This window comes from Cricetulus griseus (genome assembly GCF_003668045.3).
Source record: "Cricetulus griseus strain 17A/GY chromosome 1 unlocalized genomic scaffold, alternate assembly CriGri-PICRH-1.0 chr1_0, whole genome shotgun sequence".
Lineage (NCBI taxonomy): Eukaryota > Metazoa > Chordata > Mammalia > Rodentia > Cricetidae > Cricetulus > Cricetulus griseus.
Window position 1 is genome coordinate 8,991,849 of NW_023276806.1, and position 72,089 is coordinate 9,063,937.

At 37.7% G+C, this 72,089-nt stretch overlaps 2 long non-coding RNA genes across 2 annotated transcripts; both read right to left on the reverse strand.

Moving 5' to 3' along the window:
- Nucleotides 1-28,645: 28,645 nt before the first annotated feature.
- Nucleotides 28,646-29,979, reverse strand: LOC118239563. The gene is made up of 2 exons (XR_004772041.1): nucleotides 29,841-29,979; nucleotides 28,646-29,147 (listed from the first exon to the last, which is right to left on the reverse strand). It is a non-coding gene; the product is annotated as an uncharacterized LOC118239563 (long non-coding RNA).
- A 7-nt stretch (nucleotides 29,980-29,986) lies between these two features.
- LOC103162516 lies at nucleotides 29,987-57,135 on the reverse strand. The gene is made up of 6 exons (XR_004772040.1): nucleotides 57,095-57,135; nucleotides 55,594-55,687; nucleotides 52,174-52,347; nucleotides 41,997-42,059; nucleotides 41,019-41,223; nucleotides 29,987-30,888 (listed from the first exon to the last, which is right to left on the reverse strand). It is a non-coding gene; the product is annotated as an uncharacterized LOC103162516 (long non-coding RNA).
- Nucleotides 57,136-72,089: the final 14,954 nt, after the last annotated feature.

Below are 72,089 nucleotides of genomic sequence, written 5' to 3' on the forward strand. Positions count from 1 at the left end.
AAGAACACAATAGACACAACTGAAGCTATCCTGTTTCTTTGAAAATGGTGCTTACTGTTTAATCAAAAGTTAATTGTAACATCATATTCACTACAAAAAATGTTTCTTTCAACAGGACTATAGATCCTTAGCAGGAGGTAGGTCATTTGAATTTTATTATTTAATTTATGCATTTATTCATTTTCCAATATAGGGTTTCTTGTGTTCCAGGATGGTCTTGAATTCCCTAGCCAAGGATTACTTACAACTCCTAAGAGCACTCTGTCTTTACCTCCAAGTTTAGGGATTACAGATGTTGACAACCACACTTGGTTCATATGGTTCTGGAGATGTTGTCCAAATCCTGCCCATAAGCAAAGCATGCTTCTAACTGAGTTGCATCCCAATCTCATTTCAGATCATATAGAGTTACAGACAACTTCTTCCAAGATAAGTATGTAGCATACATGTTTTGTTATGACAAAAAGTGCTAGTAGGGAGGTGGAGATATGGCTCAGAGGTTAAGAGCACTGGCTGCTCTTCCAGAGGTCCTGAGTTCAATTCCCAGTAACCACATGATGGCTCACAACCATCCATAATGAGATTTGTTGCCCTCTTTTTGCCTGCAGGGATACATGCAAACAGGACACTGTATACATAATAAATAAATAAATCTTTTTTTAAAAGTGCTGGTATGCACAGAATTTCTCATTAACATTTAGTGGTCATTTGTTCCCTAGAAATCAATGCTTAGAATGATTGTACAATCCATAAGGGTCATCCAGCTAATGACTACCATAAAGAACTAGACCAGTTTCACATGTTCTGCAGTGGATTTTCATTCACATTGAATACAGCACACATGGACATGAGCACTTTCAGTTAATCATGGCCTCCATAGTAGGTTTGGGTTTATTCCCCACTGTGTAAGTCCTCACAAAAATCCCTCTAGAATCCTTCTTTGATGATTTATATTCTAGGCTGTCTCTGAGTTCTGTTTACTCACTTTTTCAGTCCTAAAGTTTGAGTTAATAAACCGACACAGGCAGAACCACAAAATGTTCTCCTAAAATGGGCTGATGCATCCAACCTCATAGAGCAGCAGGTTCAGCAGGACATGGAGAAAGGGTCAAGAGTGAAAAGGAATTTTTATTTCAAATAAATAAATGAAAAATTGACATTTAAAAACAATTAAGTGAAGTGAAGGAAAATGGGTTGCTCTACTTGTAGCAATGTTGGTATCAAAAGAAATCATAACATAGACACTGAGTCCACTGAAGGTTGGTGGTAGAATACTATAGGGGGATATTTCATTCATATGAAGGAGAAATAGTACTTGAGTGACATTTTTTCCAACAAGTGATTACAAAGTACCTTACAATATCCTGTGGTACACAAAGTCCAAACTAAATTAAAAGGAATATATATGTTTGAAATGTTTACCCTCATTGAATGTAGGACTACTTTATAAATCTCACTGCTGTTTTGCTTGATGGTTTGTCTAGATTGGAATGCTGTCTTATTTATTGGTTCTCAATTATTTAATGGTGTTGTAGTTAAACTCTCATTTTATAAAAATGGTATAATATTTATCCAAGCAGGCAATCTATGTTTAAATCTCTGAGACAAAAGGAGTCCTTGTAAATCTTCAAATTGATTTACGGGGATTTCATCAAGTAAAACGCTTGTTATTTTCAGGGGTGATGGTGAGGATAGTGGGTGGGGAGCAACAATGAACTGAGAATGTCATTCCTGGTCTTTGTTTTTCTGGTCATCTAATTTAGGGAGGCCATCACAGTTGGACTCCCTACTCTGTAAAGCAGAGGGGAGTAAGTTGTCTGGCCATAAACTAGAGGAGAAAGGAGCTGTAAAGTAGAGAGAAAATACATTCCCATGACCACTCTAATTGCCCTTCAGAGTTAAGAACAATTATAGCTAGCAAACAGTACATCAGACTTTGCCATTGAAAGCATCACTTCAAAAATTACTTTTTTTGTTTAATCAATATACCACAATACAAATGTGATTATGCTATTGCAGACAGGTGATGTAAGTCATGGTCATTTGGCTACATAATTAAGGTTATTTTGTAAGTGAATAAAACCCTTTACTACACACTACATAATGAAACAGCAACTATGTGTTTTTCTTTGTCTGTTGTGTGAGTTTAGATTGATTTTTTTTCCATTTGCTACTTTGGTTACTAAAAAAATGGATACATATCCAAAAGCCTACCTCTTGTCTATGACGAGCTTAAGTAATTTGAAATGCAAAAGGAAACAAATAAGAAACAAACAACAACAAATCCAGCAACATAGCATATACTGCCTCTAAAAACAAGCATATTTTACTGTGCTTTTTAAAATCATCATTTCAATTTTGTACACTTAAACTATGCAATGGTTGATATTTCATGGTTGGGAAGAAACGAGATAATATCTAAAAATATGAATTTGCTTATGGAAGACTTCACAGGAGCAATTGACATATGAAAGCATTCTGTAGTATTTTAACTTAACTGCCAGTAAAAATAAAGAAGAATTTGACTGGGCAGCAAATGTAGAATTCTAACTCCTTTTTCTGTATTAGCAGCATTTTGGCTAAGTTGAATGGTGTGTTTGTTGCCTGGGTTTTCATGCCCCGGAACTCAGTACTTCCTGGCACAGTGCTCTTCATATGTGATACATTTCAGGAGCTCAAACATCACAATTCAAACCAACACGCCTCTCCACAGAACGATGTCGTTCATTTTGTTACAGACATCTATATCACCACACTCTGAAAGACAAGAAATACATTTCCAATCAAAAACTTGTAACTATAGGCAATTTGAGGTTGCTGGGAGTGTCTCATAATCATCAGCAGTATAGAAACTGGCATACTCCCTTGGCTCTACCGAAGCCACATACAAGCTACTATTTAAATGCTCTGGAGCATATAGAGGGGCCCTAGAGAAGAAAAAGGAATCTGGTGTCAGGAGGTAGGAGATCAAAGAGGATAATGAAAAGACTTTGATCAAAGAATATTTCGTGTGTGTGTGTGTGTGTGTGTGTGTGTGTGTGTGTGTGTGTGTCTGTGTGTGTGTGTGTGTGTGTGTGTGTGTGTGTGTGTGTGTGTGTAATGGTGAACATAAATAAATTAAAAATAAAAAATAATAAATATTTTAACAAATCCTGTATGCACCAGCTTTTAATAAGATGCTTTTCCAATGAGATATTGGCTTCTGTGGAAATACTTAACATTTGTATGCCATATGTTTCCAAAGAATAAAATGTTCAATATTTAAAACCAAAACCATCTCTTCTAGCTGAAATTTTCATTAGTTGGAATGATGTATTAAGCTTTCCTTGGTGGAGGATAATTCAGGGCAAAGACATGCTTCTCCCACTCAGATCCCACTTTTCTCGTGCAGGCTAAAGGTAATTTTTATAACACTCTATTAATGGGAAGATCTAAGCAAGATTAAGAGGGCTCTCCAGTTCCCTCCCACAGCCCAGCATGCACGGAAGTGCTTTATAGAACTGTTTGCAGTGGAATTCTCCCATGCATTAGTCCTCCTATCTTAAACATCTTTGAAACCCATCTGCTTCCGCGTTCCTTTTCTAATGAAAAGGGAAAGGAGCAGTCATAGCTGTCTATGATGCAGAGGTCATTCTCTGCGTTTCAAATTTGTTGTATCACAGAAGAGGGCTTTCAGAGAATTATTTTCATTTGTAAGAAAATGAATCCATTGAAAAATATTTAAATAATAATGTCAAACATTTAAAATTAGAAGTATATCACAATTGAGTTGCCATGCCCCATCACTTTAGAACTTCATTCTACAAGGTAGAATACATTTATCTTGTAGCTCATTGACAAATAATGTAATTTTAAATAAAGTGCCAAATAATATTTTGACTGGCAAATGAACTTAACTAAAATTTTTAAACACCTATTCTTGAAATTAATAACATTAAAAAGAAAATAAAACTTCAGAAAATCATGTGACAAATATAGCCTTCATATATAAAGATATTGATATAATTGCTGCCTATACAAACAAAACATAGTCTCCTTTGCTATCCTTTCAATATTCAAGACATTTTAGTTTCACAAGAATAGGAAGTAGACTTTGTAGCTACTCTGTTCATCACCTACTGTCTCGTAAGACTTTGGAGTAGTTAATATTGTCTTTGAGTCTTCATTTAACTTGGATCAAAATCTGTGAGACTGAAGCACCTCTGTCAAAAGTGTTGTAAAGAATTTTAAACAATGCATCACTACTGTGCCATCAATGTTATCAATTACAGTAATATATCCTGCACCAAGTTTTTCACTATAGTTTTTTTGGCTATAAATACTTGAATATGTTTTACTTCATCAGAAGGTTCCATCATGATTGGGGAATGATTTCATCTCATGTATTAAATACTAAAGGTTATTCATATTCCAGAAAATTATTGAGAGAAATATAACACTGAGCAACCCAATAAACATTTATCAGATATTTCTTTTGTAATCATGAAAACACGGATTTAGGAAGATCATCGAGAGAAGATAAAGAAGTTGATGATAGATGAGCATTCTAAAGAATGTCTAAGGGAGAAGCACTAAGAAATCATGACTACGGTAATCATTAGGCCTGGAAAAGGACCAGGATTCTTTTGGGAGGAGAGCCAACAATCAATCCTGACTTGTGGCTAACCAGATGCATCTTCTCCCAAAGTAGTTCACAGTGACTTAGGGGCTGCAAATGGGTGGATGTCAAGTGTCTTCATGTTAGACTACTTGAAGGTATCTCACCTGTCAGTTAAGCTCATACCAATTTAAGTTTCTTGTTTCTTAAAAGTCAATTTGTCTTCCTCAAGGTAATTAATGAAGTCCTTTCTCAATTGTCTTCCAGTCTACTGATTCTATGATAACCTATACTTAATTGACTCCTAAATTATTTTCTCACATAAACTTATTTTTTTAAACTGAAAAATCCAATTTTATCTTACTATATGTTATTCTCTCCTTTTTATATGTTCATATGTGTGGGAGTATGTGTACCAAGGTGCACATGTGGAAGTCACAGAACAACTGGCAAAAGTTGCATTTTTTTCTTTCACAATATGGGTTACAGCTAGCTCAGGTTGTCAGGCTTAGTGGCAAGCACTTTTATTTGCTGAGCCACCTGGGTAGCAATATATAAATGTGTATGTGTTTGTGTGTGGTATGTGTGTGTGTATTCCTATACAGTGATACGTTCTAAAGAAACCCTTTTCTATTTCTAGCTTAAATACTCAGACAAGAATTTCAGTTTTCCATTGCCTACTTTCTGAGAGATGGGGAAGCAGGCTGGAATTAATTCTTGGGTTTAGTTCTTCAAAAAGCACCATCACTTTCTTTTTCCTTTATGAAGTATCTCCTACTTAGTCAGCATGAGCTTCCTTATAATTGTGTGTATGTGTGATTATTGATTCCTGGAATCAATATCCCTCTAAACCTAGTTAAAATTCTTATGCATATTATGAATCCACTCAAAATTCATATTGTATAATTCTCATACTCTAGGTTTTGAGTGATTCCCCAGTTTACATAATAGTTTTATTACTGAGCTGTCATCACTGATAAAAATAATTTTAATGTAACAATAATTGTCAAGCTCTTTGGATATTATCCAATTTTGTATTTTTTCTTTTAACTGTATTGGGTACACACACACACACACACACACACACACACACACACACACACACACGTAGTGTGTTTTTCTGGAGTTGGTTCTCGCCTTCCATTTTACTTTGAAGCAGGTTCTCTCTTGTTTCTGATGATGCATGTGTACTTCAGGTTAGTTGACCCACTAGTTTTCAGACAATTCTACTACTTTGTGACTTGCTATTCTTGTTTTGTAACAATGGTTTATTTGTTTTTACATGCATATCCCTTCTAAGGATTGTAACTGATAGTAGTTAACAAGAACCAAGGCTAATTAGCTATAGCTTCACATTTAATTTCTATCACAATTTTTCTTATTATTATTATTTCTCTTGCTTTAGAATGGAGAAAACAAAAGCTGTGAAGGATGCAGATGTTAAGGTGTAGAACTCAAAATTTTTGCTTCCTCATTTCAACATGTTCTACTAATAAACTCTGTTTTCCTCCCATCACAGAGTCAAGGTACCCATTGACACAGTCTGAAGCACTGGAGGACATCTCTGACATCAGAATCTGTGACTAATACTTTTTAGATTAAATCTGTGAGTGACTGAATAACCATGTTGTGGAGCTCAGACAAAATGTTACCATGGATCTGATGCAGCATTTATCTAGGTTGCAAACATTGTGTGTAATACACAAAATGCCTGTGCCTCTATGTGACCCTTAATTCCCTGCATGCTATTAACCAGAAGCAACCAGCCTTCTAATCACTAGTATACTAAATCTACCTTGTTTGCAATGACCAATACGTCTTTTCAGATTTACTATGTACAGAGAAGAACTTTAAAATGACCCCGGAGAAGAAGGAGATTCCCACAGATGTCAATAAAGGCATTCTACTAGTAGTAGTATGTATGACTGTGGCCGCTCCTGAGAACTTGTCATAACAAGGTCATAATCTAGAAACTTGGGCCTCAGAATAAACGTCATAGAGCAAGTCTAACTTCTTGCTCCAAAGTATTGTCTTTCTACAAATACAATTTGATTTCTTTACTAGCCTGCTGCTAATTCCATAGCACATCTCACCTCACTTCCTACCCAAAGTTCAGCATTCTTAAGCATCCTCATGGACACAGCATGGACTGGGGCTTAGGCATCAGTCACAGGACTGATAGCAAGCTGGCTGTTTAATTCAACATCCCCTTGGGAGCAGAGTTGGTGGTGTAAGTGTCTCCAGTGCACCAACTCCCTTAATAGACTCAGAAGAAAGCTGAGTCTCTGAGGAAACCCTATGAATGCTTGCCATAAATTAGCTGAGCATGCAAGATATAATTTACTTCTCGATGGGTATTTCTCCCAGCTAGGCTGTGCTAGATACTACACAGACATACATACAAAGAGTGAAAAGGATAAAGTCAAGAGTTATAATTACATTCACATGTTGGCTAATTGGGCCCTTTGGGGCCTTCTTTCTAATTATAAGAGGGCATAGAAAGAAGAAATCTCACTAACAGCCAAGACGCACAGAATGAATATGAGTTTAAATGGGTTGTACTGGCTACATAAAAGCTGTAAAACTTGATAAGAAAGGGATGATATCACTTGCCAAACATCTCTTACACATTAGAAATAAAATCAGACACATAGCAATGTCATCCACAGAATACAAGATGAGGGGAAATAGATTAGATTTAAAGTGGATCCAGTAAGACAAAGGGACTTTCTAGTATGCACCTTATGTGGATATGCTTATTCTATATGCTTTATATGCTTTAGAAAAGCAGGGATATTGTGGAGTTATTGTACTATTTTAAATAAAAATAAACTGCTATGGAGCTCATTTAAAACATGTGTGACTTTTGTAAGCCTGAGGGGAAAATTATATAAAGCATATAGAAATAATCTCAAAAATAGCCAGAGATGGTTTTTAACATGTGACATGTACATTTTGATTTTAATTTTGTGATGAAAGTAAAGGAGATTTTGGTTTCTGCCTTTGCAAGTCTACATAGTAATGCTCTGATAACTCTTACACTGTGATTTACAATCACCTACCTTCTGGGGATTTCAGATACTAGAAAGAGTGTCCCCACATTAGAGCAAATCATGGAATTTTACAAGGTTGTAATTCATTTTACTTCACATGGAGTAGTACCCTTCTGACATGACTATAAAATCTTAATGTTTATAGTGCATGTGTATATAATATCACATTACACCTCTTAACCCAGATAAACTGACAAAAACGATGAAGCTCAGAGCGCAAAGATTGCCTTTATCTCTTAAAACTGTCATTTTAATTTTCCACACCACACAATGCTATAGATGCAGGATGACTTAAGTTCCTGCTGGCTGTAAGACCACAATCTTGTAATGTTTCTAATTTAGTACCTAATCAAATTGCTGTGTGTTTAGTATTCTTATCTTGATTTATGTGAATCGGAATACATGGCTTTCTTTAGTACACCCAAAGGAACAGTGTATTTTACAGCATTCTAAATGCAAATCCTGTCTCTAGACTTGTACTGTGGACAAAGCAATCACACCAATCAAAAATAACTTAAGATGAAATCCGGAAAAATTAAATGACAATTGTCATGTGAAGCCAGGCGACGCTGACCTTGATGCTCTGCAGGCTGCAGTGACACTTCTCAGAGGGCTGGAGCCGCAGACAATACTCAGCCTGCAATTTCAAACTTACTTTCTGTGGTGTTGGAATTAAATGCCCAGTTAATACAAAGGAAACTTTCCCTAGCACAGAATCTAATCAAATGTAATATGTCTATATTATAAGCACCATTTTTGTGACTATTATAGTTCAAGTTTCTAATTACGAGTTCAGTTCATAAAAAGAAAATTGGCTTTCACATGAGCAGCATTTTCAGTCAGAAATGGGAAGCACACATTTAAGTACACAGGTTTCAAGCCATTATTCTCTTTATTTCTATGCCCTTATGGTCCCAGGTCAACCCTCACATGCTGATATTCAACGCCCTGTGCGCTCAGACTTATGGAGGTTTCCTGGGCTCAGCATAAATTTGAAAAATAGGAAAATGATTCTGGGGGGATGGGGTCAAGTATTTATGTGGTAGGTTTGAAAGAGATTCTCTGAAGAAAGTCTAAACAAAGGATTAAACATGTCAACTAAGTACAGCAGAAAAACTAATCTCTGCTTTCCACAAAGTGCTGTAGACTTTCCCCCACACAGGCAGCTGCTCTGGCCCCAGTTAGCTCAAGGCCAGTTGAACTTACTACTATTTTGCGTGGTCTGTATGCTACCCAACATTTTATAAAATCATGATAACTGTTGCTTATGAAAGATACTTAAAATATTCAATTATAAAATTATAAAAATTAAAAGCTACTTATTATAGTTTTGTGTCTTTTAAAAGTAGTATGCATGTATGTGTGTAGTGTGGGTATAGTGTGTATGTGTGTAGTGTGTGTGTGTGTGTGTGTGTTTTTGTGTGTGTGTGTGTGTGTGTGTGTGTGTGTGTGTGTGTGTGTGTGTGTGTGTGGCCTACAGGCACAAAGTGTGTTTCAATTTTTAGCCATTTAGTTACGAGAGAGCTCTCATCACTGCATGCACTATGAATCCTGAGTAGCTTTGAACACACATTCTCCCTGATAACACACCAGAGCAATGATTTTTAACTGGAGTTGAGAAGAACCGAGTGCCCAACTAACATCAGCTCAGCAGTAATGAAAGGGAAACTGCTTTATGACAAAAGTGGCCTTCCTCTGAGACAGAGGGCCTGACGGAAAATATGCACAACCTGCTTTGGGTCCCTAGAAAGTATCAAGAGTAAATCTTTGAAAACTTAATAGGGAAGTGAAAGAAGAGGGTACAACAAGGGAAGGTACAGTAGGCTGTGACAGCATATAAAGGTCATCTTTCTATTTGCAATGAAGGAATTTAAGGTTGCTGGGCTGTTGAAAGTCAAGTGTAGACCCTAATAATTTGTTTCTGTCTCAATAGAATGAACTTTCCCATGAAATAGATACATGAATGAAGGAACTATGTTCAACTCACTAACCTTTCTGTTCACAATATCCAGGACAAAATTAGGCTTCATTAAGTAATTTTAGAATTAATTTACACATGAAAAGGTGCTATTCTTGCACTTATTTTTCCCCTCAGGCTTCAGAAAATACACTGTCATAATTTTTCATAATATGCAAATAAGGATGTTTGTTGAATGGAATCAAGAAAAAATAAATTTAATAACATGTTCACATGTAATGTGTTAAGTGCAGAGTACTATGCCTTGGTCAGTGTTTAGACATTGGATACACAGAACAACTTGATAGTTATGATTCAGTGAGAGAAAACAGCACAAGGAAACACTGCAAGAATTTGAGGTCTTTTTGAAGCAATGATCAATCCAGTTGGAAAAGAATATTATGCAGACTAAGAAAGCATTTATTCTATGTTTCCCTGAGTCCTAACTTGATATCAAGTTGATACTCACATTCCTCAGAAATTACATAATCGTTCCAATTTATTTCCAGTGTCACCACTGTTCCACAGCACAGAGGCCTACTTACAGGTTGTAGAATTCTCAGAGCCAAAGTAAAGTGCTCCCAGGAAAGGGAAAGGGACATGAAAGGACAAGACATTTGGGAAACAAATGAAGCCAGTGCAGTCATGTACCTTAGAGAAAAGAAAGTGGGCAAAGGTAACACATTGTCTCGGTGATAATCTCTGGAAGTTACAAGGGTTCTTATTTAGTGTTAACAGCAGGACAGAATTGAGAATAATGAAAAGTTATTGAGCTCACTGACACATTGGGGTGGGGAAGGATTGGTTGAGATGAAGCAGATGCAGGGGTGGGAGAGAAGTAACTGAACTCAATCAGATATGGGGGTTGAAGATGGGACAGTTGAGGTCACTAAGACATGGGGGTGGGGGAGGTGTAACTGAGCTCCCTGAGACATTGGGGTGGGGGAGGTGTAACTGAGCTCCCTGAGACATGGGGATTGGGGAGGTGTAACTGAGCTCCCTGAGACATGGGGATGGGGGAGGTGTAACTGAGCTCCCTGAGACATTGGGGTGGGGGAGGTGTAGCAATTAAGCAATAGAGACAATGTAACACTAAATTAGGGTGCCACTCCGTCAGGAAACCCACAGGCCACAGTGCCCCTCATGCTGCAGGTCACACACATTTTGATCTGGATCCAGTGCACAGTGAAAGGAATTCAAAGAACCAGGGTTAAGGAAGCTGCAATGTTGCAAAAGAGCGGATAAATTGAGATATTTTTTTCTAAAGACCAGAGTAGTGAAGGTGGTAGTTGTTAACTTGCAAAGTTGACATCAAAATGCCCAGTTCTACCTTGTACCACTTGTATATAAATCTCCTCTGGAGACCCCGAGCAGCATCAGAAGAAGCCCTGAGCTTCAGAACTGGGAGCAGTGTCAAAGGAAGGCCTAGCCTCAGGCCTAGGAGTGAGGAGTGAGCCCTCGGTGAGATGACAGCAGCAGTTTCAAACATGGCTTCCAGAAACTATCACAAGAATTTCCTCTGAGAAAGATCACTTGTGTCCCAGTCAGCATCCATTGCCATTTCTCAGTTGGAGATACCCGACTACTACATTGACCACTGGACTCTCAGCCCCACTTACACCTCCAATGGGAGGAGTATTCAACGAGAGCTTTAGCTGCACATCAAGGAGTGACCACATGAGCACTGGGCCTGCTTCCACCAGGGGAACATTCACCAGAAGCTCTACTTGCACTATCAATGGATCCACAGGCCCCATCTATACCAATTGGAGAAAGAGAGGCCCATTGAAGCACATGCTCCACCTAGAGCGATTACAGGAAGAGATGCCTAGAAAACAAGAACACATTCAACAAAATAAAGAGCAGTGGTGCCACAACAACAAACCCTGAACACTCCAACACAGATAAAGTAGAAGAAAAATCCTAAAATAACTTAATGAGGATGGTTGAAGCCCTTAAGGAGGAAATGAAAAACTTCCTTAAAGAAATGGAGGAAAAGACAAATAAAAAATTGGGAGAGAGCAACAAATCCCTTTTAAAAAACCAAGACAAAGCAATCAAACAAGCGAACAAAATGATTTAAGACATGAAATCTGAAATAGAGGCAATAAAGACAACACAAACAGAGGGAATTCTGAAAGTGGAAAATCTATGTAAATGATCAGGAACTACAAATGTAAGCATAAACAACAGAATACAAGAGAAATAAGAGATAATTTCAGGCATTGAAGATATGTTAGAGGAAATAGATTCAGCAGTCAAAGAAAAATTTAAATCCAATAAATCTTTAACACAAAGTATGGAGGAAATCTTGTACACCATGGAAAGGCTGAACCTAAGAATAATAGGGATAGAAGGAGAAGTCCAATTCAAAGGCACAGAAAATATATTCAACAAAATCATAAACGAAAACTTTCAAAAGCTAAAGAGTGATATACCTTTTAAAATACAAGAGCCTTACAGAACACCAAATAGACTGGGCCAAAAAAAAGTCCCCTAGCCACATAATAATCAAAATAATAAACGTACAGAATAAAAAATATTATTAGCTGCAAAGGAGAAAGGGCAGGCAACATATGAACTCAGTCAGACCTATCAGAATTACACCTGACTTCTCAATGGAAACAATGAAAATCAGAAGGTCCTAGAAAGATGTTATGCAGACACTAAGAGACCATGGATGCCAGCCCAGACTACTACACCAGCAAAGCTTTCAATAACCATTGATGAAGAAAAGATAGTCCATGATAAAACCAAATATAACCAATACCTACCTACAAAACCAGCCCTACAGAAAGTACTAGAAGAAAAACACCAACCCAAGGAAATCACCTGCATCCACAAGAACAAAGGAAATAGATGGGCTTACTGCAGTAAATCCCAATGAAGGGAATGGAACACACAATGCCATCACAAAAAACAAAAATAAAAATAACAGGAACTAGCAATCACTGCTCATTAATATCCATTAATATAAATGGTCTCAATTCACCTATAAAATCATAGGCTAACAAATTGGATGTGAAAGCCGAATCCATCCTTCTGTTGCAGACTAGAAACAGACCTCCACTTCACAGACAGACAGACCTCCACTTCACAGACAGACAGACCTCCACTTCACAGACAGACAGACCTCCACTTCACAGACAGACCTCCACTTCACAGACAGACCTCTGAGTAAAACTTTTCACCTCAGAGTAAAAACTTGGGAAAATTTTTCCAATCAAATGGACCTAAGAAACAAGCTGGTGTAGCTATCCTAATATCTAACAAAATAGACTTCAAGCAAATATCAGTCAAAACAGATAAAGAAGGGCATTTCATATTCATCACAGGAGAAATCCATCAAGAGGAAATCTCAATTCTGAATATCTATGCCCCAAACACAAGGGCTCCTGCATTTGTAAAAGAAACACCATTAAAGCTTAAATCACAAATCAAGCACCCCACACTAACTGTGGTAGACTTCAACACCTGACTCTCACCCCTTGACAGGACTACCAGACAGAAGCTTAAGGGACATAAGGGAAATGACAGAAATTATGACTCAAATGTACCTAAGAAAAATCTATCAATCATTCCATCCAAACACAAAATAATATAGTTTCTTTTCAGCACCTCAGGAAACCTTCTCAAAAATAGACCACATACTCAGTAACAAAGCCAACCTCCATAGATAAAAAAAAAAATGGAATGAACTCCTGTACCCTCTCAGATCACCACAACTTAAAATTAGAATTCAAAATCAACATTAATTTCAGAAACCCCACAAACACATGGAAATTGAATAACAATCAACTGACCCAGAACTGATTCAAGAAAGAAATAAAGAAAGAAATAAAAGACTTCCAAAAATTTAATGAAAATGACCACATAACATAACCAAACTTATGGGATACAAAGAAAGCAGTGTTAACAGTAAAGTTCATACCACTAAATGCCTACATAGAGAAACTGCAAAAATCCCAAACCAGCGAATTAACAGAAGAACTGAAAGTTCTAGAACACAAAGAAGCAAACTCACCCAAGAGGCATAGATGGCAAAAAATAGTCAAATTGATGGATGAAATCAATAAATAGAAATAAAGAAAACAATGCAAAGAATCAATGAGACACAGAGTTTGTTCTTTGAGAAATTCAACAAAATAGGAAAACCTTTATCTAAACTAACCAAAGGCAGAGAGACAATATTCAAGTTAACAAATCAGAAATGAAAAGGGGGACATAACAACAGACAGTGAGAGAATCCAGAGAAACATCGGGAATATTTAAAAAAACTATACTACACAAAATTGGAAAAATTTAAGGAGATGGACAATTTTCTAGATAATTGCCACATGCCAAAATTAAATCAATAACAGATAAACAACTTAAATATACTTATAACCCCTAAGGAAAAAGGAACAGTTATCAATAGTCTCCCAACCAAAAACACCGCAGGCACAGATGGATTCAATGCAGAATTCTACCAGATATTCAAAGAAGATCTAATATCAATAGTTCTCAAATTGTTCAACAGCAAAGAAACAGAAGGAACATTGCTAAACACTTTTGATGAAGCTACAGTTACACTAATGCCCAAACCACACAAAGACACAAATAAGAAAGAGAATTACAGAGCAATTTCCCTCATGAACACAGATGCAAAAATACTCAATAAGACACTGGCAAAGGGAATCCAAGAACACATCAGAAAAAGCATCTACCATGACCAAGTAGGCTTCATACCAGGGATGTAGGGGTGGTTCAACATGTAAAAATCTTTCAAAGTCTACCATTAAAAACAAAACTGGATGCTGAATATGCCTTGCACAAAATTTAACACCCCTTCATGGTAAAGGTTTGGAGAGAAAAGGGATACAATGAACATACATAAACATAATAAAGGTGACATACAGTAACCCAATAGCCAACATCAAACTAAATGGAGAGGAACTCAAAGCAATCCCACTGAAACCAGAAACAAGAAAAGGCTGGCCACTCTCTCCATATGTATTATTATCTTGCATAATACTCAATGTTCTGGCTAGAGCAATAAGACAACAAAAGGAGATTAAATGGATACAAATTGGAAAAGAAGAAATCAAACTCTCACTAATTACAGATGGTGTGATAGTTCACATCAGTGATCCCAGAAATTCTGTGAGAGAACTCTGACAACTGAAAAACCCCTTTGGTAATGTAGGAGGGTACAAGATTACCACCCCCAATAATCAGTAAGCCATGCAGAAGATTGTTACAATAAATCTTTCTGACAAATGGGACAATGACAGCCTTGTGGGGTCCTGAGGGAAGAAAATGTTAAAGTAGTGACAGTCTTAAGTGGATTACATCCAGTCCATGTTTGGTGGGAGATGCTTGACTGAAGGTCTAGGTTGAAGTCCTTATCTTGATTGAAGTTCTTATGTTTCTTGGAGTCAGTACGAAAAGTTCTGGCCTGAGTGTCAGTTGAAAGGAAGCAAGTTGGATCTAGTAGACTCGATGAAGTGTGGACCATTTTCTTTCTGGAGAGTTCAAGGATTGCTGTCAGGCACTTCTTCATTGCTGTGTGGAACTCAAACATAAATGTTAGAACAGAAATTTTTACTTGTATATGTATGCATACCAGGAAAGGCAACAATGGTAAAATAACAATTAAGAGAGAAGGTATAATTTGAGAGAAAGAGCCAAGAAAAGACAAAATGACAGTCCCTAATTTTTCTCTTATTCTATATTACATCAATTGGCTTCTTGATATAATACAGAAACTCTTAATTTTATTTTAACAACATGTTTGGATTTAGAGGAGGAAAGCCAAAACCAACTCTAAAAGCCAACATTGGTTTAATTGAATAGGGACTAGGCATCTAAGAGAAATAGATATATAGTTTACCATATAGCACATTCCTTTTGTTTGATGGTTCTATTTGGATAGCTACCTTGTCTTCTTTAAGTATACACCCATGCAGTGTCTTGGGCTTTCTGGAGATGAGTTTCCTGTGAAAATAAAAACTAAACACTTCCCTATCCTTTGTGAGGTTTCTATACAGTTTATGAGACACACCTGTCATTTCTCCTCACCAAGAGTTAAAGTGGGAAATTACCAATACAGAGCCAAGTAGAAATATAAGGGTATTTGATAGGGAAAAACCTTACCTACAGAGCGACCTAGCCAGCCAGCTTGCCAGCAGTCTGTACAGCAAGCCTAAAGCGAAACCGAAAGTGAAATCCAGCCACCTGAAACTCGCAATCTACATCACCCTGACCACACCCTCAGAAGTGTGGTCAGACACAACCCTAAGTGGGCAGCTTCTCCTACAATTCCCCTTTTATTCTAAAAGAGGATTAAAACTTAACAGGATAAAGTATCCAAAATTAACACTCATAAAGTGAAATATAAGAAGATACAACAATCTGCTTATGTCACATCCTAACTATCTATTTTAACTAAACCCTAAAGTCATCTGAAAGAGGTGTCCAAGCCTGAACACCTCCTTCCAATCCCAACCATAAACAATAGGAAGTTATCCCTAACTAGTTATATACACTATCCTAAATGACAACAACGGGGAAAGGGGGCATAGCATGCTCCAAGTTACTTCCTGCTGAAATGGGACGATGATAGTCTTGTGGGGTCCTGTAGGAAGAAAATGTTAGTATAGTGAAAGTCTTGAATGAATTGTATCCAGTCCATGTTAGATGGGATTCGCTTGATTGAAGATCTCGCTTGAAATCCTCAACTTGATTGAAGTCAGTTGCCGAAACTCTGGCAGGAGTGTCAGTTGAAATGAAGCAAGTGAATCCAGTGCATTTGAGGAGGTGTGGATGTCCTGGTTTCCATACAGAGGTTAGTACATCTGTACATCTTTGAAGTATACCGGCTGATTCAGTTCAGAAATTTGCTCCATAGTCCAGTGTCTTTCTGCAGCTGTTTGTCCTTTTTCATTGGCATTAAGAAAGTTTAGGGTTAATAAAGCATTATGCAACCTATGTTTGGGGGGGTTAGACTTACCAGCTTGCCTATGGAGTATCTCCTTAAGTGTCCTATTAGACCTCTCAACCACTGCTTGTCCTGTAGGATTGTGTGGTATACCTGTGACATGCTTTATGTTATAATATTTGAAGAAGTGTTGCATTTTTGTGGAGACATATGCTGGAGCATGTTACCAAAAGCCGCCTCAGCCCCACTGCCAAATGTGCGCTTTACGCCAGCCACCTGTCTGAGTTGGGGCCAAATGAATACACAGAAACTTGTATTAGGTACAATGCTTCTTGGCCAATGACTAGGATTCTCATCTGTTAGCTCAGTCTTAACTATTATAAACCTAAATATTTTATAAGACTTATCTTACCGGATACCTTATTGGCGTCCCTCCTTGCTGGTGGATCACATAGTGCCACTGGAGCAGGGGGGGAGGGGAAAAGAGGGACCCTTCCTGTTTCTCCTTCTTTAAATCTGAGTCTCCTTGCTATGTAAGTTCCTGCCTGGATCATCACTTATCTACTACATTTCCCAGAATCCTCTTTGACTCATAGCCCTGCCTAACTTACCATTTCATTGGCCAAACAGTATTTTATTTAACAATCAAAGATAAATATACACAGAAGTACTTCCCCCATCAGGAGCATTGTCAGTTTTTATCTGTGCAGGTATGCCCATAACTGCCATCACCTCTATTAGGTGTGTAATAATGGAATCAGCTTTTTCAGAGTTGATAGCAGTAGCCCATTGGAACCCTGAGAATGTGTCTATAGTATGATGCATATATTTCAACTGTGCAAAGTGAAAGACATCCATCTGCCAAACCTCGTTTCTCTGAATGCCCTTAGGATTACAACCTGCTGGCAATGGAGTTTGATTATAAAAGGAACACGTAGGATAGTTTCTTACTATCTCCTTGGCTTGTTGCCAAGTGATGGAGAAGTCCTTTTTCAAACTTTCGCTATTTACATGATGTTTCTTATGAAATTCTGAGGCTTCTAGCACACTTCCAATTAATAAACGAACAATCTCATCATTGCCTTGTGCTAGTGGGCCTGGCAGACCTGTATGGTATCTGATATATGTAAAGTATATAGGATTACTTCTGTTTCTGAATGTTTCCTGTAATTGTAAAAACAGAGTAGTTAATTCTGTATTATCAGGAACGAATGCTGCAGTCTCAATGTGTAACATGACTCTCACTGCATATTGGGAATCAGTAACTATATTAAGAGGTTCTATAAAATCCCTTAGTACCATGATTATGGCATATAATTCTGCCTTCTGTACAGATGTATATGGACTTTGAACTACTTTACTTACCTCACCTGCTTTATAACTTGTCTTACCTGATTTGTTGGCATCAATGTAGTAGGTTAGAACTCCAGAAATGGGAGTTTGTCTTACAATATGTGGAAGAATCCAGACTGTTTTTTTTTATGAATTTAATTCTGTCAGTTTTGGGATAGTTGGTGCTAATTGTTCCCAAAACGTCAGTAAGAGCTATTTGCCAATATTCATTATCCTTCCACAAGGAGGAAATTTCTTCAATAGTTAAAGGTACTATAATTTCTGCTGGATCTGTCAGCATTCTCCACTTACCTGACTTCTTTTTTATAACAAATACAGGAGAATTCCAAGGACTGGTAGATTCCTCTATATGTCCAGAATCTACCTGTTCCTATACTAACTTTTCTAAAGCCTCTAGCTTCTCAGAGGTCATAGGCCATTGTGCTACCCAAACTGGTTCATCTGTAAGCCACTTCAATGGCAGGGCCTTTGGCTCCTCTGAATGTCCATCATGTGTACCTAGTACAGCATGGATGATTGGTAAACGTTTTCCATAGCGTCTTACCAGATCTTTTCTACTATCTAAAGATTGTACATAATTTGTATCTGACATTGGAGGAATATTAATCTGAGTATTCCATTGCTGTAAGAGATCTTGACCCCAGAGATTTATAGCTATATCTGCCACGTATGGTTTCTGTATCCATTTCTGTCCTTCCGGTCCAATGCAGATCACTGAGTTAACACTCTGTTGAACTCTAGGTAGCGTCCCAATTCCTAAAAATTGTACATTTGCCTCTCTAAGAGGCCATTTCTGAGGCCAAGACTTTTGGGTAATAATAGTTACATCTGCCCCAGTGTCTACTAAGCCAGAAATAATTTTATCATTAATTCATTAATTTTCACTTTCTTCTATTTTTCTTTTCTTTTCTTTTCTTTTTGGTTTTTCGAGACAGGGTTTCTCTATGTAGCTTCGGAGCCTATCCTAGCACTCACTCTGGAGACCAATCTGGCCTCGAACTCACAGAGATCCACCTGCCTCTGCCTCCCGAGTGCTGAGATTAAAGTGTGTGCCCCCAATGCCCAGCAAATTTTCACTTTCAACTGAGGCCTTTTATCATTAATAGAAGTTTGCTAAAATATGCGTTTCTCATTATGTCCAGTCACATTTGATTCTTTATCACTATTCAAACTACCATCTAGAACAGTATCATTTTTCAAAATAGGCAAAGAACTATTTGCCCTGTGAGAGATAGTCTCCCACAGCTACTGGGAATGACCGGACCTTTCTTGAATTGGGGGACTTCTTGAGTGCCCCCTCGAGGTTTCCCAGCCTTAACGGGATTCCGTGCATGTCCCTGGTCGATCTACATTCATTAGTCCAGTGTCTGCCCTTACCACATCTTCTACACAATCCAGAAGGCAGTGGCCTTCTGTATGAGGCATTGTAAGAATTCATTTGTCTACAATTTCTCTTAGTATATCCCATTTTACCACAGTTGAAACATCTGGTTTCCTGGTGCCTTCGTGGTCATCAGGGGAAGACTCTTCCTACCCAAGGTTCTGTTTCATAGTAGTAGTAACCTCTAGCCTCTTGGTACCTATGTTGACCTCTGTAAGGTGCTTCTCCTTCCCAAGCCCTTACATCCTCACCTCTAAAACTTTTAATCTCCTGTTGCCTTTTTAAACCTTTCGAAATGGCTTCTCCTACCCAAGCTCCAGTATCTTGCACATTATAGTCAATGTTGGCTGCATGCAAAACCCATTCTTCTAGTGGAGCTGATCTGATCTTTAAAGGCAAATGTATTATTTTGCATATTGGGTTTGCATTTTCATAAGCTACTGTATATATAATTGATTGCCTTGTTTCTGCTCTGTGACCTGTAATTCTACAGCCCTCGTTAACCTTTGTAAGAAGTCCTGGAACTGTTCTGTAGGTCCCTGTTCTCTTCTGGTATAAGTTGCTAGGCGTTCTCCTGGCTCACGAACTTTATCCCAGGCATTTAATGCTGCTTTCCTGCATAGGGACAGTATATCGTCATCATATTCAGCCTGACCAAGAAGCTTATCTAGAGGGGCTTCAAAACCTTCCTTTATGCACTGAAGTGCAAGGAGCTTTGACTCTTCCCTTACTAATACCTTCCACTGGATTTGGCATGAATTCTCAAGTACAGCTGTGATCAATTGTTTCCAATCTGTGGGTGTCACCCTGTTGAAGGTTGCCCATGAAATTAATAGCTGTTTTATTTTTTGGGCTATGGAGACCATGTGAGACAACTGATTCTTTAATATTCTTAAGATCCTTCAGCTGTATAGGTTGCCATTCATAAGCAATCCGTCAATGAGGGTGTTTCTTAGAAGCTGGCTTTTTTACCATGGTAACTGGGTACACTAATAGTGTACGAGTAACAACCTTAGAGGAATAGTCATGATACCTGGGTGGAGTAGGTCCCTCAGATTTGAGTGATTCTGCCTCTGAGGCATCCCAAGGATCTTTAAGCCTAGTAATGATATCCTTATGAAAATTTTCAATCTCCTTAATCATAAAAGATTCCAAGCATGTTAGTGAATTGCTCTAACTGCTCCTCTACATGTTTTTCAAGGTCTTTAATACAGTAGTCCTTAGGCAGCATCTGGATGGCATGGAAACTGCCTTCTAGGTATTGGAGTCTAGATTCCAAATCATGATTTGCTGATTTTGAGTCCTCATCAATTGACCATATGGACCAATGTAATCTGTCAGCCCTATACTGTAAATTATTTTCCAAACATTCGAATCTAGACTCAAATTTGTGATCTTCTACCTTGGATGCTTCAATAATTGTTTGAATGGCATTGTCCAATTCTTCAACCCTATCCTGGGTATCTTGCACCTTTGCATCTAGTTTATGGGTAACATTGCCTATCTGAGTTTCTAACTATCTACAGATAATCTTTAGCTTATTATGGTCTTCTGACAGCCTAGCCTCTAAGGCCTCAGACATGGTGGATCTCTCTGTGTTTATCTTATCATAAATACACTGCATCTCATCTTGGGAAACAGACAACTTTGTCTTTAGCATATTGGACACAGAGCCAAGCTTATCATCCGATTTCTGTTCCACTTGCTGCACAATTGTGGTCTGACATAATCTGTTCTCTAAAACCTCATTGGGTAAAGCTGTTATTTCCTGCAAGCAGGTGGTGAAGTTATCTCTGTCCCTGTTCCTGAGTCCTCTGGTTAGTAATATTATTTGTGCCAGCAAGCTAACTGCGATTACCACATATAGGCCAGTAACTGGCAAATTAGCATCCTCCTCAAACATTGAATTCACGTAATAAGCAAAAATATTACTAATTTTAGCAAATGAGAACTATTACACCATAATTTTACCTGATTTCTACTCCAGATGTAGTAACTATCTTTGACCAGCATGTGGCACAGGTGTTCAGCTACTCGGTGCAGCATTTGGCAGCAGTGGAGAGAGGTCACAAAGCAGCTGCATTTATCTTAGAGAGTATACGGCCTTGCGGCTGCAACCACTGAATGAGGTGTGACTTTAAGGTCACTGCATGGACCCTGCTGAAAGCAAAGACCTACTCCAGAGGCCTACTCAGTTCAAGGGCTGGAGGCCTCTGGGTGCAGGTAGTCCCCAGTCCCAGATGATCCCGAGTGCACGGTTGTAAAACCGTAGGAGGAGGTCTGTGTGAGTCTCCAAGCTGGGCGGATAGTTCTGAGCAGCTCAGCGGCATCGGGAATGCACTTGTGTGGTGCAGCGGGTTGGCTGGGAGCCTGGAGCACCTGTGGAGAGAGGGCGCTTTCCTGGCCTAGGCCGCAGGCCCGGTGGAACCCACAGCCTATCCCAAATGGGTTGTAGGTTTCCAATATCCCACTACTGACAACCAGATATGGTGGGAAATTACCAATACAGAGCCAAGTAGAAATATAAGGGTAATTAATAGGGAAAAGCTTTACTTACAGAGCGACCTAGCCAGCTGGTGTGGCAACAGTCTGTACAGCAAGCCAAAAATCGAAACAGAAAATGAAACCCAGCCACCTTAAACTCTCACTCTACATCTCACTCCACACCTTGGAGGTATTCCCCTAAGAGGGCAGCTTACCCTACAAAGAGGTTTTTCTTTTTCGACTCAAATCTTGATCAATTTTGATGGTATCCACAGTTTTACATCTCCTTTGGAAATGAAAGACTCCCGGTGGCTCAGGACCCCAGGATCTTGGGTGAGGACTTCGGTGACCCCAATCACCAGCTGGAGTGAAAACTGGCTGCAAACACCAGGAGGCCTTATTTCAGTTGTTTAAGGAGCTAACCCCATGTTGTCTTGGGCCTTTCATCCACCTACCATGGTGGATGGCAGGGGAAAGACCCTGAGAAGCCACAGGATAGAGTTCATATAGCGCAGCATAAGGGGAGTATACAGGGGTACACACAGGCTCAGGATTGGTGTGCCTCCAGGCTTGGAGGACTTTCCCTGTATTGATTGGTCAACTGTTGTTATGGCCCCTAGGCCCTCCAAGGGCAGTTGCTATGCTTTGCACATCATTCCTGAGCACTTGTCCATAAAGCACACCAAGAGCTGTAAAGCATAGCACCACCAGCTAACTTCTGATTGGTCCCTTGCCACAAGGCAGGCATCTGACCTCCTAGTGACCAAGACAAGGTCAGGCAAGTACGTGTTATACTGTCATGGCTGACGAAATGGGGAGCTGGTCCCTTCAGAAACAAAGGTGAATCCCGTTCCCCAATGTAACACAAGTCCTGGTTTCCATACAGAGGTTAGTACATCTTTGAAGTATACCAGCTGATTCAGTTCAACAGTTTTCTCCATAGTCTAGTGTCTTTCTGCAGCTGCTTGTCCTTTCTAATTAGCATTAAGGAAGATTAGTGTTAATAAAGCATTATGTCGCCTATGTGTGTGGGTTTTTGTTTCCCCAGCCTGTTTATAGAACATTTCTTTCAGTGTTCTATTAGAACTCTCTACCACTGCTTGTCTTGTAGGATTATGTGGTTTACAGTTATATGCTTTATGTTATAATATTTGAAAAACTGTTGCAATTTAATGGATACATATGCTGGAGCATTGTCAGTTTTTATTTGTGCATGTATACCCATAACGGCCTTCGCCTCTAACAGGTGTGTTATAACAGAATCGGCCTTTTCAGGGCTAAGGGCAGTAGCCCATTGAAACCCTGAAAATGTGTCCATAGTAAGATACACATATTTTAAATTTAGAAATTCTTCAAAGTGAAAGACATCCAGCTGCCAAACGTCATTTCTCCAAATGTTATTAGGGTTACAGACTGCTGACAATGGAGCATAGTTATAGAAGGAACAGGTAGGACAGTTTCTTACTATCTCCTAAGCTTGTTTCCAGGTGATGGAGAAGTCCTTTTTCAAACCTTTGGTATTTACATGGCATTTCTTATGGAATTCTAAGGCTTCTAGCACACTTCCCATTAATAAACAATCCATCTCATCATTGCTTTGTGCTAGTGGGCCTGGCAGACCCATATGGGATCTGATATGTGATATCTGATATATCAGATATCACATATCAGTATAACATATATATATATATGTTATACTATTAATTCTATTAATTAATTCTATTAATTAATTCTATTCCTGATTGTGTCCTGGAATTGCATAAAGAGTGAAGTTAATTCTGTATTGTTAGGAACTAATCTGCAGTATCAATGTGTAAAACAACACTCTCTGCATATTGAGAATCAATAACTATATTGAGAGGTTCTCTAAAATGCATAAGTACCATAATAATTGTGTATAATTCTGCCTTCTGTACAGAGGTATATGGATTTTGAACTACTTTACTTATCTCTCCTGATTTATATAATGCCTTACCTGATTTGTTGGCATCAGTGTAGAAGGTAAGAACTCAAGAAATGGGAGTTTGTCTTACAATACCTGGAAGGATACAGATTGTCTTTTTTATGTATATAGTTCTATCAATTTTGGGATAATTGTTGCTAATTTTTCCAAAAATTCAGTAAAAGCTATCTTCCAGTATTCATTGTCCTTCCATAAGGAAGAAATTTCCTCATTAATTAAAGGTACTATCATTTCTGCCGGTTATTTTCCAGTCAGTTGACAAAGTCTTAATTTTCCTTTCAGAATCAAATCTGAAATCTCGTCTACGTACATCTTTAGCTTTTTATTCTGTTTATGTGGCAGAAATATCCATTCTAATATAGCATCTTCCCCCTGCATCAGAATTTGTGAAGTGTATTCTCTGGATGGTAAGATAACCAGAGTGCAGTCTAAATTAGGGTCCACACAGTCTACATGTGCATCCAGTATTCTGCTTTCCACCCATTGTAATTATTTTGCTGCTTCAGTGGATAATATTCGTGGACTGTTTAAGTCCTTGTCCTCTTAAGGGCCGTTTTTAAATTCTTTAAGTCATGTCCTTACACTCCAATAATTGTATTTGAGAAATTTCCCCTAGCATGGTCTGATGACTATTAAGAGTTTGACAATGATACCTTATAATTTGTACTTTTTGAGGCGTGATTCTTTGTAAGTCTATCTTGTAACCTAAATAATTAATAGAATCTCCTTTTTGTAGCTTTTCTGGGGCAATCTGTAATCACCAATGTGGTATAACTTCTTTCACTGTTTCAAACATTTGTTCTAATGTTTCCTGATAATAAAATATCATCCATATAATGATAAAGAATGGATTGTGGCATTTCTTACGAAACTCTAGAGGTTTTTATATGAAGTACTGGCACAAGGTAGGACTATTTAGCATTCCTTTTGGAAAAACCTTCCACTGAAATCTCTTAACTGGCTGTGAATTATTAAGTGTTGGTACAGTAAATGCAAATTTCTCTCTATCACTTTCTTGTAATGGTATAGTGAAAAACAATCTTTCAGATCAACGACTATGATCGGCCATGGCTTAGGAATCAAGGAAGGGAACCGCATTCCAGGCTGTAGAGAGCCCATAGGCTGAATTACTCTATTGATGGCTCTCAGATCTATAATCATTCTCCACTTACCTGACTTTTTTGATAAAAAATACAGGAGAATTCCAAGAATGTGGGGTCCTTCAAGAGTCCCCTCAAGGAGTTTCCCAATTGCAATGGGTTTCCTTGTATGTCTCCGGTCGATTTGCATTCATTGGTCCAGTGTCTGAATTTGCCACATCTACACAAGCCAGAAGGCAGAGGCCTTCTATATGAGACATTGTTATAATTTCCATGACTGCAATTCCTCATAGTATGTACTATTCTGCCATATTTGCATTGTCTAGGTTACTGGTGCCTTCTTGGCCCTCTGGGGATTGGCCTTCTTACTGTTCCATTACAGTGATAGCATGTCGCCTCTTGGTGCCTATTTTGACCTCTGGAAATTACTTCTCCCTCCCAAGCTCATGAGTCATTACCTTGAGAACATTTAACCAGTTGGTGTCTTTTTAGACCTTTTGAGATTGCCTCTCCTATCCAAGCTCCTGTCTCTTGTACATTATAGTTGAGATTAGATGTATACAAAACCCATTCTACCAGAGATGCTGATCTGATTTTTAAAGACAAAGTATTATTTTGCATATTGGGTTTGCATTTTCATATGCTAGAGAGTATATGATCATTTTTCTAGGTTCTGGATCTGCTACCTGTAACTCTACTGCCCTGGATAGTCTTTGCAAAAAGTAATGAAACTGTTCTGTAGGGTCCTGTTCTATCTTCATGCAGGTTTCTATGCTTTTTCCAGGTTCACAAATATTGTCCCAGGTATTTAATCCTGATATCCTGCATAAGGACAATATATGCTCATCATATCCAGCCTGTGGGTTAGCATAAAGACCCTTACCAAGAATCTTATCTAGGGGAGCTTCATAACCTTTCTTCATGCCTTGAAGTTCTAGGGCTTTTGCCTCCTCCCTCCACAGAGCTCTCCACCATATCTGAGATGAATTTTCAAGAACAGCTTGTAGTAGGCATTCACAATATGTGGATGTCACTCTAATGAAGGTTGTCCATGAATTTAATAATTCATTCACATAAGGGCTATGGAGACCACATGAGACAACTGACCCCGTGATTCCTTTAAGGTCTTTTAATTGTATGGGTTCCCATTGATATGCCATCTGACCATGTGGATTCTTTTTGGACTGTGATATTTCTGACATAGTTGCTGGGATCACTATTGGTGTATGCATAACAACCTTAGGAAAGTTTTCCTGATGTTTGAACAAAGTAGGTGCATCAGATTGGGAGTACTCTCTGCCATCTAAAGCGTGTAGCCTGGCAACCGTAGTCTCATGTAGAAATTAAATCTCATGAGTCATGTGAGATTTTAAGAGTTTCATAGAATCAGTAAGTTTCCTTATTTCTTTATCTACATGTGCTTCTAAAACTTTATAACCTCATCCTTAGATAGTATCTGAATGGCATGTAAATTGCCTTCTAAATATCCAGTCCTAGACTCCAGCTTTTGGTCTGTGGCTGTAGATTCCTCAGACGTGAAGTGATCTACCCTTTGGTAGATCGCCAATCCTGTCTCAGTTTTTAGCTATTTTTAGATTCAAAGCATCAGACATGGAACAAAATTTGGTTTCTATTTGGCCATGAGTTTTTTCTACCTGTGTTAATAATGTAGTATGGCCAGACTTAGTATTCTCAAGTTCTTTACGTAAATGTTCCATATCTTCCATTTTAGAAAGCAAATTTTCCTGGCTGGCTTTTATATCCTGTATCCAATTTGCTAAGATGCCCTTTGCCCTGTGTCTCAATCCTCTGCTTAGAGATATCCTATGTAGTATAAAGCTGATTGCTAACACAGTATATAGGTACATCACTGGCAAGTCATAAGCCTCCTCTAACATTGAATTCACATAAGTAGCAAGAATATCCCCAATTTTCTGCATTGTTTATCTGTACCAGTTACTGTCCAGCTGCAGTGACTGTGTTTGACCAGCAGATGGTGCAGGTAGCTGGTTGTGATAGCTCAGTGTTCAGCTGTGGAGGTGAAGTCTATCTCCAGACTACCTGAAATGGGAACATGAGTACCTCTGGGAGCCATGATCCTAAAACATGTAGTTGGTTGAGACTCCATGGGAGACAAGGATGACATTGGAATGAACTCTCAGAAAAATATCTGAATGCTTTCTGGACTGAGTTAGAAGGAACGGAAGGGATTGGCTATTTTTATGAGAAAAGGCTTTGGAAAACCTGCAGGGCCATAGCCTTTTGTGACACCAAGCAGTATAGGTTCTGGGTACTGAGTAGTATCCAGAACTACTCAGCTGTGTGCTGTGCAGTGCCTATGGTGGCTGCTATGAGAAACACAGAAGGGGAGGAGCCTTGGGTAGAGAAACCTGTGGAGGACACAGAGCAGAAACCAAGCTTGCGCCGGGAAACTGACCTGGGAGGAATGAAACTCCCAGACAGCTTCCTAGCAGTTTGAGTGGATGGTGTCAGAAAAACTCTGTGGTGAGTGGTGCTCCCAGGCATATCTTGGCAAGGAGGGGTGGGAGGGAAAGGGGAAAGCTTTCACGGGTGCCGGTGCTGCAGGGGAATAAATCTCGCCAAATGTTACGACAGATCCATGGGTTTAGATTCAAAACTCCTGACCCCAGGTAATGCCAAATGCAATGTAGAGTCATGACTAGATTGATAACTTAATAGAGAAAATACTCACACAATGGAGCCAGTGTCCATGTTTACACTCGTTACCTGCTCGTCAGATCAGCCAGACGTTGGAGGGGAAAGCAGGCTGTGTGCATGCCTCTCTGATATTTAAACCCTTACTATGTCACCCTGACCATGCCAAAATGGGTGCGGTCAGCGGCACCTATGCCAGCCCCCAAGTGGGCATGGTCAGCATTTCCCCCTACAATAGGGTACTTAAGTCAATACTTGAAATTTTAAGTTACGTTGCTGTTCATATCAATCTGCATCTTGATGGTCTCAAAGCTATACAGAGTTCATGCACATATCTTTAAGCTTGTGGGTGTCCACTCTGTGATGAGAAATTGAGAAGTGTATCTCCACCAAATAACATGGGTAATGTTTTCTTTCAAAGCAAATCTCTCAGGTAAAATAAGAATGTGAATACCACTGAGAGTTCATTCCAATGTCATCCTTGTTTCCCATGGAGTCTCAACCAGCTACAAGTTTCAGGATCATGGCTTCCAGAGGTAATCATGTTCCCATTCTCCTGAGTTGTATTTCCACAAGTCTCTGTCACAATAATTTTCTTTTTAGAGACTATCAAGTTAAAGGCTCATATGCCTCAAAGGCAAAGCCATAATGGTTGAAGTTTGGCTATTTATGTTTAACCAAAAACAAAAAACCCTGTAAGATAAGAGTGAAACATTGTGGTGATCTAATTGGGAGTTCATAGAATATCATGAGAGATTCTACTTGGGAAAGATGTCAAGAACATTATCAGAGTATAAATTAATGTTGAGGAATTAACAAATACACAATCATATACTTAAGAGAAATTTTGTAGAAATTATGTAAAGAAGAAATTTAGGACGACATAAATAGGACTATGGTTTTTCTTTCTCCACCAAATATAGCAGCATAGTCCCCAAATATGTTGATTTATGACGAACACTCAAGAACCTTAAAAATACATCATTTAGTGACTGTGAAGAGCAACATTAGGAAGTTAGAAGATTATACTACTTCAGGTTGCCAAAATGTAGGGAGAGATGGTAACCTACAAACAGTGGAGTTTGTAATAACTCACTCCATCTTTCCTCTTAAATACATATATAGGTAAACAAGGAAATAAGTCAAAATTGAAAACCAACTATTCCATTCTTAGTCCTCCATCTAAAAATTTAATATAAACATGGGTATCAAATGTACTAATGGTGAGGGCTCCAAGCCAGTTGTATCTGACACAAACCTTGAGTCACCCTTAAGAAAATGCAAATCATCATGTAGATTTCTCATTGAGATATGAACTTCAGCAGTCCCTTGAGACCTCAAAAGGAAGAAGGAGATGCACTGTTAAAAAACCAGAGATTTCCATGTGGGGGGTGGGGGACACACAGTTCAGCAGTAAGGGCTTTCTATGAAAGCATGGGGACTTGGGTTCAGAGCAACAGCACCAAGGAAATATCTGTGTGTAGCCACGTTTATCTGTAACCTCAAAGCTGAGAGTAAAGGGAGACAATGGCAGAGCTTCTCCAGATGACATTTTAGCAGAAACTGTGGTCTCCATGTTCAGTGAGACACACTGCATCATAAAATAAGATGGGGAGTGATGGAGCACAACATCCTGACATCAACCAGTCTCTCCAGAAAATTTGCTGCAAAAATGTAAAAACATGAGTTAGGGTTCCAGTATCCACCCAAGTGAGAAGGTGGGTGTGACCACATGTGTGCCTATACTCCCTATGTCCTGGAGTCATGGAGAGAGGGGAATCACTAGGTCTTGGTGGTTTCCAGTTCATTATAATATCCACTGAAAGACCCTATCTCAAGAAAATAGGCAAAGGGTGATATAACAGGATGCCCAACCTCCTTCTCTAGCCTCCATATGTGTGCAAAGGTGTGTACCTGTGTATATATTTATTCATATATCACATATGTAAAGGACATGTCCATATATGCGTGAATGCACACATAAATAAGTAAAATAATTTCAACATAGAAATATTTTAACAAATATGCATTATCTAGTGTACTGCTGAAAACACATTAATGCAATATTTTTATGACTCAACTATGTGGTGAATCCTTGAAACAGAAAATGGATGCATTAGAAGTAGAACCATAATTTGTACTTGATATTTGTATTTGATATTTGGATACATGAAATATCTAAACATTGAATTCATTTATTAATGAAAATGGCTAAGTTAATTCAAGATTTTAAAGAACTTCTATAATAGAACAAGTTCTAAGATGGATGCTAATATTCCAGATTCCAAACAGCTTCTGGCAGCCATGAAAATTATGACACTTCAGAAAGACATCAAAATAACAAAGTCCAATCTTACCCCACTGAAAATTAGCAAAGTGCAATTCCACTTTTATTATTCATTGTCTTCTCAAAAACTTCTTTTCATAGAAATTTCCCTGGTAATGTATAAGCATTAATATTAGGGGAAGCACAACACAGAATACTTCATTTGTAAGGAGACAAGATATTTTAAAACTTTGGTTTAGACATGAACTAAGTTACTGTACTCAGTTTGCCTGTTACACACATGCACCCCTGTGAATGCATACACACACACACACACACACACACACACACACACACACACACACACACAATTTTTTTTATTCTAAGGGAAAATGGCATTTTTAATTCTCTCTATACATTAAGTAGCTACAATCTGAAATACTGAAAATTATTCAGTATTTAATGAGCATGAGACCAGTGTATGGATCACAGTTGTAGTAACTTAGATGTTCTTTTTCTACTTCTATGTTGGTTTGACACTAGTATAGCCATTAATGATATTGGTAAGGAGGAATAACAGCCACTGGAGAGATGGTTCATAATCCAAGATTCTTTCTAATTTTTAAGTCTTGAAGGAAACATTACAAAGAGGACATTCTGACCAAATCAAAGTTCAAATTGACTGTAACACTCATAATGTGGAGAAAATTCAGAGTTGGAAACACTGCAATGAATTTATAGTATTGTTGCACAGTTCACGTGAAACCTCGTGTTCAAGATTCAGTGCTAATAACATACTTCAAAAATATATTAAGATGGAAAGAAGGAAGTTGTGCATGGTTATGAGGGTAAAGGAGCTTTCCACCAAGCTTGAGGATCTGAGTTTAATCCATGGGAACAACATCATAGAAGAAAAGAGAAAAGTAATAAAACCACAGATTCAGTCTATATTATAATCTGTAGCCTAAGAAGTGGACTCCTGCATTTGTTTAGTTCAGCCACAGGTAGAAAATGGAAACTACCTTAACAGGTGTCCTGAAATTTGACATTGAAACTTACAAGGGTATCAGAAGACCATGCAATTTCAAACTTCTCAGAAACAACATCCTTTCCTCTTCTCTCTGTCAGTCGGCAGACTGCTGAGAGCAAATGTCAACTCAGGTTAGTCTGCATGATTTATACAGAAGTCTACATGTTGAGAGGCAAAGCATGAATTACACAGAAAAAATGAATCTGTTTCCTTAATATGTGGTCATACACTGTTCTTGCAAAGCCTTGACTCAGCACTTGTGCTCATTGGTAATGAAAAGACAGATAAAAACAATATTTTTGCCTTCACTCTGTCCCTATCACCTTTAGTAATCGCTGCTTTTTTGAGTGCCCTGTACCAGAGTTTTCAAAAACATCTGAATGTCTGTAGTCATTGCTCCAAACAACAGGTACCTTGAATCCAAAGTACATCAGGCTTCTTTAATAAACATCTTGCTGACAACAGACTACTACTAAACCAGTACAAACATTGGTGTCAGGCCACCACTAAATGCGAGCAAACATCTGTGATGGGAAAGACAAAACATGGAGCTGACGAATTCACCTTATGGATAAGAAATTAAACATCCTTTAATAAGGACTACTTTAGTACAATTTATGTATAGAATTGAGACAATGATCTACATTATACCTTGACCAAAACTGTTTAGTTTAAGAACCTCTGGTCCCTTCTCATGATTCTTGAACCTAAGCTCATGTACAAGCTCCAAAAACATTTTGAGGGGCATTGAATTCTTTTATTTATTTCCCCATGTGATTGAATTGGTTAAATCTACTTTCCCAAATTTGATCATCACTTTTAATTGATACATTAGAGTGGGTGGCCAAACCTAACTAGTTAGAACTCTGAGGAGCTGAGGTAACAGATTTCCATTAGAAACTTTCAATAAGATCTGAGATGGGAAGTGAAACCAGTGCAATACCCTGAGTAACATATAAGCCCCAACTACCCAAATACCAGATAACTTCTAGGATTCTGGGAGTTGTGGTTTAAAAACAATGAAAACAAAACCTTGTAACAATAACTCTCCACCAGCTGCCTGAGTTCTGCCACCATGTTAGGACCCCCAAATGACACACAGAAATTAATATTAGTTACAATGCTGCTGGACAATGACTAGGATTACTTATTTGCTAGCTCTGTCTTAAGTATCTACCATAACCATTAATCTATATATTTTATAAAGAATTATCTTAACAAGGACATCAGCAGCATGCACACTCTCTTCCAGGGATCACATGGCAACCACCTCTTTTTCCTACATTTCCCAGAATCCTCCTTCTCTCCTAGTCTGTCCTAACTTACTTCCCTATTGGCCAACAGTGCTTTATTTATTAACCAATAAGACAAACATATACACAGAAGGACTTCCCCCATCAAAGCCTTATGGCAAAATACAGCAGCCTGTGAGTGTTGTCTTTATAATCCCCTATAGCACATGTTCTGGGGCTTTTCACCTGTAAGTTACAGAGAGTCTTCCTGATCATAGCTCATTTTGGTCTGTGTTTAGTATTTAAATAAAGCTTACTTCAAATTTGGCCAAAAGTGGTAGAACTTTTTTTTGTTTGCTTGTGTTTTTCTCTCTGACAAATCTCAGGATTAACATAAGCTTTGAGTGGATTTTCAGGTATTAAATATTTCTATTAAATCCCCAATGAAAAATCTTATAAAATTACAGATCCTAAGAACAGAAACATTTGTATTTCTTGAATGCATCATTTCCCAATATGACTATAGGGACTTTAGTCAGCTACCATGTAGCAATGTATGTTTAAGGAGTATTGCAGCATTGATCTGAAAGACACAATGGATAGAAGGGCTTATTCTGAACCAGTTTGAGAATGCATTCCATTATGAGCGAGAGAACATGAAGCAAATGGCCACATTGTACTCTGTAATCATCAGAGATGAATATTGGTGCTCAATTATGTACCTTGCATTCTTCTCTTTATTCATTCTCTCACCAAAGTCACAGGAATGGTGATGCTCACATTCATAATATATATTCTTTCCCCAGTAGAACTTTGCCTTATGTTTCCTTCCTGATTCCAAATCCAGTCTAGAGGACATTGATGATTAATCATCATACCTAGTTCATTCCAGTCATAACTCCCATAAGTATGTTTTCGATTTCATGCAGTCATTTTGAAATAGATATGATATACAATACTTTTGTAAAAACTATATATGTGGTTTTAAAAAGGTTTAACATATTATGTGCTATTAAAGGTAATGACTGCACAATTCTCAGTGTATTTTCTCTAAGTGTAAAATTGGTAAAAATTTTACTAATTGTATCTTCCCAGAGATACTTTGTAAAAGAAAGTGGTGTCTTAATTTCTATCGCTACTTTTGCTTAAAAATATGTTCATCTTGGGGTTGGAGAGAAGACTCAGTGGTTAAATAGTACTTGCTGCTCTAGCAGAGGACCCAGGTTCTGACCCCAGAACCAGTGTCGTAGCTCACAAACCAGGAATTCCAGTTCTCAGGAGATCCAGTATCCTCTCTGCACTTCATGGTCACCATTATGGCATGTATGGCATACTTACAGATATGTAGGCAAAAAATGAAACACACAAAAAACAACACAAATCCGTGTAAAGTTTATTTAGACCAAACTAATATACTTCTATCTGTGTCTTCCTTCCTAACCCTTCATTTCCTTTCCCTTCCTTTGTTCATCACTCTTCTCTGCTCCCTTACTGCCTGCCCTTCTTCCTCTGCCTCTCTTTCATGTTTCATTTCTTTTCATTATTTCAGTTGAGTTTTAGTTGTCATTCTTGCTTTAGTTTAAATTTTCCCTCTGTTTGAATAGCTGTCATATTCTACTATAGCTGTGTTACTGAATCCCGAAGAGTTGCATTTTAATATATTATAGGACTTCCCTCATTGGCATAATTGGTAATTTCTTTCTATTTCTTTGGTATGTACTTATGTTTTCCTAACATTTTAGTATCAATATCTGATATTTATTTATTTTAGTTAAACTTTATTTATTATCATAATAGTTACACATTTAATGACACATTTGTTAGTTTTTGAGATATTTCTATGCCTCACTGGCTTGTTTTTCTCTTGAATAAATTAGGATGTTCATAGTTTTGTTTGCTTAGTGTTTTATTTAGTTTTATGCGTCAGTCAGTTTACGATATTGTGGCTTGGCTAGTCTTTTTTATTTTTTTTTTGGTTTTTCGAGACAGGGTTTCTCTGTGGCTTTGGAGGCTGTCCTGGAACTAGCTCTTGTAGACTAGGCTGGTCTTGAACTCACAGAGATCTGCCTGCCTCTGCCTCCGAGTACTGGGATTAAAGGCGTGCGCCACCACTGCCCGGCCGACTTGGCTAGTCTAAAACCCAGTTTGGATGTTGCTGTGGCAGTACTTGCAAAGATTAATAACTGTTCACTTGACCTACAGCAGATCAGCACTAATATAATGCTGTTTCTTCTCAAACCCTTTAAGCACCTTAGGAGAAGGACTGAGTTTTTTCTAAAATTAAAACAATTCAGCCTCAACATTGAAACTTAAGGACACTGCCTGAGCTCTGAAGAAGCTTGAATTAATTTTTCTATATTTCTGTCCCAGTCTCCATCCCCTCCATCCCCAGCATGATATATGATGATAAGTTCTGTTTTCTACACAACAACAATTCATCTCCTTGAATATTTTTACTAGTTGCAAATCTAACGTTTTCTAACTTCTCCCAGTTGGAGTAGAAACAATGAGCTCTAGAGCACCATTTTAAACAAACACAAGCATAAATAAAATGAATCATCTTAAGCTTTCAATAGCACTGGGTACCTGCACACCTATTTTTAGTTGAAAGTATCATGTTGGAAACCATTTAATCTACTCAGTGTCATTGTTTAGCTTCATTGATTCTACCATTCTCAGGCCACTTACCAGTAGCCTACAGTCAGGTATATGAACAAACACAATGCAGGAAAAAGTGCTGAATAAACTTGGTAACTTAGAAAACACCTGTATCCTAAGAGTCCTACCAAGCTAATCACCTGTAGACCATCAGTCATAAACTAATGATCACACGTGTGAATGTGAGCTCTGTAGCTCACTGCCACAGGCCAGCATCATGAGCAGATATTTACAGCAGAGTTGTTGCAGGAAATTCAAATTTCAACAAAAGGAACGGAAAAGAAACCTATCATTGTGTAAGTGTCAGTACAAGATACTGCCGCTGCCTCCCTTAAGAGTCTAGCAACTTCATCTCCTAAACACTGTGGGAAAGACTGTGTCTTTCAGAGCCAAGTCTCGTTCAAGTATTCGCAGGATAGCAGGTGCACATGCCACCCACATGAACAGCCCATAAGAATTCGTGAAGCACAGGAGGAGGTTATCTTCCCAACCGTAATCTAGTAGAGCAAGCAGAAAATTGCCTATATACTTTTATTCCCCCACAAATGAGGTCAAATTAAAAGCTAAAGTTGTGACTGTATTCTCAGGTGTGGAAATAAAATTTAGGTGATTTTTGCAACTTTCTTTTTTAGTATTTTGCTTTAGACTTGAGTGAAAATGCTTATTTTGTGCCTTTAGTCTACTCTTTCAATTTTTTAACTTTAAATATTTTAAGATCATACACTCAAAGGTATTGAACACATATCTAATTGTTTTGTTTCCAAGAACAAATAGGTTCTTGATGAACATGAATTAGAGCTCAGTCAATTTATCTGTAAAGGGTGACTTGGATGACAAATGAGACCCAACCAGAACAGATTTGCTCGTTGTTCATTTGTAAGGAGGATGTCTGAGCTTTTTGTGAAAACATACAAACAGGCACACACAGACACACAGACACACACACACACAGACACACAGACACACAGACACACAGACACACACACACACACACACACACACACACACACACACACTCAAGCATGTAGTTATTGCATGTACACATATGCAGGGACACACACAAGCTTAATTTTTATCAATGGGATCCCAAGGAATTTGCCTTCACTCATATTTAACCAGAAGGCGAAAAGCAACCTTGGACGTTCATTAACTCTACTCAACTTATCAGAGCTGTTTTCTAACCTGGTGAAGCAGTGCTGGCTGCTCAGTCTAATAGATGCTGACAGGTTATTCCTTTGAAAATAGAAGATAATCGCACTGTTCTAAAACCCCATTAAGAAAATGAGTTATTAAGCGATTGAAAAATATTTAAAGAGCAGCTAATGACAATTTAATTTCATTTATCTCTTACTTACTTTGTGTTTGTGTGTATGTATTTGGTTACATGTGACCACAAGAGGGAAAAATGAGAGAATTGTCTGTCTTTTGGTCCACCTGAATCCTAGCATTCCAAGCCAAGTTGTATGGCTCTAGAGAAGGCCACTGTGCTCTCTTGACAGTCCCTTTTATATTTCTTAGTGACTCATCCTAGAACAAAACTAGTTTCTATCTGGAAGGAAGAAAGGGAATTATATAAATGAGTCTGTGGCTTCTATGACATAGAAAGGGAAATTAAAACAACTCCAGTTTTAGGGTTTTGTGGGGGTTTTCATTCTTCCACGGCACTATCCATTTCTATTTCACTGAAACACAGGCTATTTGTTTTCCAGATGGTGCTGATCTTTCTTACCTGCTTCACAAAGGGCAGAGGATGTTGGGTTGCCAGTGTTTACCCAAGCAAAAATTAGTTTGGGAGTCTCTGAGAGTCTGGACAGCAGCAAAGAACAAATACATATTCTCACTTAGACTAATAGAATAAGGAAAGAAGAGGGAATCATCTTGTGGGACACTCTAAACCAAATCAAATCTCAAATTCTTATAATCCAGGGTCTCCCACGCTATGGAGCACCCCATCAATGTCTCAGATGCCTCTCTCCTTTGCAAATAAGTTGCTTCCGCTTTGCACAAGGCTGTTTCTTGTCTTTTAATTCTTCAATTGATGGAGAAAATTTAAGCAGGCATCAAATAGATTGCTACATGCTACAGTTCTAGCAATAACTTTATATTTATCTTTTTCTCCTCCTTTGAAAGAAAATAAATAATTTGCATGGATGAATACATGGGTCCTCTGAGAAGTAGGAAGATCTTTCAGTCAGCTTGTGACGAAAAGACAGTTTTGTTTTTTTATTTATTTTCCTATGGAGCATGAACACGTGAGAGCAGTGAATGCATGTGTCACCCTGCTGGGAACAGGGCGCTCTGTCTATTAAGGCTGTATGTTGCCTTTTCAGGTTTTGTCAGCAGGAATTGAAAAAAAAATTGAAAAAGAAAAAAGATAAAAGAAAAAGAAAATTCAACAGAGATAATTCACAGGGGGCCGCATAGCACACAGTTAAGTAGAGATGGCAGAGTGTGTGAGCAAGCATCCTTGCTGAGCACTGTCAGAAAAATAAAAGTGGTACTTTGGATCGGAAGGAGCAGCATGGGGTGAACTCCACAAAGAGAGAAAATAACACAAATTGTCTGCCAGAGATAAACTAGTCAAGTTCCAGGATCGAGGTTGTTTCTTCTTTCTGGTCAATTGACAGCTTCCCAGGTGGGGGTGACTAGGTGCAGGGGTGATACTTAGAGTCATGAAGTGTGTGAGTGTAAACCACTTAGAAATGCATGATATTGAAGCTATTCCATTTAGTGAGCCCTCACTGGGCAGAGGGAAGGGCTGGGAAGTAAACTGTGTTAAGCACACATGAAGTTGGCTTTACTCTTCTGGACCTTTAAAACAGATGACAAGCAGTTTTGGGCAAATATAACAACCGTACCACCTCCACCTCTCCTATTGAGTGTGACATTTTGAAAGGTTCACATTAGTCCTAAAGGGATTTTAATAGATCTTAATAAAGTATAACCCTCCACCTTAATTTTATAGCCCCATATAAGGGTTTTCTCAATCATCAAGGAATTACATGTTTGTTAGTCACCCATCTTTTCCATTTAAAGAGACATGAATAGGATAGGCAAGATGTCTCAGTGGGGAGCGGAGCTTGTTGCCACGTGTAGCAGCTTGAGTTTGAGCCTGTGGACTTATAAAGTGAACTAACTCTCCTAAGTTGTCTTTGACATTCACAAGTGCCTTGGCATGCATGCACTTGCATTTCCTTTTTGTGTGCCCAGGCATTCTACAATACTACATACACACATACACACACATACACACTCACACACACACACACACACACACACACACACACACACACACAGAGAGAGAGAGAGAGAGAGAGAGAGAGAGAGAGAGAGAGAGAGAGAAACACAGAGAGAAACACACACAGAGAGAATATAGTAAAGATTTTAAAAAGGTAAGGCAAGAATCAGAAGGGCAAGGTCAAATGTACAGGTTCTGTTTAGCCTAACTTAACTTGTGTGGCACTGGAAAAAGCGATAGCAAACATGGTATTCCATTCCTTTCTTCGTTGTTTTAAAGAGCAAGGGTGCCGTTATTCGTGCCCTCTGCTACTGCACGTCACTGTGGAATTTTGCATTCCATGTTTTGCATGCCTCTAATACCAAATCAAGTAAGAATGTCATTAAAATTTTAAAAAAGTATTATGAAACCTATCAAACACCTGACATTTAATTTAAGTCAGACCTGCCATTCATTTTTAATAACATTTATGAATCTGTGAGATGGAGGAAATCAATATGGGTTTTTAGAAAAACAAAATCAGCAGGAAGTAGAAGACCCTCAGCTATACTTTGATTTTTTTTCCGGGAAGGCATGGGAGGCTGTTGTTTTGTTGTCCCTGTTATCTAAGTGCTCCTGCACTCCTTTACTCAGCTCGGCCTGTGTTGTTAGGGAAATATTTTAATGTAAAGCTGTAGCCATCAAAGTGGCATTCCTTCTGATCCCCCCAGAGCTCTTTCCTTTTCTCTAGTGTGTCTTAGGTGCCTTCCATTACTAAGAAAGATGAATAAGCAACGTGTGTGTTAAACGGGTTCCATCGCTTGTGTTTCGAAGGCTAAGAGGAAAGGAAACGCCTTACCACTCAAGAGCATCTGCTGGAGGAGAAGGTAACCCCAAAGGTGCAAAGGGATCGGGGAGGAAGAGCCTCTGGGATTCAGATGGGAAAGACAAACATAAATAAGAGAATGTGGAAGAAGCAAAATCTGAAGATCTACCAGGGATGTCAGTTGGTACCCAGAAGAACGGAATATTTAGCTTTAAATGATGTAACTGGTTTTAGTGAAAGACAAAGTGCTGATCGATGCTGGCACATGCCTTTAATCCCAGCACTCAGGAGGCAGAGACAGGCAGATTTCTGTGAGCGAGTGCCAGCATAGGCTCCAAAGCTACACAGAGAAACCTTGTCTCAAAAACAAACAAAACAAAGCAAACAACAACAACAACAAACCCAATAGATTAACAAAGAAATGGGGTTTTCTTCCTGATTAGAATGAAGTCACTCATAGAAGCTGAATGTTCTTTATGTATCAATTATCAAATGCTAAAAATCATACTACCTCAGGAAATCAATTAGTATGTAGGCAGCAGTTTCTTTCCCATAAGCTGCACAGCCCCTGGAAACCACCAAGGCCTCAGGTTGCAGCCCCAACCTCAGGCTTCTATGTGATCTTTGGTGGCAATACTGGACTCAGATTTCAGCACAGACCCCAACAAAGGTTGGACCACCGACCCAGACATGTGGAACTATGTTCTTACCCACCATCTAATTCCTATAAGCCAAGATACCAAATTAACATGAAACTAGGATTTTCCCAGAACATCATTTCCATAGTAAGGAGAGGATTGGCTCTTTACTTTTCTGATAAAAAGGAGGCACTTGGGACTGATTATCAGAGGTTAGCCTATGATAGTGTCAGGATGAAAACAAATAGATAAAGATTTTGTTTCAGTGACCTCACATATAAAATCTACTGTGAGACTTTTGATGGGATTCAAGGCTAGGTACCAAAAAGGAAAAAATACAAAGATTGGACCTTAAAAAGTAAAGAAGATTGGAAAAGTTTCCTCCATGTACAGTGAATCCTATCGTGCCCACAGTTTCTGTATGAGAAGGAATGTTGACATTAGTATACTTATATATCTCTGCAACATTTTAATTTCATAATAAAATATTAGTGAGCTCAAATATACAAGAAAAATCACTCAGCAATTGAATTGAATGAGATAAATGTGGCTGTACTAGATAATTTTTCACAAGGAGAAGTAAAATAACATTTTGTAGGTGTTCTTAGAAATTCATTAAGATTTTATATTCTTTAAAGATCACCTCTGTAGATAATTTCAATAAGAATCACAAAGCTCTCAGGACATGTTCATATCTGTTTGACTGTAACCTTGAAATTCTCAGCAGTCCTCACATATTCATGAATGGCTGGGACTATCAAAGCCTGATCATCCCTCAGGTACCTTTGTTTCCAATAACATGATGTATGTGAATCAATGGAGTCATGTTACTAAGGTGAATGCAGTCAGAATTTCCTAGCAGATATGGAAAATATCATAATTAAGCTTTGACTGTGTTCATTTGAAAATGAGTGCTGTTCTTATTATTCTACTGAGGCTGCTCACACCCATGCACAGGTCTAAATACATTCATTTTGGGTATTGCTGTGAAACTGGGAAGGAAGTGTATTTTGGCAAATTCACATCATTACCATGTGCAAGTATTATGAACCCTGAGCTCCTTGTTTATTCAATTCATAACTCTGGTAAACACATCCTATAAGCAAATGTGCTCTCTGCACACTTGTAAAATTGATCACTTAAAGATGTCTCTCCATATTAAGTGTGTGTGTGTGTGTGTGTGTGTGTGTGTGTGTGTGTGTGTGTGTGTGTGTACACATATGTGTATACTTATGACTTATGGATCTTATATGACTATAGGATCACAGTCCAGAGGATATTGAATGTCCTGCTCCATCAGTCTTTGTCTTATTCCCTTTACATCCTCTGAATTCCATCTTAAATGACCCATCACTGTAGGCACAGGCAATCATGCTTGGCTTTTTATGTTGGTGGTAGGATCCTAGTCCAAGTTCTACTTGCTCACCAAGTACTCCTACACACTGCACTGTTTCTCACTTTGACAACTGGTTTGTTTTTTTCAATTATGATATTTGTGTAATTTTTTTCACATTTTACCTAGTATGTCATACTTTGTGCTATGCTTTGTTTCTGTCTTCCTGGGTCTGTCCTCCCTTTGCTCTTTGTCCCAGGGAGTAGTACGGTAACTTATTCTCAACTGACTAAGAAGTAGCTTGTCACAATATTAATATATAAAATAAAACTTACTGGAGTGCAGTCTTGTTTTTACTTTGGGTGCCTCCAGAAGAAGCTAAGACCCCACTGCTAAAGACACTTAACACTTCAGAGGCAAGATTCGGAGGAATTGATTGGAATCGGATCCAGAGGCCTCCTCACTAAAGACTAGCTCTCAACACTTCAGCAGGAGTAATTCAAGCAGCCAAGGGAGAACAGTCCTATCCAGTAACAATGCCTGAAAAAATACAATGACAGTTATGGTGAAACATTCCTAAGGGTGGCACCTATATCCTGGGTATAAGCAGCAGTCACATATCAGGACTTCGGGTCCACTCAGTATGAGAGAATTCATGACTGGCACTGTAAATTTAACCAAATACCCATGACTACTGTGGATATGGAAACAAAAGGAGAACCTATAACTGCCATTTTCCTAAATTAACACAATCACTGACTGCATTTAAATGCTGTTGCCAGGCCTTGCCTGGCATCGGTTGAGGTCCAACATGTCCTGGCAGCTTTTTCTAAAGTTCAGAGATAGAGAGACTCCCTCTCCATCAGCAAGACTTCCTGCTCTTAACCTGCCCTCATCTGGAGAATGTACCTGGCCCCCAGGCCTGGCCTTATCTGAAAGCTTACTGTAAGCCTGGATGCCTGATGTATCTCCAGGGTAACCCTTGGCACAATTTCCTGCTAGAAGTCTTTCCCCTGATGCACATATGGTAATTAAGACTTGTACTAGGAGCTCTGCTATAGAATCCTGCTGCCACATACAGAGCAGTATAATAGCAGCATGCTATTTAATGCAAATTAGAGTTTGTACTCAGGCTTCTCGATTCTATATATTCTCTGTACTCTGGAATAAAGCTGAGCTGATTCACCAGACTCATCTTTTGGAGGGCTGTTTCCATTGTACATACAGACATATTGCCCACTCCTGCTCCCTCGACCATTGTGGACCAATGCACCAATAATCCTGAGGATGAAGAACAACCACAGAATACTCACCCTTATATCCAGAGATAAGGGCAGCTCTCACTTCTCATCCAGGAAGTTTCTTCATTCAGGAAACTGGGAATTTTACCGAAAACAACAACAGGTCAAAATGCAGAGTTCTACTGATCATGGAGTCCTCAACTCCAGTTAACACATTTAGAATACAACCCCAACTTCTAAGGCTCAGAGATGTCAGGAAAGGGGGAAAAATATAAAACAGGTAGCCAAAAAATTATGAGTTGTCTGAGAAATTAGACAGTAGGAGGGAGGATAGGATGACGAAGACATACTGTGTGCAACTCTCTAATTATTAATGAAAATGTATTAAGTGATAAAATAAAAATTGATACCTAATCTTCAAAAGGCTAAATAGGCAGCTACTCATCAAATATCAGAGTTTCCCTGTGTTCCAAATCTACCTAATAACATGAGATGTGATCACAGCTATCTCTCTGCTCTATTTCTATGGAGTAGTTGCAAAAAACCATCAGTCTCAATGTATTTACATCTTGGGAAATCTAGCATGGCTGGGAAGCCATTTTGCCACCATAATAAAATATTCTACTTGTTTGAGTTGTAGTCACAACTCATCTGTATTGATATACTGTTCTGGGAGAAGGTCACTCTTGATGGACTTCACTTACGAGTATCTGAGATACTAGTACAGTACTTGTAAACTTGAGAACTTGATATTCTCAGAAACAAAGAATATTAATGGGATAATTAGTACATGTTGTTCCATAGAAATTTACAGGATTTCTCAGCACAGTTCTCGGTAGACATGGTGTCGTGCAAACTTTGTTGGAAACTTGACTGCTAGATTGGATGGCTTTGTTTCCACTTATCTTGCCTCCGTCTTTCATTTCCCTAATTTATTTCAAGGTTTACATCTAATTTAATTTTCCCTAATTACATTGTCCTTTTAATCGTTCTGGATCACCATGGAGCATAGGATACTCTATGTAAAAATAATAATTCTTACTAAAGAAGTCATAAATTTGAAAGGGCATGAAGAGACTCATAGTATGAGTTTGAGGAGAAGAGGGAGAGCTAAACATTGTATGAGAACAGTACTCATGTGCAAAATTCTTAAAAGATAAAAATTTAAAATATCCATTTGTAGGGGAAGCTGTAGCCACGCCTGCTTAGGGGCTGGCTACAAGTCTGCCTGACCATGCCTGCAAGGGCATGGTCAGGGTGACAGAGGGAGAGGCAGTCAGTGGCTGGTCACTTTTGGTTATTTTTTTCGGCTTGCTGTATAGACTGCTGCCACACCGGCTGGCTAGGTCTCTCTGTAAGTAAGGCTTTTCCCTATTAAATACCCTTATATTTTTCCTTGGCTCCATATTGGTAATTTCCCACTTTATCTGGTGTCAGAAGTGGGATACGATGTTATATTGCCATCCAGAGAATACCCTTCTGGGATTCTGATGCAGAGGGAAGACACTATATTGGAGTGGATATTTCTGCCACATAAACAGAATAAAAAGTTAAAGACATATATAGAAAAGATTTCTGATTTGATTTTAAAGGGAAAATTAAGACTTCTTCAACTGACTGGAAAAGATCCAGCAGAAATTATAGTACCTTTAACTAATGAAGAAATTTCCTCCTTGTGGAAGTATAATGAATATCGGCAAATAGCTCTTACTGACTTTTTGGGAACAATTAGCAACAACTATCCCAAAACTGACAGAATTAAATTAAAAAAAAAGACAGTCTGGATTCTTCCACATATTGTAAGACAAACTCCCATTTCTGGAGTTCTTACCTTCTACACTGATGGCAACAAATCAAAGATGTACTAACCTGTATGGAAACCAGGACATGTCTTACGTTGGGGTAGGGGTTTTGCATTGGTTTCCACAGGAGAAGACAAACTTTGGATATCAAAGCTGATCAAGATTCGAGTTGAAAAGACAAGCTTCTCGACGAGGAAGAGTGACCGGTATTCTACTAAGGTATATCTTATAAACTAAATAGAAACCTCCCAAAGGAAAGGCAAGTGTTTTGCTCTTATCTTCATAGGAAAACTTATCCCCAGAAGGCAAAGGACACTGCATGGGTAGATACTTAAGACGAGAAGGTAGCTATAACCATTAAACAAAAGGAACATGCCATATGGTAAACTTTACAGCTGTCTCTCGGGGAACTCTATTTCTCTTTTTCTAGTCCCTATTCAGTTAAATCAATGCTGTATTTAGAGGTGGATTTGGCTTTCCTCCTCTAAAATCCAAGCATGTTATTTAACTAAACGTTAGAGTTTCTGTATTATATCAAGAAGCCAATTGATGCAATACAGAATAAAAGAAGAATTTGGGGACTGGCTTTGTCTTTTCTTGGATCTTTCTTTCAAGGTGTGCACCCTCACATAATCGTTATTCTCCCGTTGTTGCCTTCCCCCATATGTGTACATACACAAGAAAACATTTCTCTGCTGTTTATGTTTGAGTCCCACACAGCCAATGAAGACCTCCCTGACAGCAATCCCTGGACACCCTGGAAAGAAAATGGGCCTCACCTCCTCGACTGCACTGGATCCAACTTGCTCCATTTCAACTGACACTCCAGCCAGAACTTCGGGTACTGACTTCAATCAAGTTGAGGATTTCAAGTGAGATTTTTAATCAAGCGAATCCCATCTAACATGGACTGGATACAATTCATTCAAGACTTTCACTACACTAACATTTTCTTCCTACAGGACCCCACAAGGAGGTTGTTGTCCCATTTCAGCAGGAAGTAGCTTGGAGGATGCTATGCACCCTTTCCCCATTGTTGTCATTTAGGATAGTGTATATACCTAGTTAGGGATAGCTTCCTATTGTTTATGGTTGGGATTGGAAGGAGGTGTTCAGGCTTGGACACCTCTTTCAGATGACTTTAGGATTTAGTTAAAATAGATAGTTAGGATGTGACATAAGCAGATTGTTGTATCTTCATACATTTCACTTTATGAGTGTAAATTTTGGATACTTTACACTGTTAAGTTTTAATCCTCTTTTAGACTAAAAGGGGAAATGTAGGGGAACCTGTAGCCATGCCTGCTTAGGGGATGGCTACAGGTCTGCCTGACCATGCCTGCTAGGGCATGGTCAGGGTGACATAGAGTGAGAGGCGGTCAGTGGCTGGTCACTTTTGGCTTTTCTTTTTGGGCTTGCTGTACAAACTGCTGCCATGCCTGCTGGCTAGGTCGCTCTGTAAGTAAGGCTTTTCCCTATTAAATACCCTTATAATTTCTACTTGGCTCCATATTGGTCATTTTCCACTCTAGCCATTATACCTTTTTTAAAAGGTATTCAACTTTTCCTTTTTCAATGGCTCATTTCATGTGCTCCCATAACCTCATGTAGCATCTATCTTTATCATCAAAGAAAGAGAAGCTTTTGAGATGTGCTATGGTCCACATTGGGCCATGAATACATGGACAATTTCATAAACTTAGTGAGTCAATATAATGATACTTCTATTTTATTCTCTTACCTGGCACCGTATTGGTATTTTCCCACATCACCTCTCTACTTCCTTAGTTACTTTACATAAAAGTTAGTTTCCTGAAACTGGAGAAAAACCCTCAAGCATTCTTATCAATCTATACTTATATAAGTACCATGTATCCTACTATTAGCAACATTTAAAAAGAGCTGCTTATTTGAAGTGAATAAGATTTAATTATTATTGGATTGAAATGGTCAAATATTGTTATTGCAAAATAAAATTCATAGAAATGAGAATCCCCACTGAGTCTGAGCAGCTTAGGAGCACTTGAGTGTCTTGTTCACCTTTTCTTTCATTAAGCATGCTCTGAGTGACTAGTGCAGGCATTTCCACAGCACAGGGAATACCAAAGCATATCCTCAGGCCATTCTGGATCCTACAGCTGCTCCTCATGACTCAAATTGTCTATGTTCTCCATTCTATCTAAGTACAATTTGACTCAAAACAAGAACTTTGTTCTGAATTATGACTCACTGGGGTAGGAATTCTTGACATGTCAACATGAGGACCTGAATGAAAAAACTCCAAAACCACATAGAAAAATTAGATGTGTAGTGTGAGTATCAGTAAACCTAGTCCTCTGGGAAATGAGATGCAGAAACAGAACAGTACCCAAAAGCTCAAAGAGAATGTAAATGAAACTACTTGTACACTGGAGATTTTCCTGTGATCTTCACATGCAAAACATGACACAATCACCACACATTCACAAAAATTAATGCATAAACACACACTCACATATATGGCGTTACATTATTTATGATTCATTAAAGCTTTTCTGAGGATTCAGAAAGCAAAGTCAGCCTCAAGCTATAGAGATCAAGCAGAGGTGACACACACCTTTAATCCCAGCATTCAGAAGCTAGGAGGTGGTGGTACACCTTTAAACCAAGGACTCAAGTTTAAGAGCTAGATGGATCTTTGTTAGTTCAAGGTCACCCAGGGCTACACCAGATTGAATCAGTCTAAAAGAGTAATGGAGCTCACACCTTCAATCCCAGCAAAGAGAGGTCTAAAAGATTGGAGCAGGGTCTTCAGTAGTCAGTATCAAGCATTCATTCTCCTGTCACATTTAGGATAGGGAAAGATTAATTCTCCAGCTACTTTGAGGATAGGAAGATTTTCAGTATCAGGATTCTACAGCCACACCGAGGAGAGGCAGCAAGATAGCCCATTCAGTTTGAGGTAGTGGTAAGAGATAGAGACCACTGCTTTGCTTTTCTGATTTCAGCTTGAAGCTTCAACCCAATTATCTGTCTCCAGGTCTTTTATTTTTTGTGTTTTACACACACACACACACACACACACACACACACACACACACACACGTCCATGTTTACTTTTGAATGAATAAATAAATAAATGTTTTATAGAATCATTTTTACATGTTTCAACACATCTTGGGTTTGACATTTATGGGAAACTACTCTGGGTGGAGCTGTCCAAAACCTGAATCCCATTCTGCTGTCCAAAACCCCATAACATGTTTTAATGAGATTTTATTTGATGAAAAATCTTCTCACATAAAAACTTCAATAAATCTCAAGTGTGTTACTGATATTCTGCTTTTCCTAATAGGTTTAATATGTGAGCTAAATTATGAATTGAAACAGCAGGCTTAAAATTGGATCTGAATTCCTCCGTGCTTGCTGTCCATCACACATCGTGTGCCTGATTCCAAAGAAGCACAGTTGGAATTACGCCAAGGTGAGGCCCAGATGTTCAAGAACGCTCACTTTTCTTTCCAAAATTAAAAGAGAAACCCCCATTCTGGCAGATGAAACTTTAACAGTTGGCGAGAAGCCTCTTGGAGAGCACTGAGAAAAACAAAAATGATCATGCAACGCTGAGATTCTGTTTCATTATTCAGGCCCTAGTCTCAGCGGAAGCTTTACAAACATTAACTAACGCTCAGACACCTCCCTTGGAGGCTGTTCATCATCGACAGCTTTGTCTTCTCCTGTGGAAACCAAAGCATGGGGAAGTAGAAACTGATTGGGAAAGTTCATCAAAAAAGATATCAGTCACAAAAATCAGAAATCAACTTTTTCAAAGTTATAAATTCTGGTCACATCATTAAACTATTTGGCAATAAGGAATAAAATATTACCATCAAGTCATTTCATACTACAAAATTGCTAGTGTTATTTTTTAACTCTTAAATTTTAATCTGCTCAACTATAATTCTGAGTGTGTGTGTGTGTGTTTGTATGTGTGTATGCACACAGATATAATTATTCCTTCTTTGGGAAAAATATATTCTGTATCTTAGAAATTTCAATTTTGATGTAAAGTATGTTGGAATTGCTAGCATTCTAATAAAAAAAAATCCACAAGTTTTTTTTTCATGTTGTAGGCAGACTTTCCACACCACTGCTGAATTTCATTTGATAAATTAACATAAAAAACTTGTAGCAGAATATCAATAATCTACAACCTGCCTTACTTATACTACAATATTTTTTTGTTATTTACGTTATTTGAGTACTGCTTCTGTGAGAACTTTTGAAGACAAATCTCACTTAATTTATATTAATTTTAATAGAAAAGAATTGTAGCTTTGACCCGTGGGACAGTGGTGAGGGGAAACATTGCAAACTTTTTGTGTTACTCCACTATCCTCCTCCTCCACCTGCATCATGAAGTCTACTTTAAAGAGTTTTTAAAAAACACATTACATTTTTCAAATGTGTAATCATAATATTACATATTAGCATTTATAAACAATTTGTAAACTCATATCTGTGGCTCTGTTAATTTCAACTCTAGAAAACCACTAAGCTTGTAATGAAGAGTAGGCAAGTAAATGCAAGCTTGCATCTGTAGGAATGGCTCACCATTTCTGGGTCTGCTACTATAGGCCACTCAATAACGTTTAACTACACAATAATGTTCTATAAACCCAGAATTTTTCCAAAGTCTAATCAGTTATTCTTTTCATCCCTTTTCCATTTGGATGAATTAACTTCTGCATCTATAACCCAAAGGAAAGTCTGCAATGGAGATATGTGACTGTTGTCAGGGTATCTATTGGTCATTGTTCAGAGAGGTTCACATTAATCCTTATCCAATATACATAGCTACATAAAGTATGGAAGTGTTATGCAATGTGTGTGAAGGAGAGGTTCCTAGCTTTGTCATGAGTCATGGGTTAGGTATAAAGTTAGAGAGGAATTAAAGGTTTTTGACACTTTCTGCTTCATAGTTTGCTCTGTTCTTTAAAAAGCTACTAACTTTTATGCAATACATTTAATTTTGTAGAGGTTAAAATTATTCCTAAGTATAAATTTTTTAATATATTCTAGGCTTTTGAATTATCAATGTGGCTTTCCCACTAGTTTATGGACGTATTGTATTCATATGTAGTTTAAACCTTCCAATATTAACTGATATACATAATCCAAAATGAATAATTCATCCACCCAACAAAACAGTATAGATTCTTAATAATGCTATAAAATATCAATTTTATGGCTATAAGCAGTACATAAGCCATGGTCCTTGTCTTCAGTTATTTGTTTCTGATTAATACTTTATAATTTAAAGGTGGAAGTAAGGAGAAACTGTGCTTATTTAATGTGTATATTTTTCTCTTTTTGTACATTTTTTATTTAAACTAGAAACAATATTATTTTACATATCAATCCCAGTTCCCTCTCCCTCTCATCCTCCCATGTACCCTACCGATCCCCCATCCCATTCCCCTTCTGCTCCCCAGGGAGGATGAGGTCTTCCATGGGGGAATCATTAAAGTCTGTCATCATTTGGGGCAGGGCCTAGACCCTCCCCCATGTGTCTAGGATGTAAGAGTATATCTCTATGGGGAATGGGCTCACAAAGTCCATTAGTACACTAGGGATGAATACTGATGCACTACCAGAGGCCCCATAGACTGCCCAGGCTTCCTAACAGATACCCATGTTCAGGGTGTCTGGATTGGTCGTCTGCTGGTTTCCCAGATGCCAGTCTAGGTTCCACAAGCTCCCCCTTGTTCGGGTCAGCTGTTTCTGTGGGTTTACCTAGCCTGTTCTTGACCCCTTTGCTTATCACTTCTCCCTCTCTACAACTGTGTATATTGAACATCTCAAAAAGAACAGATTTCTACAACTATGGAAAGTTCAGAAAAGTTTCAAAATTATTCCAAATCAGAGTGTTATTTCATATCTTCTTTACATGCAAATGAGGTTTTAAGTTCATGTAGGTAATTAACACATTTAAAATTGCTAGTACATTTGTTCCTTTAATTATTATCAAAATGAAGAAAAATTACAATACTCCTTTATTAGGCATAGACTAAAGTACCAGCATAATTATTTAGCTACAGAAAATGTTTTAGATCAATGAGTATTTTATGTGATGATATATAAACATTAACATTATGTTCTTGAAGTTTGATATTTTCTTTGTGTGGGGGAAAAAGAATTCACTTTAACTCCAAGCTATGTTAATGCCACATGAGAACTGGCTAGAATTCTCAAGATCCTTCAGAAGAGTTGTTGTAGAAGATATTACACATTTCTAAAAGAGCATACACTCTTGACCAAGTTACAGTGATGTCACCTAATGAATTTTGAGTCCCACCCACTCCCATGCAACCAGTAGCTTGAAATAGTATGTCCTGTTGTCTTTCTCACTGCTTGTATTAACTTTGTTAGAATCATTTATTTTCTTTGCATTTAAATAGACTCAACCAATAGAGCTTCCATTTTTCATTGAATGCACAAAGCATCTAATTTTAGTAACTCATCTGAGAATAATAGCAATTTAATATATGAAAGATCAATTTTACACATATCCAGATTTGCCCAACAAACATGTGATGTTCTAGCTTCATTCTGATACTTTGTGTACAATGTCAAGAATCTCCAAAAGAAAATAATCTTTATTCTTGCTTTAGCCAATAAATACCTTAACTTCTGCAATAACTGCATAGACCCTATATCAAAAACTGATGAGTTCATCTGATATGTTTCTGTTGCATACATTAAAAAGTTAGGCAATTTCCTGAGATATTTTAAACATACATTTCTCCGACTAAAATGCTTTTATCCCACTACTATAGAGTTAGTGAGCAGTACCATCTTACTGTGTTAGTTCCAATAAGAAGGGTGAAGTAAGCAAGACTCGGATGACAAGATCATTATAGCAAAGAAAATTACTGACAGCTCTGGAATCAAACTCAGAAACTCTTGGCTCACTTGCCAATGGTTCCCATATCTGTTGAGAGTAAAAGACTACGCAGTGATCTGACTGTAAATTTTTAACAGGGCCCCTCATCACGACACCTGAATCATCTTTCACTTACAAACAGAAAAGAGCAATGACAGCAGACACTTCAATATCTTATTCTTTTGGGGATTCTGGGAAATAACAATTCCTCTGTTGTGCTGGCATAAAAACCTTAAGTGGACATGTTTCCAAGTATGAAGTGGCTCAAAGAGCTAACTCAAACATCACATGACATATTGCTGAGAAAGCTTCAAGGGAATTTGGGACTTGGATTGTACTGGGAAAAGAAATCCTCTACTAGTCCATCTGGCTGTAAACATTTTACAAAGTTTTTCTTTGTTTTTTGTCCATAGGGGAGCTTGTAATTTGAAATATTTCACTTTAGTAGAAGGATAATTGTGTAATTTTAGAAATGATTATAAAAGGAGGTCTATGTAGCCTCAAATTATTGAATTAGGACACCTAATAACAACTCTGCTCTCACTCTTAGGACTGTAGTTGATTCTGCTCATCATATACAGTGTTCATTCATACGACAGTGATATACTGTAGATGTCAGTACCACAAACACCCTGGTGGTTACAACTTTTACGTCTTGAAACTAAATTCATCTATAACTTAACTGAACATGATAAAAACACATTCAGATCCAGTCAAATAAAATTCAAGATGAGGTTATATGCATACTTTCAGGTTAATAATTTGATGAAATTTCCAAATTTATACATGCACACAGACATATCACACACAGAGAGAGAATGAGGGCGAGAGAGGCTGAGAGAGACACACACACACAGAGAGAGAGAGTGAGGGTGAGAGTAAGAGAGATTTAAAGTAAATTTTAAGAAACAGCTCAGTGGTTTGGGGTGCTATCTGCTCTTCAAGAGGACCCAAATTTATTCCACTGCCTGCAGGCAGCTCATAGTCTCTATTGCCCCTGCTCTAGAGAGAAACATTCTCTTCCATGTTCTGCAGGCACTTGAACATAGTGTGTATACTCACATACACATGCATATAAATTAAAATTATAGCCAGATTGTAGCTTCCCTTATACATAAGCTATTAATATGATTGGTTTTATTAGTAATGTATCATCAACGTTTTGACTATTAAATAAAGTCACTTTTACAAAAGAATGCGTTTTGGAAATTAGGGCTTGACAAGATTGGGGCATGAAGAGATGGATAAGGATCAGGAGGCAAGGGATTCAGCAATGAAAGGAAGGGTTCAGTCATAATCATGTCCTTATTCACATTGTGGCTTTTAATGCTAGAAGAGCAAGAATGAAAAAAGATCACAGAGTAATGAGTTAGAGGTGAAGGTAAATGACAACAGACATTGGGGAAAATAGTCTTGATCTACAAATTGTATGGAGTAGAAGTTCTAAATCCCCACATCCACTCTTACTCTAAGCTACATGAAGTGGTGTAAGTGCACAGGGAAGTACTTAGACAGTACTTACATGAGAGCAGCATGAATGGTAGTCATGTGATTCATGTTTGGAGGAGTGCATCCCTTTAACTGACCTGCATGTGTTTCCACAGCACACAAAGAGCTGAGCTCTTATTGCACATGGACCCCAGGTATGCACACAAGATATACCTACATGATATACTGTGCCTCAATTGCTGATTTCCTGCCAAGAGAGAAAACATCCAGTACACATAAGTATGGTGCTTGTAGTTTAGACTGTATTTCCCCCTTGAATTTCACCTTCGTTCCATATTACTATTAAAATATTCCTTTCTGTGAGTTTCAAAGAACCTTGCTCAGAGCAACGTCTTGACTGTCTATCAGTGGGTTGATGTTCTCCTCTGCCTTAATGGCAGCTTCTCTGGGGTGTTTTCTCGGCAGTAAGTGCAAAAGGAATATACAAAAAAGTATTATTTCTCAGGTATCCATTCTGTGCACTGTCTTAGGCTAATAAAATATTCATAAGGTTATTTTAGATATTCATAAAAAACAGGTCAAATTACAATAAGTATTTTGAAGGTATGTATCTCTCATATAGACCCAATTTCTCCTAGTAGAAAAATAAAGGATAATTGCACTATACAGTTTATTATAAGATACCAAGTGACAAGTATTTATTTGTAGCCCATATGTAGGATACATATGTCTATTTTATTTCACAACTTTTTTCTACATTAACACTTATACTGATCTTCTTTTTATGTTTATCAGGCAATTAAACACATGTTCTGTCTTCTGGCAAGGTGAATAAAAATTAAATATTCATTTAAATAATCTCCATGCTGATGTTCAACAATCCACATCTAAAATATTATTAACATGTTAAATTATTAACTCTAACTCACAGGACCAAACTTTCAGCTTGTAAAAGTCATGGAGGTAAGTCATGGAAATATAAGTGTTTTTTTTTAGCTTTTTATGTTATGAATTTAATTTTAAAAGGTATGTAAATTTAATTCATATAAAACACCGTCATAAGTAGATAATTATTTTACTTTGCAAAAGCAAAATAAGTGTCTTTTAATTTTCAATAATAAATAATAATGTTCTATTAATACAATTGAATGTTTAATTTCAATTTTTCTTAATGAGAAGGCTTCTTATACTTCTTAAATCTTAAATAAACATTAGATATAGTATCCTTGTTTTTAAGCTTTGTTTGCCCTGTGTACTTATTTATAAAAGGAGAACATATGTTGGTCATAATAATATTGAAATAATAGCAATTGTATTCATGAGAAACAATTTGATACTTTTAAATAATTGTTTTTGCTCATTATAAGCCATGAGTGTGGATACCAAAATAATGTCTTAGTAACTGTAATATTGACAAGGAATTAAAAGATTCATCAAATACTAGAAATGTGCCCACTAATAACTTGTAAATCTTTTCACCCAGGGCCAAACTCTACTCTCTGGCAAGCAAGCATGATCTTTTCTACAATGTCTAATACAAACTCTAGCACTCAAATAAACGATAACATTTGAAAATGTAAATGTACTTCTCTTCAGGGAAGATCAAATGTAACTCTTGTTTAATTCATGTCATGAATATACTTTTCATTCCAAATATTCTTTCAAGATGTTTTCCTGGTAAAACTCAGATATCACGATATACATAAGTATATAAGAAATGAGTATGAAAAAGTGTTTTGGAGAAGTTTTACACTTTGCAAGTCCTTTAATGAGAGTTGGAAACACCACCCACTATACGTGTGAGCCCATGTGAACTGGGACTCATTTTAATGCAATCATCATGCACACACCTCATTTGTAAAATTACTGTGAGCAGCTTAAGTTCCTCATCTGTCACTTAAGGTTGAAGTTACTGTAAAGCACTCTGCAGCACAAGATGTCATCATGCTTTTCTTAACTTTCAGTACTGCAGAGTGTCCATACTTAACAGTATGAATGGGTTCTCACAATTGCATTAAGACAAAAATTTGCTGTGCTAGGGGCTGGCCATGCCTGTCATCAGTTGTCCTGGCGTACTCCTGTCTGTGGAACTGTGAAATGACAGATGTCCTGCAGAAGATAGCTTTCAGGCATGCAGCATCATTTTTTTATTGCAATGGCCAATAGGTGTCCTCTAGCTGGCAGATTGCTGATTAATTGTTATGGTAAAATCAGTGGGGAGACATATGTCTGCTTGCAAGTATAAATTCAACAGAACACAGTACCCTGAGTCTGTGTAAAACACAGGAAGGCACAAAGCAAACATTTTCTGAGCAAAGGAACAGCAAAATTTTTGTAGATCAAAATGCAAAAAATACAATTACTTATTTATAACTTCTCAGTGTTTTTCCACCACTCATTTTTTGTGCTTCTGTACAGCTTTGAGAACAGCTTGAGATACTATGATGAAACTAGCAATCTTTTCATATCTCAGCTGTGTTCAAGACTTAAAAATTCTTACTTGTAGCTTATGTTGCAAGGATTTCTTGAAATTTCTAGAAATATTAAAGTTGATTTCAGATGCTGTGTTAAATTTTTGCTGCTATGTTGAAAGATGCTGCAATTTGTTAGCACACTGAATGCTTTGTACTATTAGTTCATATTTATTTTTACAATGATTAAAAGTATTTTTGCCAACATGCAGGGTTTTTCGTTCTACAATAAGCTTATGTTTATGTAAATATACATCAATGTTAATAAAGTATTTGGATGATCATTACTGTAATGATTTTTCTCTGATCTGGTCAAAAGTATGTTGGATATTAATAATTTGCATGTGTGTGCTTCTAAAGGAGATTCCTTGATTTCTTTCTATTTTACTTTTAAATTTATTCTGTACTTGATGGAGACATTCTATACATTTGTACCCTCAATCGTCTTTGATTATATTTCTGCTTATATTCTACAATGCAATTTGAGATATAAAATCTGAATTATCTAACATTAGCAGTCTAGTCATTGGCAAATCACTTCCATCTCTACAAGTGAACAGATGGCCTCCTTAGCTATGTCATTAGGAAAGGATGTAGTTGAAAGGTGGGAAACATTATAAGGAATAAGCTGTGTCCTTGTATTTCTTTGAAATATTCTCATCGAAAAGTTATATCTCCAAATCACATTAGAAATTCTGAAGAACCTCTATGTTAAATATTACAGGGCAGACCCAATTCACATCTTAGCATTTGCTGTGTTCATTGGTATTGGGGAAGCTCCTTGTGAAGTCTTATACTGTTAATAGCATTTAGTATAAAATTAGTGAATTATTTTCTTTTGGTGTAATTAGAATGTCAAGTACAAAATAAAAGGAAAAAATTCTTGTTGCATTTTAAAATCACTTAATTATTTAAGAATTTCAGCAGTTACCAAAGCAATGCCTAATTTAATGAGTTCAATAATAAGTACCTAATAGAATGGTAAACATGCATGACTCACACATTCTATACACAAGTCTTACCATGATGGAACTTGTGGCCGATATGTGACATGCATTCAGAAATCATTCATATAAATACTAGTAAATCTATCTTCTGGAATGTTTAGAAACCATGCTGTAGAGACACAGAAATATTTTGGTTTGCATCACTAAAGACAAGACTTGTAGATTTTTAGGGAGAAATATTATTCTAGTATATTTTAAATAACACCAAGTAGAAAAATATACTTCTCTTTTCAGTTATAAGAAATTATTTTTTTGTCCTTAGCAACACATAGCATAAATGTGATTACAACAATCAATAGGATGTTTCTTAGTTTTGCTTTCTCTAGTATTATTTGTTTTGTTATGGTTAAGTTTTTAATATGTGTGATGCTAGAGCTCAAACATTTATTTACATGTATGAAATACTCTGTACATCTGATCTATTACTCCACGTTAATTAAATATTTCAAAATAGTAGAAAGAAGTTTACTGTTCTCAGCACAAACAGCATGTTTGAGTTGATAGATACATCAATACCATGGTTTGATCACTGCATATATATTGAAATGTGACAATACATGATATATGTACCAAATAAATATGCACAGTTGCTATATACACATAAAATAATTCAAAATCATGTTGCTTGTCTACTATCTATATTCCCACAATTCTTATTATCATAACACTGCCACTAACATTTATCTACCTCTGTTTTTTTGTCTTCAGCTGTCTGAACACAGGACAGCAGATGCTAATGGTTTGATTTCCCACAGGCTAAATGACAGCTTTCTTATCCATGAATCTATGTGTATCAGCACAAGATGAAGTGCTTTTATTTTGGTGTGTGTATTTATATTCATTATATAGAGATCCTGAACATAACACTGTCACAACACAGCAATTTCAATGAACTCAAGGCCATGAATCTCATGGCTATCATTTCCACATGACCATGGAAGCAACAATACCTAACTATACACTGAATTTAATTATTTCATTTTAACTATGATGTGCAAAAATTGAACAAACTCGATAGCAAAGATTAGAAAAATTAGAGTTATTTTAAAAATAATTTCTTCAGGTTTAAAAGTAGCCCTATTAAGGGAATTTACTCATTCAGAGAGAACCACAGTCTTCCCATGGCCAATCCAAGTTTAATCGTTGGGCTTTGGGAGAACTGCTAACAACTGGTAACTAGTCTTTTCAGTATAAACAAAGCCTCAAAACACATGATATGGGGAAAACAATGAAATGTGGATAATAGTATGTTTTAGTTGCATTATGATATTGTTTGGTTTTTCTGTTCTTGAAATATGTAAATATGGATTTTTTTAAAGAATTGGTTGAAAGTTCAAGGTTTGATGCTAGCTCTAGTAAGAATCTCATGACCTATAACGTCAAAATGATAATGAGGGTGTGGGGAAGTGATAGCATTTAAATATAAGAAGACAAAGGAATGGGGTATAGTGGGAAATTACCAATATGGAGTCAGGTAGAAATATAAGGGTATTTAATAGGGAAAAGCCTTACTTACAGAGCGACCTAGCCAGCCAGCGTGGCAGCAGTCTGTCCAGCAAGAACCAAAGTGAAACTGAAAGAGCAAACGCAGTCACACTACGTCACCCTGACCACGCCCTCACAAGCGTGGTCAGGCACACCTGTAGCCAGCCCCTAAGTAGGCGTGGCTATAGCTTCCACTACAATGGGGGATGGACTTTTTTTTCCCATTCAAACCTTTCTTGTGAAACAAATCAGGGTCTCATGAATCTCCCCCAGTGCACACTGAAGCCACCTACTAGAAGTTTATGGACCTGCTCAATGTCCAACTTTCAAAGGACAATACTTCCTTACATTATTTCAATAAGGACCAAATATTGAATTCATGAACTCTTAGGAGACAAAACATCTAATGAATAGTAACTAAGTTCCTAATATTAATTTTATGGGCCACTAAAGAGAAAATAAAGATGACTCCATCATTAAATATTGGAGGTTAGATACTCTTTCTGGCAAAAAAATTTAATGTGCCATGGAGAATTTTGGAAGAGGGAGAAAATTCACCAGAAGAAGAGATAAAAAGCAAAATCCCTTAATAAGAGGATAGAAGTTTGCCTGAGAAGATGGGGATGCCTTTAAGTCTTCACTAAAGGCCAATGGGAAAAAAGAGGAGAAGGAGCAAGTCAATGCGTTAAATAATGTGATGAAGGAGAATGGGAAAAGATGATGCACTGGGAAGAGTAATAAGAAAATCTATATCTACATGGACTCTTATGGCTTAAAAATATTCAACAATTGAGAGAGAGAAGTAGCAGGGAACCCAGGAGAAGAGATCACTGGGAGAAGATAGGAGCGAAGGGGAGGGGAGATGACGGGGGAGGGGATGGGAGGAGAGGATGGCACATAAGGGGGCACAACAGAAGAGAATAGAAAGAAATGTAGAGTCATATAAACCTATCGCCTACACAGTTTGAGCTTGAAACATGACTTCAACTCTAAGGTCTTACCCCAACCACAATGTTATTGCAGATACTAAGAGAAGAAGGATGCAGTGACACTGTGTCATTTAATCAGTAGAATGCACAGTGGAGCCAGGCTGTGAAATTGTGTGGTGTCCCTCACAGTTGAGTTACATGCACACCACAGTTATAATAGGAATCAAGTTTAGCCTATTTTCTGACTCTGGGTATTGGAAAACATGAACAGTGATTGACCTGTTCAAATAATTTATGTTTTAATTGAAGATAATTATAATAGCCCATAGCATTGCATGGTAAACCCAGTTTGAATGACAAAAGATAAATTTAGAAGATTAAGTTTTGCACGAGATTAATAGTTCTTATGGTGAACAGAAGAAGGATTGCCAGGTGTAGTCAGTTAGTAGTTGCTTTAATGTGGCCCTTAGGTGACTGAGGGAGGTTATACGTTCTTTAAGCTTGCTTAGGCACTAAGCCCTTCAGGGACATCTCTGATAAAAATGCAAATTATACTATTTGTCTAGTATTAACTTGGTTCTCGAGTCCCAAATGAGGACTAATATTAATTTTATTTTTGTTTTGTTTTGAATCCTCCACAGAATGAATTTCTGGGTTTTGAGGTAAACATCCTGTTTTAAAACGCTTTTTCAGTTCCCCTCCATCGTTCTTGAATGCACTTTTTTTTTATTAGTTCTAGTTAGGGAACAAGCTTGTTTCACATGTAAGTCCCTTCTCCCTCTCCCTCCCCTCCCCCATCCCTCCTCCCCACCCCAGTCTACCCCCCACCCCATTCACCCACCACTCCCCAGTCAGGGTAGGCCCCTCAATAGGGGCTCTGCAAAGTCCACCAAATCTTCCTGTGCTGGTCCTGGGCCCCTCCCCATGTGTCCAGGGCCAGAGTATAACCGTTCATTCCACCCGTGGGATGGGCTCTCAAAGTCCCTTCTTGCACCAGGGAAAAATATTAATCCACCACCAGAGGCTCCCTGGAGTGCTGAGGCCTCCTTATTGACGTCCATGTTCATGGTTCTGGATCAGTCTTGTACTGGCCTCCCCGACAGCATCTGGGGTCGATGTGTTCTCCCTTGTTCAGGCCAATTGTTCCTGTGGGTTTCTCCAATCTGGTACAGACCCCTTCACTCTTCATTCCTCCCTCTCGTCAACTAAATTCCCGATTTCAGCTCAGTGTATATCTGTGGATGTCTGTCTCTGCTTCCATCAGCCACTGGATGAGGGCTCCTGGTGTAATCAGTCAGAGGAAAGGGCAAATGCACTGGTTTTATAATGGCTATGCCTTCAGTATCTCCAACATTCTGATTCAATTCTAATTCCCTGTTTACTTCTGGATCTCTTTTAGCTGTGTCAACACTTGGGGTTGAAACACCAGAGTCAGATGGGTTTGGTGATGTGAACTGAGAATTTCAGCATTTCAGACCAGTGAGATCACGAACTCCAGACTCAGCTACATAGTAAAATCCTTGGAGAAGAGGGCAAAGATAGGAGAGAAAGAAAGTAAAAAAAAATAAACTGATTACTCTTAACTTTGTGAATATTGACCTTTGAGATTCTGTCCTTGAAAGCTGGCCTAACTTTTTTTTTGACATGTGAAATTTGTAATGAGTCTATGACCAACAGCACACTTATTTTATCTGTACTTTTAGTCGATTGTTACTCATAATAGTAAGCTACTAGAAATAGATGAAATGGACAACCATGGGCAACCCAATGGATCTGTCCTTGTACAGTGTTATAAGTGGCTTTATTATTATTTGATTTTTCCAGAGAAAATTCCCTTGAGAGTTTAGCTGGTAAACAAGGAATGTGAGTCAAGGAAGCCTCACTCAGAATCAGTTTTTCTCCAACTCTGTCATTAATAATAAATATAGAGATTTTACAAAAGATTTAACTCCCTTCCTTACAAGTTCAAACCCTATCTGAACATGATGTTCATTGTCCAAATATCGTTTTCTTTGATGACTGCAAATTGAAATTGCATTTAGTTGGAGTCTTGACCATGAATAAATTTGCTTGACTAAAGCAAAGATGAAGTTCAGAAAGGGAACTTCAAAGGGAATGACTACTTCTGACACCCTTTCCACATGCAAACCGTCTCTGTTCACAGTGGCTAATTGCTGTCCACACTCCAGGGGAGATTTCAGGGCATCTGCACTTTTACAAACAAGGTAAAACTATGGAAGAATGAAAGGTTCCAACATAAATTGAGAACGTTCATTTATGTTTGACTCTATAGCTATGCAACAGAAATTGTATTTCAAACAAAAACCGTTCCATGGCACGATGCTTCATAAAGTTTCTTGGTATACATGAAAAGTGGTTTATGAATTAAATAGTAAATTTAATAAAGAATCATTTTTAGTCACAAAGGAATTATGAATTTGTGAATTTTGATAGAATGATCCTTTAGCTGAAGCTAAATTTTGAAGCCCTTTAAAGGTTAAAAGTTAAACTTTAGAGTAATCTTCACTATTTCAATAACCATTACTCCTTTCTGTGGTATATAATTCATTCCTACAAATTGTTACTTGATACAGCCTAATAGTCAAGATGCCATGAGAGTCTATCCTTTCTCCAGACTCCAGCTGTTTAACCCCTTTTGACACTTGATAAAAAATAGTTTAACAGCCAAAAAACCAAAACCTATGCATTTTCTGCCATGTTTCCACATTATATCTCAATAACTTACTACTGAGAAATGTCAAATAATAAACACACATCTCCAGAGGTGAGAATTGTCAAGAGTCTTTTTCTTCTTCCCTTTAATAAAACAGACCCTGCATAGACTTCTTATTCTGTACATAACAGATGAGAACCTATACTTTCTTACATCCCAGAGAATAATTATTTTTCTCATGAAAGGAGTTAATAAAAAGTGCATAGCCACACTAAATTCTGTAAGTGTCAGCATTAGATTGAAAACTATGAGACTTTCTATCAGGGTTTTTTCGGAAGATGAATTGTGGCTATAGAGGAAGAATATTAACCTGGCTTCATATATAGTGTACATGAGGCAAATTCAGCTGTTGCCAATAAACAGGGCACCTTGATTTCATTAAGTACACTGCACCTAAAATTCCTGCAAATATCTCTTTTTAAATTCTGCCTGGAAATCCTGTCTGGCCAACATGAAGGAGTCACAGATTGAAATGAATTCTCACACTCTTTTCTTTCATTACAATTGTGCTCATTTTCCTCCAGAAACTATGTAAGACTGTGTTCTTCAATGAAAATCATTGAGGTGAAAACGTGAATGTTGAGGAATATCCTGCAGAGCTAAACCTGACCCTCAGATGCCACAGATTATCTGGAACCTAAGAATGGGTACCTTTCCCAATGCCATGCTGTGATGTGGTTTCCAAGACAGCAACCACCTGACATATCTTTTGTTACTCACACCCTGCTCCTAGAGTTCAAATTGCATCACCTATTAACTTTTATTTTCCTACCCAATGCCCCAAATTCAAGGATTTATAAACAAGAATAGAAATTCAATATTTGCTGCAAATAAAATAGAAATTGATACTTAAGTTAAGGCACATAGTCTGATTCTTCTAATGGAAATATACTCACCCTAAAATCACCATCACAAAACTACTAAACCAGAAATGACCACCAAAGATACATAGCATAGAAATTAGTCCCACATCTCAGAAAAGCCCTCAGTGAAACATGCCCCCTGACATCATAATTGCAAAGAACAGCAAGTTTTCATTAACAAGCCCAAATAATCTTCCCATGAAGTAGAGTAGAGTAGTGAAATGGGTGTCCTTGTAAACCACACTTCCTATCCTCAGTGTTGTTATTTGTGAAATTGATCCACAGTGTGGCATGTCTGTGGTTTACATGCCTACACTTGTTCAATATTCCATTTTATGGATTTTTGGACTATTACTCTACTGTTTGCAATTGTTGGGGAATTATTTTATTAAAGGCTACTGCAAACCCTTTCATACACTAATGATATGAGTATTTCATTGGGAAAATATGTGCCTTTCTATAGCATAAATGTTGAGTCAGATTCTAGTGCACATGTCCTCTTCATTCCTATTACAAAGTGGTCCTATAAAATGGTTGCACTCCTTTATGTCCTTATCTACAAGTAATACATTTTAATTCTCTGTACCCACTCCAATAGATCGTGCCAATTTTTAGAAAATTATATACTGCATGATGTTAGGTGCTGTACAAAATTACTTTATGGTTTTAATATGTATATGATATTGATCAATCCCATGTCGATATCATTAGTGATAGGTAACTCTATGCATTCTGTGCTTGGCTTCAGTCTTCCTGCTGTACATGTAGGTTCTTTATGTTTTCTACACAGTAGCACCCACGCTAGGAACATTTAAAATGTCTCGATTCTGCTGTTTCCACACCTTCATCAGTTTATGATAAGTGGTGTTTTTATTTTCAATACAGATTAATTAGCTATTTTTTAATTTCATCTTTTGTATTATACTTGTCATCCATTTAATTCATAATTTCTTTTTAATATTTTTGGTTTTTCAAGACAGGGTTTCTCTGTGTAGCTTTGGAGCCTATCCTGGCACTTGTTCTGGAGACCAGGTTGGCCTTGACCTCACAGAGATCTGCCTGCCTCTGCCTCCCGAGTGCTGGGATTAAAGGCATGTGCCACCAACGTCCAGCCATAATTTCTTATATGACTAAACATTTAACCAAGCAGATGCACTGAAATTTTCTTGTTGCCGAACAAGCAAAAATTGATTATCATTCATTTAACACCTAGTATCTAATTACATGTGAAGACACGTCATATTTATCTTTCTGCATCTGGGTTACCTCTATTGGGATGATTTTTTTTTTTTACCTCTATCCATTCGCCTGCAAATTTCATGATTTTTTTTAAGCTGAATAATACTCCATGGGGTAAATGTGCCAGATTTTCTTTATCCATTCTTCAGCTGAGAGACAGCTAGATTAATTTTAGTTCCTGACTATTGTGAATAAAGCTGCTATGAACATAGTTGAGCAAGTATTTTTGTGGTAAGATGGAGTGCCCAAGAATGGTATAGCTGTGTCTTGAAGTAGATTTATCCCAATTTTTGAGAAATAGCCATATTGATGCCCACAGTGGCTTGATAACCAAATCTGCACTCCCACCCGCAATGGAGGAGCATTCCCCTAGATCCAAATCCTTGACAACATGAGGTGTCAAGTGTGTTACTGATGTTAGCCCTTCTGACAGATGTAGGATGGACTCCCAAAGTAGTTTTGACTTGAATTTATTTGATAGCTAAGGATACTGAACATTTCTTTAAAAGTTTCTCAGGCATTTGAAATTCCTCTATTGAGCATTTTCTGTTTAGATCTATACCCCAGTTTTTAATTGGATTATATTGGCTTTTCTGATATCTAATTTCTTGAGCTCTTTGTATATTTTGGATTTTAGATATCCATCAGATATGGAGTTGTTTAAAATATTTTCCCATTCTGTAGGCTGCCTCTTTGTCTGATTAACAGGGTCCTTTGCCTTACAAAAGAAGAAACACCATGCAAAATGTGTTGTGTAAATGGGGGAGGAGGAAAAGACACTCAACAAGAATTCTGGTTTACCTATTAGGACAAAAATCAACACACTGTAGAGAAAGAAAAAATTACTATGGACATAGTCTTAGTCACAAAATGACAGCTTTGTACACTGCATGCTTGGAGAGGCCAAACGGAAGAAGAAAAAAGAAATGTCTACCTCATTTGTTCACTTTCTTTCTTTTCTTTTTTCTTTTTTAGAAACATCTCGCTGTGTCTCATAGAACTGTGATATTTATAAATTAAGAACCATTTTGTTTAAATCCTACCATTTCAATCATACATTTGAAAAAAACATTCTTCACAGGCTGGTTTATTTAATTTTAGATTTATGGATTAGCCTATGAGGGAGACTAAGCACCCACTACTCTGGGTCTCTAAGGACTCAGGATTCATGTCAGTCACTGGCTGGTAAACTACTTGTTAGCAGTATCAGCCCTCTGATGGCCTTTCCCTGTTTCAACATTTCCCCTAATATATAATGTTTGTCTCATTTTTGTTTATTTGATCTGTGGTAATTAATGTTTCATTTTAAAATATATGCCTAAGCAGCAAAACTTAACATCTGGTTTCCAGTCAAGGAGAACTCACAAGGGCTGAGGCTTCTGTTGAGGAGACCTTGGTGCACTCAACTCTCTACAATTTGACAACTACAGAATCTGGTAAACTTTTCAGCACAAGTTTTAGTAAGCTGAGTTCTGGGTGTCAAAATTTATGCTAGTAACTATCAGCTAGAAAAATTAAAAGAGCCAAATATACTAAGTGAATTAGATTGCTAGTAGATGTGTTTAAAAAGAATTAAAAAGAAATGAGATATGTGTATTAAGCCATATTCAAGAAGAACGCACTGATGGGTATTAAGGTACTAAGAAACCTAAGCTTGCTCTGTATCCATCAGCAGCTGGTCATGTAACTGGGTTGTGCTGTGTATTTATTAAATAGCTGAGTATAGACCACATGTTACATGGTTGTCCTCATTTTTTCTGATACCATCATGTCTAGGAGAAGATCAACATGACCAGATTTGTATTCTATAGGATTTATACATTTAGCCAATATGGGCTAATAAGTGCCAGATTTACTCTCTTGAAATATCTAAAATAATGAACATATTAAATTAAGAAAAATGTTCTGAGAATATTTGATACCAATACTAAGTATGGCTATGGAAGAGAAGTATGAGCCAAGTAGTTGAACCTTGCAATGCCTCAGTTTGTTAGCTGGGGAGTTACTTTGTCTATATAGGGAAAGGGGCATCCAAAAACAGAAAAAAAAAAAACCAACAACAACCAAAACAAAAACCTCATTCCTGTGTATAAGGGCATGAGAAGAAAGTTGTGTTTACAAGCTCAAGTACACAAAGGACTGGGTCTGTTCTGTAAAATATCTTCAAGCACCACAGAGCACAGCATCCCTAACACTTTCAGAATTTTTTTCTGTTTTGGTTTTCTAATAATGGACCCATGACTTTGAAGAAGATCACAACAAAGCCAGGGAGAGGGACAATTGAAAGAATTAGAGAGAAAGACTGCAGAATTCATATAACTAGAAATGTTTGCAGCACAAATCAGAAAATATAATGTGTGCCTTTATCTCACCAGGGGGACACATTTCAGTCAGTCTAAATGTGGCTCTCACCATAACAAAAATTAAAAGCAGAGAACACACAGGAAAGATCCATTAAAATGTTTCTAAGTTACTTAACTATAATGTAAATAATTCAGAAGAGTATTTGTTGAAAATACAAAATATACTGAATACAATACAGTAAAAATCAGAAGTGGGGACACAATAAAATTGTTAAGGACTTGAAGATGCTGGTCATAACAACAAATCCAGGAGCTAAATCATTGAATGGAAACTCAAAATTGTCACAGGTGTTAGCAATAACAGAGAAAGCCATGAAATGTTATTCTCATAGTCCATATGTTCAGAGTTAATTATAAACACTTCAGGAATAAAAACACAAATGGAGCAATGTCCAATGTCTGAAGGAGGAATGTTGTCTTATAATTTCATGGTCTTTGTCCTATGACAAATAAATAGCTTAATAACATGGTAGATGTTCCCAGTGTGTGCTTGTGTGTATGTTCCTGTTTGTGTGTGTGTGTGTGTGTGTGTGTGTGTGTGTGTGTGTGTGTGTGTGTGTTGAACACATATCAGCATACTCCATTAATACACTTTAAAAACTGAAGGGGGATTTACAAAAAAGAGGAGAGGATTGAATTAACTGTGTCTTAATATACATAGGTTTTAATGCCTCAAGAACAGCTGGGCCAGGTGTGGTGACACATGCCTTCATCCCAATACTTGAGAAGAAAGGCAAGCTGATCTCTGAGGGAACAAAGTTAGTCTGTCAAAATCAAAACCAAAAAAAAGGAAGAAGAAGAAGAGGAAGAAGAAGAAGAAAAAGAAGAAGAAGAAGAAGAAGAAGAAGAAGAAGAAGAAGAAGAAGAAGAAGAAGAAGAAGAAGAAGAAGAAGAAGAGCAGCAGCATCAGCAACAACAACAACAACAGCTGGACAACTATTAAAAACACAATTTGAAAAAATAAAATGTCTTCTATCCCCTCTTCTCCCCTCCTCTTTCCCCTAATTCCCTCCCCGCTCCCCCAATGCTCCCAATTAGCTCAGGAGATCTTGTCCTTTTCCCCTTCTCCAGGGGACCATGTATATCTCTCTTTGATTCCTAGCTTCTCTGGATGTGTGGATTGTAGGCTGTTAATCCTTTGCTCTATGTCTAAAATTCATATATGAGTGAGTACATACCATGTTTGTCTTTTTGTGACTGGGTTACTTCACTCAGAATGGTTTCTTCGAGTTCCATCCATTGTTTTTTTCTTTTCCCACTGAGTAGTACTCCATTGTGTAAAGGTACCACATTTCCTCTATTCATTCTTCAGGGGAGGGGCATCTAGGTGGCTTCCAGGTTCTGGCTATTAGAAACAATGCTATTATGAACATGGTTTAACAGATGTCCTTGTTGTATGGACATGCATTATTTGGGTATATACCCAAAAGAGGAATTGCTGGATCTTGTGGTAGACTGAGTCCCATTTTCTGAGGAATCTGCATACTGATTTTCAAAGTGGTTGTATGAGCGTACACTCCCACCAGCAGTGGAGGAGTGTTCCCCTTTCCCCACATCCTCTCCAGCATAAACTGTTATTGGTGATTTTGATTTTAGTCATTTTGACAGGAGTAAGATGGTAACTCAGAGTAGTTTTGATTTGCATTTCCCTGATGGCTAAGTATGTTGAGCACTTTTGTTAGTGTCTATCAGCCATTTTAGACTCCTCTATTGAGAATTCTCTATTTAGTTATATACACCGTTTTTAATTGGATGATTTGGTGTTTTGGAGACTAGCTTCTTGAGTTCTTTGTAAATTTTTGAGATTAGCCCTCTGTTGGATGTGGGGAATGATGAATAAGTTTTCCCATTCTGTGGACTGCTTTTTTGCTTTGTTGACTGTGTCCTTTGCCTTACAGAAGCTTCTCAGTTCCAGGAGGTCCCATTTATTAATTTTCGATCTCAGTGTCTGTGCTACTGGTGTTATGTTCAGGAGGTGGTCTCATGTACCAATTCATTAAAAAATACCTCCCACTTTCTCTTCTAAGAGGTTCAGTGTGGCTGGTTTTATATTGAGGTCTTTAATCCATTTGGACTTATGTTTTGTGCATGGCAATAGATATGGATCTATCTGCAGTCTTCTGCATGCCAGCATCCAATTATGCCAGCACCATTTGTTGAAGGTGCTTTATTTCTATTGTATAATTTTAGCTTGTTTTTCTTTTCTTTTTTTGTTTTTGTTTTTTTTTTATTGAGACAGGGTTTCTCTGTGTAGCTTTGGAGCCTACCCTGGCACTCACTCTGGAGACCATGCTGGCCTGGAATTCACAGAGATCCTCCTGCTTCTGCCTCCCGAGTGCTGGCATGTACCACCAACATCTGCTTAGCTTCTTTTTCAAAAAAAAAATCAGGTGTTCCTAGGTGTGTGGGTTAATATCAGTGTTTTCAATTTGATTCCATTGGTTTTACCTGTCTATTTTTGTGCCAATACCAAGCTGTTTTCAGACTATAGCTTTGTAATAGAGCTTGAAGTCAGGGATGGTGATTCCTCCAGATGTTTCTTTATTGTACAAGATTGTTTTGGCTATCCTTGGGCTTTTGTTTTTCCATATAAAGTTGAGTATTGTTCTTCCATGGTCTGTGAAGAATTGTGCCCGTATTTTGATAGGGATTGCAATGAATCTGTAGATTGATTTTGGCAAGATTTCCATTTTACTATGTTGATTCTACCTATCCAAGAGCATGGAAGACTTTCCATTTTCTGGTATCTTCTTTAATTTCTTTCTTTGAATACTCAAAGTTCTGGCTACACAATATTTCACTTGGTTGGGTAGCTTTACCCCAAGATATTTAATGTTGTTTGTGGCTATTATAAAGGGTGACATTTCTTTTATTTCTTTCTCAGCCCACTTATCATCTGTATATGGTAGGGTTACTGATTTTTTTTTTTTAGCTAATCTTGTATCCTGCCATTTTGCTGAAGGTGTTTATCAGCTGTAGGAGTTCCCTGGTAGAGTTTTTCAGGTCACTTATGAACTATCATATCATCTGCAAATAGTGAAATTTTGACTTCTTCCTGAAGGACACGAGGGAGCAGGAAGGTTGAATTGGGGGAATAATACAGGAGACCAAGAGAAGAGATATCATAATAAAGGGAGCCATTATAGGTTTAAAGAGAAATCTGGCACTAGAGCAATGTCCAGAAATCTACAAGGATGACACCAATTAACAATCTAAGCAATAATGGAAAGGCTAACTTAAATGCCTGTCCAGGATAATGAGATTGATGACTGCCTTATATGTCATCCAAGAGCCTTCATCCAGTAGCTGATGGAAGCAGAAGCAGACAACCACAGCTAAGCACTGATTCAAACTCCTGGAATCCTGTTCCAGAGAGGGAGGAGTGATGAACAAAGGGGTCAAGCCCAGGCAGGTAAAATGCACAGAAACAGCTGACCTGGACAAGGGAGAGCTCATGGACCCCAGACTGATAGCTGGGAAACAAGCATGGAACTAATCCAGACCACATGAACGTTGGTGTCAGTGAGGAGGGCTCCGAAATCTATGGGGCCTCTTGTAGTAGATCAGTACTTATTCCTAGCATTGGAATGGACTTTGGTAGCCCATTCCCTATGGAGGGATACTTTCTCAGCCTAAAAACATGGGGGAGGGCCTAGGCCCTCCTCCAAATGATATGACAGATTTCGAAGATCCCCTGGAAGGCCTCACCCTCTCTGGGGAGCAGAGGGGATGGGATGGGGGTTAGTGGAAGGCTGGGGAGAAGGGGAGGGAGCGGGAACGGGGATTGACATGTAAAACAAGTTTGTTTCTAATTTAAATAAAAGAATAGAAAAAAAAGAAAATGCTTGAAAACATTTAAAACGATGGGAATTTTCTGCTGTCAAACACTGAAGAGCTGTTTCACAGAGGTTTCGTAGTCAGGAATACATTTCCTCACTAATGATGAGGAGCAATGAGTTAGCAATGCTCACCTTGAGTCTCATCTGCCACCCAGAAGAAACCACCTGAACCTGTCAGTTTATCACAATGTGTCTTCATTCAAATGAGGTATATTAGCAAACCATAAATATCATTTATAAAACATGAAGTTAAAATATGGACGTGATGCTTAAACAGTTAAAATAATGCCACATTTATCATCTGTACTGGTGTGCAAGTGTGACTGTTTTTGTCATCCTGACTTTTCTTATGAGCATCCGTATCAGATTTTTGTTATCCTTTCTTTTCTCTCAATAGATTTTCTCTTGTTTTTGTTTCTTTCTGACTCAATTTTCAGGCAGTAATTTAGAAAAATTCTGTCTTCCTAAACATTCAGTGTTTCTTGGTTTGTTCTCAGAATGGAAGAAGCACTGGGTCTGGGCTTCAATGCTTATTTTTTACCAAGTGATCTTTCTTTACGTAAAGGAAAGCTCTGAGAATATGTGGGTAAAATTATTAAAGAAGAATCAAAATATATCTACAGGGCTTTTACTCTAGCAATTAGGCTTTTTTATTAATTTTTATTTAAATTAAAAACCTTATTTTTACATATCAATCCCAGTTCCTTCTTCCTCTTATCCTCTTATCCTCTCATTCCCCCACCAGCCCCCAGACTAGGCTTTTTGATGGATATATATTTTGTTTGTTTCAATCATTTAATAAAGTACCCACAGGAACTTGTGTTCACTAACTTGTGTCAATATAAAACAAAGCTTCATATGACACCTGAAACTTTTCTACATTTTACATGAGCTTAGAAAGTAACTGTTTTCTTCATGATATTTTCATTGATACTTTGTTTTTGTTGACTGTCAACTTTACAAAGAACATTTTATTGTGGAAATTTCTATTTTTCTATAAGAACTAGAAGCCTCTTCTTTCCATCATAAAACTTGTTATTTTGGAACTTCCTTTCCCTTTCACAATTCAATGTTGCCTCTGAAAGAAGAGAGACTTCATGGCTCACCAGCTTTGTTATGAGCTGCTAGGTACTGTTTCTCCCAATGACACAGAGAATTATTACAAACCTGGTGACATCATGTAACATGAATTTACCTTCTTCCACCTCTGACACAGGTCTTGTGAAGAAAAATCTACTCCTCCTTGTCAGAACCTTCCAAAAATGCAGATAATTTCTTTTTAGTTTTTCTCATACCCTGAATTCCTCTGCTTATGAGCCTTCCTCTTTTATCAGAGATTTATCATGGCCAGTGTTGCTTGTCCTGTTCTAGCTGTTTTGTCTCTGGTATTCACAACTCACTCTTGTAAGGAACACGTATGGGGATCCCCAGATAAACAGGGAGTATCTTCGGTTAAGACCTTTAACCACATGGGTATATCTTTCTTTTATGAATAGTACTGTAGCCTCCTTTGGGAAGAGTGGAATGTGAGTTTCTTTGGGAACCATTTGATTCACTGTATAAAAACTTTTAAATGTCCATAGAGGAATCCAGTGTCTAGATGTAGGCTACAAATATGAAACTAGTGACTTTTCAAATCAGAGTGAAAGCCAATGGTTCTGATCCCAGAGGTAACAAGATATTTGAACATGCAAATACTAGAAACCATCATGACTATGTTGATTTGGTTAAGAGTGTCACCTGTTGTTCCTAGTTCTTTGTGCTTGTGTTTCAGAATACAAGCTTTCATATTCTGCTCCAGTCAGCATGGCTGCTTCCAACTGCCGAGTTTTCCCTCCTCCCATTATAAACTCTAACTTCTAGATCTGTAGGCCTAAAGAGCTCTTCTGTAAGTCTCCTGACCATGGTGTTTTATAACAGCAACAGAAAAACAACCAATACAATGATTGAACCTGAATTCAAATTACTCTTTCCTGCAGACCTTGAAAACGTAGGTAACACAACTAAGCACTTGAAATACTAATATTTTGTGAAATGTTTAAAGCTGTATAGAGAGGGAAAAGCTAGCCTAATTGTGGGTTGATTGTAAAGTTGGTACACAGGGACTTTAACTGCATCTTCTGCATCTTTTTGCATGTGTCACTGACTTCCTGCCACAAACAAAAGCACCCAGTTAGCAAGGCAAATGTCCTGTTTTCCAGACTCTGAGCCCTAAGTAAATGCTGACTTTTCACTTGCTCATGTCCAGCACCTTTGTCAAGGAACTCAAGTCTCTTCCATAGGTCCTTTGATATAAATAAATCAAGCATTCCCTGTGTGCTCTGAACAGGTACAATGCTATAAGGCACATGGCTATGCTATTTGCTAAAATTCTGTGTACATTATATATTTAAATAAAATAATGATTTCTTTATATGAGTACTTTTATCTCCATTTATCAAGGACAAGTAACAAATTAAAGCAACAACTTTTATTAGTTTTTCGAAAGTGTGAGATAAAGGCTATTCATGTGAATATGTGACAGCATATTATACTGGCACAACTCTCAAATCTACCTTCATTTATTTTTCACTGATAAAAAAGTCTTAGCTGACAGTTTTGCCAACACACTAATTAGCTCTCTGTTACAGAGTTTTCTGTAAGATTCTACCTGAAACTTCTACATTTTCTTGTCAGGCACCAAGCAGGAACATGGTGTTTTATATTTTGAATAGGTTAAGATTGTGAATAGTAGTTACTTTTCCCCTTGTTTTTCATTTTGTGTATTTGATATTGCTAAAATTCATACTTTAGAGGTTTTCCCCTATATTATATTCCAGATGAGTGTAATATTCACTGTTGTCTTTTAGTATTTATTAATTTACATGAGAGTAACTTTGAATTTCCTCTGTGTTTACCGGTAACATGAGACTTACAAGTTTCCAAGTAAATGTACAACATATAATAGAGTTTCAACTTATATGAGTTTCATTAAAGGCAAGTTTAGCTCCATCTCATATGGTAGAAAATATCATTTAAAAGCTCATTGTTAGTAAGTAAGATACATGTCAGCATTTTGG